This window comes from Prionailurus viverrinus, chromosome E2 (genome assembly GCF_022837055.1).
Source record: "Prionailurus viverrinus isolate Anna chromosome E2, UM_Priviv_1.0, whole genome shotgun sequence".
In the NCBI taxonomy this organism is placed as follows: Eukaryota; Metazoa; Chordata; class Mammalia; order Carnivora; family Felidae; genus Prionailurus; species Prionailurus viverrinus.
Window position 1 is genome coordinate 27887517 of NC_062575.1, and position 52514 is coordinate 27940030.

A 52514-nucleotide genomic window follows, 5' to 3' on the forward strand; every position below is an offset into this window, starting at 1 on the left:
GAAATGTGCAAGGAAGAGTTTTCCAGTGGGAGGGAACAGCATAAACAAAGGCATAGAGGCAAGCAGGTGCAGGGGACATTTGGGACAGGACAAGCAGCCTGGCAGGGTCTCCCCCAGTGCTTTTGGGTCACAAAGCCACTTGAGCAGTGGGATGAGGGTGGTACTACTGCACCCTGAAAGGGCCTTGAGGCCTGGAATTTCCAGCATTTGGGGGGACGGCTGCGGGATGGCTATCCCCAAACCGCGGGTAGTTTCAACCCGTGAAACCACACAAGGGGGCAAGGGGGGAAAGCCTTGGGCCCCAGAGCCAGGACTGGAGGATGCGGAGGCACAGAAAGCCTTGCTCCCCTTGGGCCTACATGGAGGAGTCTGCTGCAGTCTGGGAGGCTGTGGATGGACAGGAAGCCGGCCATTCCTTCCGTGAGCCAGAGAATGGCCTCTGTGTGAGCCACAACAAAAAGGCTTTTCTGCCAAGTTGGAGGGGGAGGAAGAGGCCAGTTGGCCCCTGCCCCAGCCTGAAAGGGGGCTCTGTTGGTGGCCCTGGGGTCTTCGATGCCTAGAATGTATGGGGAGGGGAGGCCAGGGTGGGCAGAGGCCTCCTCATCCTTATCTCTGTTCTCCAGCAGCACCAGGGTGAGCTGGGCCTGAGCTGCTGTGCAAGACAATCTGTCTGGGTTCTTCTCCCAGCATGGCCATTTCCTAGCTGTGTGACTTTAGCCAAGTCACTCAACTTCTCTGAGCCCTGCTTTTCTCATGAGTAAACTGTAAGTGGAGGAGTATGCACGGCCACTGGGGTCGCGATTGCACACTGAGCAGTTGCCGAGTGCCGGGCACCATCACCAGCCCTGTCCAGCCATTCATCCTCCTTTCACTCTCCCAGCGACCCCCGGCAGGTCATGTCACCCCCTCCATTGAGGTGTAAGCACCCTCAGCCTCAGGCTGAAGCCCAGGATGTTTGGAGACTCTCAAACTCCAAGCTGTGCAAATGCAGAGGCAAGAAGCCTGGAAGGAACATGCCACACTGTCAACACTGGCCTGGGGAATTGGGTGGCTTATATTTTGCTTCTTTTTGTGTATCTGTTACATCGTAATTATCTTACTTGGGAATTAGCAAAACGGGGACCGTGGGGCCCATGGTGAGTTTAGGTAGAGCCACATTAAACAAAGCCAATGTAAAGATGCACGTTCCTGTTAATCCTGGTGGGGGAGGGGTGTCACATTGCACCTCTGGTCTCTCTGAAGTCACCTCGGAGACCTTCACACTCCTCAGCCCGCGGGACAATAAACAGGGCTCCCCAGATGAGCTGTTCCTTCAGCCATTGAGTTTCTCTGAGATTTTACCAGAGAGCTCAGGGGTGCAAGTCTCCTCAGGCAATTTCCTGAGGAGCTGAGGCCTCGTCTGCCAAGTCTTCCCTGGCCTGCGCCCTGAGGAAGAGCTCGGTGAGAGGTCTCACATCCTCTCCTTTTTTGCCCCTGTGCCTCCACACCGCCCTCCACCCGCCTGGTGACCTCTGGGCTTCTGGGTGACCCTAAGGCTGCAGGCTTCGGGCAGACCTGGGTGGGGCCCTGTGGCTTCTGCCACAGAAAAGCTGACGAGATGGCTTCTGCCTTGGCCCTCCATGCTGACTGCCAAGGCCCCTGTGGTGGGGGAGCTCACAGGCCATTTCCTAGCTGAGCCTGAGAGGCCTTTGGGGCTTCTGAGGGCCAGAATTTCCTACTCTCCTCAGCCAGTTTTCAACACAAAGGGAGGAAAGGGTGGGATCAAGGGGGCTGGGGAAGAGGTGGGCAGCTGAGGGGAGGGTGGGGCCTGCAGCAGGTTGAAAGACCCTGTCCCGCTGTCGTGGAGGCCGGGCCCGCTCCCTGGTCGGGGTGGAACCCCACTAGAGCTGACGATTGCATTTCTGGGGGTGCAGGCCAGTACCTCATAGCTTGGCCCAGAGGATGGACTTGGGTGCAAGGCTTGCCAGCCACGCCCAGACCCCAGGGGCAGTGACACTCAGTCTCCTGCTGTCCTGGGCATTGTCTGCAGCCTGCCCAGCGTGAGATTTTCTGCTTCTTCTACTATGACAGGGGCAGATCTCGGGTGCCCCCTCACCCTCTGAGCAGAGCAGGTGATGAGGGGAGCTTTTCAAGTGCAAAATGGCACCGCGTCCCATCTCTTGCCTCCGAGCTGAGTCTTCAGGCGGCCCAGAACCCAGTCTGGATGGGTGGAAGGACTGGGTGGCCTGGCCTGGTTTTCCCACTCCTCCTGGACAGCCAGAGCCTGTGGGAAGCTGGGGTGCCCTTTCTCACCATGAACGAATGTCAAGTAAATGCTGTACTCCTTCTCTTTCCCACCCCGGCAGGGCCAATCCCGGTCCCCTGCCTCACCTTTCTTGGGTCTATGCAAGGCAACCACCCCTTCCTCTGAGCGCTGCCCCTCCCAGGGCCACTGGGAAGGAGCCACCATAGACCTGGGAACAAGGTCCCTTCAGCATGAGGGCAAGTTCCCTAATCCCAGCCTGGACTCACTCCTGTCACCCGCAGCCCCTCCAGCTGTACGGTCCAGCCCTGGGCCTCTCACAAAGGAGGCCACACTTGCCGGCTGTACAATTTAATCAGTGCAGATTATTTACAGAAAGAAATGTATGAGGGTGGACACTGACCTCCACCCCCCATCCCTTGGCTGGCTCTCTCTCCGGTTCTGAGGATGGAGTGGGGAGCAAGCCGCTGGACCTGTGATCCAGGTCAGCCCATGAGAACCCCTCCCTCCAGGGGCCTCGGGGATCTGGGTGGCAGGCGCACTTGCCCCGGGCTGAGGGGAAGCAGAGGGGACGGAGCCGGCTGTACAGTACCATTTCCACAGCAGCCTTGCCGCCTGCTTACTTTGGGAAGGAAAAGAAGGAGGAAGTGTCTCTGCCCTTAGGGCTGAGCCAAGGAGAAGGGGAGTCTCCGAGGCCACAATGGGCTCCTCTGGGGGCTCCACAGCCACATCCCAGTCTGCATGAGGGGATGAGCTGCTGGCCCCTCTCCACAGTGTCCCCCCCCCCCCAGTGCCCTGGGGGACAGGGAGTGGAGGGGAGGAAACCCCAAGCCTGGTGCATGGTGGGCTGTGGGCACCCATCAGCCCCCTGTCTCCCTGGGGCCACTGGGACCTTGGCAGCTGGCGCCTGAGACCGGTGGGGTTCTGAGACCCCTGAGGACAGTGGTGTGGATGAGGGTGGGTGGGAAGAGGCCCAAGGAAGGAGCCCAAGTGGGTCATAGCTCAGAGAGGAGTGGACGGGGGCTAGAAGCCCAGCCTGGGGGGGGGGGGGGGGGGACGAGGCTCCTGGGTGGAGGGGCCGTGGCAGACCCCCTTTGGTCCTTGGTAAGGCAGGCCAGGAGGTGTGGGCTCAAGCGGTATGTGGGAGCTGGGGCTGTAGGCCCCTTGCTGGTCGGGGGTGGGGTGGGCGTCTTAAGACACGAGAAGCCTCAGTTACTGGGGTTGAGGGAGGTGGGCTGGGAAGCAACCAAAACTCAACATGACTCATGACCAGTAGGCTACCTCACCCTTCCGTCTGTCCCCTGTGGCCTGGCCTGCCCCCAGGGAGTAAGCTCTTCCTAAGTCAGAGATTCAGGTGGGTGGAGACTAGTCAGGTCCTCCCAGTCTCCAGAGCTCGCTCAGGTTGAGGAGGGCCCCTCCAAAACCCTTCAGCTACTTTCCAATTGGGCCTTCTGACCCTCTGGTCCTCTGGCTGTGCCCGAGCCAGAGGCGGTACGGGGTGGGAAGGGGTGGGGTCGGGGAGGTAACCCCCTGTCCAGAGCAGAACTACATTTAGAAAACTCTAACCCCTGCCCTGATGGACTGCTGCTCCTAGTTGGGAAAGTAGAAACAAATACTCAATTAGTGTGCAAAAAAAAAAAAAAAAGAAAGAAAGAAAAGAAAAGAAAACCCTGGGCATAAATAAACAATGGGGCAGGGCTGGCAGGGATGTTGGAGGGGCCTGGAGGGGCCCCCACCCAGGGGCTGAGGGAGCCATGGAAGGCCCTTGCTGGGTGCCCCCAGGAGCCGTCTCAAAACCACGGGCACCGCCAGCCCCGGCCCCGTTAGCACCGTGAGGAGCGCGAGGGCCGGGCGCGGGGCGGGGTCAGACCCACTCCTGCAGCGAGCGCTTGCAGTAGAGGAGCATGCGCGGGGCGCCCTTGCGCTGCATCTGCACCAGCGCGTAGGTGAGGCCCAGGATGCAGAGGAGCAGCAGCAGCGGTGGCACCAGCACCATCACCATGTTCACTGTCCGCGTGACCTCCTCCATCTGCACCACCACTCGGCTGCCCCCGTCCTCACCTGTCCCCTCCCCGAAGTCCCCCTCTCCGCCACCCGCGCCGGCCTCGCGGCCCTCATCGCCCTCTTCGCTGTCACCGCCCGCCCCGGGCTCTGCACCCCCATCGGGGTTGAAGGGCGGACGGGCCACATCGGGCCATCGGGGTCCTGTGTCCACGTGCTCTTGGCAGCCCATGAAGTCCCGCAGGATGGATTTGGGGTAGCCCGGCTCCATTCGCAGGCGCTCGTTGTCAAACTTCCAGTACTTGGTGCCCTTGTAGAAGTACGTGTAGGCTGCAGGGGCAAGCGGGGATGAGTGGTGTCAGGCCGTGCCCCAGCCGCCGGTCGGTGACCCTCAAAGAAGACCAGGACATGCTGAAGGAGACCCAGCTTGAAAACACCCACCCTGGGGGCGCCTGGGTGGCTCAGTCAGTTAAGCGTCTGACTTCCACTCAGGTCATGATCTCAAGGTTGGTGAGTTCGAGCCCCGCATCGGGTTCTCTGCTGTCAGCACAGAGCCTCCTTGGGATCCTGTCCCCCCCGCCCCTCGCCCCCTCTGCCCTGCTTGCACACTCTGTCTCTCTCAGAATAAAAACTTAAAATAAAACACCCACCTTCTCACTCGCTTGCCTGAGCATTTTCAGATCTGGCCCCTCTCAACTTATGGGAGCCAGACCTGGCTCGGAGAGGGGCAGGGTTTGGGGAAAGGACCTGACGGTGCTGCCTGTGCTTCCTGGCTGGGGCAGCACGCAGAAGGGTTTTGCAGCCTGCCGCATAAGGGCTACGGTCAGGGGGCCCTGCTACCTTGTCCCAGGACTGGCTCACCCCACACCAGAGAGGTCAATGTCTTGCTCAAGGCCAGCCTTGCACACGGCCAGCCTGCAGCAGACCTGGAGCAGAGCCTAACATTGCCTTGGATGGGCTCTGTGGCTTTGGGTGCTCTGCCCATGTCCCATCAGCCCCACGAAGGGCCAAGTCTGAACTATGAGTGAGTCTATACTCTGCTGATCACAATGAGATCAGAGTAGTTGCATGGCGATGCCGTCACACACAGATGCCACGTGACCTGCCTAAGCACTGGCAAAGTCAGTGGGGTCTCCCCTGAGCCTAAGAACCTGGAACCTGAGAACCAAGACTAATGGTTTTTCGTAAGTTTGCCAGAGACCCTGCTGGAGAAATAAAAGCCACGGCTCCCTGGTGCTTAGTTTAATGACAGAGGTCAAGCTTCCTTTCCAGGCAGGTAAGCGGGCACCTTGGTAGGACTCTTGCCCGCCATTGCTTTGAGCCAAGCTAACCCCCCTCAGGCTTCAGGCTCCCTGTGGGTTGCCCTGGAGGGAACAGGGTAGTTCTGAGTTCCTGCTCTGGACACAGGCAGACCTGGGTTGGACTCTTGGTTCCCCGCAACTTTCTTGCTGTGGGGTTTGGGGCCCTTTACTCAAGCTCTCTGGTTTAGTGTGACTGTCTGTAAAGAGGGGATGGAGACAGTGCAGGAGGGACCAGGACAGTCATGCTCTGGAAGCCCCCGGCCCAGGGCCTGCCATGGCTGCGTCCCTCACACCTGCCATCAAAAGGCTGGGTGAACCCTGTGTGTGGAGGAGGGAATGGTGAGTGCTGGGCGGGCTGCAGGGGGTTGGCCCAGTACCTGCATCGTTGCTCAGGAAGGCCCCTTTGGGGGAGGTAGGGATCCCCTGCCACACGCTGATGGGCTTAGGGTAGCCGGGGTCTCCACGCTGTGTATCCTCATTAAAGCGCCAGTACCTGTGAGCAGAAGCACCAGCTGTGGTTCTCTGGGTAGGGGCATTCGGCTCGGGCCTTCTGCCTTTGAGGAAGGCAGTGCTCACCTGTCCTCTTGGAAGAAGAAGGTGTGACCTGTGGGTTCCCACCAGATGGCCGTGTCGATGCGGTCATAGGGGATGCCCAGGCCGTAGCTGGTCAGTGGTTGCGGGTAGCCGGGCTCTAGGTTGGCTTCTCGGAAGAGCCAGTAGCGGTCACCTGCAGGAGGAGGGGCGGGTGGGTGAGGACAGGCCTGGGGCAGAGGGGCGTGGGAGGGAGGGGACATGGGGAATGCTGTCCTGGGCTTACACATCCACACACATCCGCTGCCGCACTTACCCCCCCCCCCCACGCCCTTGTACACAGGACAGTGTAGGCACTGACCCCTACACACACACAAGACAACTCACTTGCACGTCACACACACTCAGCACTCACGGGCACCTGTGACATACTCATTTACACACGTACAAGTCACTCACTCACACCTGTACCCACAGCACACGGTCACACTATAAATGGCCTGCACTCCCATGTGAACGTCCGCGCCCCCCCCCCCCCATACACAGTTCTTGTACAGAGGGAGGAAAGAGGGGGAGCCCTGCCTGGACTCTGGGCCCAGGGGCTTTAAGCGTGGGCTCAGGCCAGCTGGGCTGGGGACACAGCTGATCCACTGGGGGTGCTGCCCTTGAGGCCCTCCCCAGAGAGGCAGGCCGCACAGGGAGGGCCGGTGGCAGGGAGCTCCACTGTCCCTGCAGACAGACCACAGAAATCCTGCCCGGGAAGGAGGGGACGGGGGGACTCTTGTCTTATGAGGGGGGGCTGCAGGAGGCACAAGACACAAGGAAGGAGGAGTCACATGCGGAGCCCCTGTGCTGCAGATGGATGCTCGCCTCCAGTCAGAGCAGCCGCTGGCCCCCAGGGGCCCAGGTCCCCCTGTCCCCAGGTTTCTGTCTCCTCCTGCCCCACCCCTGCCTTGACTCGGCTCCCCACACTGTGGACATGCCATGTAGCCCTTCACTCTCCCCCTCCTTCAGGCCCGCTGGGTCAGAGGCCAGGCCAGAGGTCAGGGAAGGGAGGCCACCCTGCCCTCCCACCTACCCCAGCTTACCTTTAAAAAAGACAAAGCGTCCATCTTGGCGCTCATAGGCAGCACTGATGTCACTGGGCAGACCACGCCAGAAGTGCCCAATGGGCATGGGATAGTTGTCCAGGACGCGGTTGTGCCGGACCCGCCAGAACCAGCGGCCCTGGGGAGGGCGTGGGTGTGAGTGGGCAGGGCAAGCTCGCTCCCTCATACCGGGAGAGGCCCCTCATCCGGCTGCCCTTTCCTAGGTCAGGAAGATCCGGAGGGGTGGCTTGGAAAGCCAGGGCAGCACCCATAAGTGAGCCCTGGGCGGGGTGTGGACCCCTGCACTCCCTGTGTGACCCTGAGCAAGTCCCGTGTCCTTCAGGCTGGTTTCTTCTTGGTCTAGGGTCTGAGGGCTCCCCAGGGGCTGCTCAGTGACGGAGGGGTGGGTGTGCTCGGGCAGTCAGGTGGGGCAAGGATGCAGGGGTGGGATGTGGGGGCTGCTCTCCTGCTCTGAGACCGGGCCAAGGGATCAGGGGAGACACGGGCAGGGGCCAGACCTTGAACACGAACATCTCCCCACGCAGCATGGCTACTGTGTCAAAGTCCCCGTCGCAGATGTTAGGGCCATACTGGTCAGGCCGTTCCGTGGCTCGGGGCTGGGCTGGGGGGCCTGGCTTTGGGGGCCGCTCCGGCTTCCCTCCTGGGGGTGGTGGCTGAGGGGGTCTGGGAGGCCGATGGTCTGGCCGGCCCGGTCGCCGGGGAGTCACAGTGGGGAGAGGCCGGGTGGGCTGTGGCTGACCATCCGGGGTGCCTGCAAAGTGGGGTGGGGTGAGTGGGAAGTCAGAAGGTAGCCCCTACTCAGAACCAGGGGACCCTGGGGCACCCAGCCCGGAGAGACATGTGCTTCGGCGGTGGGGTCTACCCAGGTGACGCGCCCCCCTGTCTGTCCACAGCCGACCCCTCCCCCACACCTGCCATCACCCTCAGGAGGACCTCTGTCCTCCATACAGCCCTCTCCTTCACCTCCCCACACTGGACGTGGATCACTGTGCCCCTGAGGCTGCCCTTTCCTCCACTTCCCCTTGGGGACATTCCCCTCAGGACACCAGCCTGCTTTGGTGGACACATGCAGAGGAAAGAACATGGTTCTGTGACCTCTGCCAGGGGCCCATCTTCTTACCAGGTTGCCGGGGACAGAGTGAGGAAGTATCTGTCACGTGCCCAGCAAGGCAGGTACCGCCAGCCCTAACAAGGGGCTCGGGGTGGTGCTGAGTGCAAGCCGGGCCCACAGAATCAGTCCTCAGGAGCCCTTACCACTGGAGGCCTTCTCAGGTGGGGCCTGGGCTGAGGGGGGTGCCACCTGCCTCAAAGCCACCGGGAAGTGATAAGCCAACAACACTCGCTGGCGAGCTTGGGACAGGCTTGGGTTGGGAGCGAGAGTAGGAGGAACGAGATCTGGGACCAGGGCATCTTCTGTCTAATAAGAGTATCAATGACACTGAGGAGGAGAGGAGTGGTCTGTGAGGGGCCTCGGAGACCCCAGTCTGGAGCCACCATGAGGGCCCTAGGGTTGGCCAGTCCTGCGTGTGACTTCCAGCACCATCACTCACTCCCTGAGTGATGTGGACAAGTCACTAATCCTCTCTGGGCCTGTTTCCTCATCGACACAACAGGGAGAGCAGTGGCGCCTATGCCTGGTAGGGCTGGGAGTTGAGAGCTGGCGTGCAGAGCCCACTGGCCGTGCCCACGCTGCCCGCTCACCGTAGAGCTGCTGGATGCCCCGGAGGTCGTCCTCGGGCAGCTGGAAGGTGTCGGTGTCCATCCACTGGTAGAATGGCGCCATGATGGCACTGGGGTTGCTGGAATGCTCCAGCCCCAGCGCGTGGCCCAGCTCATGCACGGCCACCAGGAAGAGGCTGTTCCCTGCAGTGGGGATCGGCCGGGGTGGGGGTGGGGGGTGGCACAGTCAGCTTTGCTCTGGCCCAGGCCCTGAGGGCTGAGGCCATCAGAGAGCTGGCCCTTCTGCCATTCTCAGAAGAGGCTGAGCTGCTCTGACTGCTAGGCCTCAAACTTCCCCATCTGAGAGGTGGGTAAAATGATCCCTCCCTTTCCCTACCACCCCTTGGAGGTCATGGGACAACAGACTGAGATACTGAGGGTCAGTGCTCTGGAAAACTGCACTGGATGAAGCTCTCCCCTCCCAACCCTGTCTCTGCTCAACTGGGTCAGAGGGCAATGCCCAGCTCCGGCTCTGCCTCCCCTCCCCTGCCCCGGCCAGGTGTTCTCACCATGCAGGTCGGTGCTGGAGAAGGTCCAGGGCTCATCTGCATCGAAATGGGTATCCCCGCCCAGACCAGGGCCAGGGAAATAGGCGTGGGCCAGAAAGCCCCCTGTGCCATCAAATGGTGAGCTGTCGCCGTGGAAGCCAGAGGCAAAGAGTACCATGATGTCAGCCTCCTTCTGCCTCCGCAGCCGGATGTCTTCATAGGGCACCTCCTGGAAGACCAGGGGCGTGGCCTGCTCCCACACACGGAAGGCCCTTCGCACTGCCTCCAGTGAGTGGTACCATCCCAGCTTCTCTGTGTAGTTCTGGATGCTGCAGTGGGCAGGGAGACCGGGGAGTGAACCCAGGGCCTACTGGGTCTGCTGTCCACTGCTAGCACCCACTGGGTGGGGGCGAAGACACATGGTCACAAGGAGCATGTGTAAGATCTGAGCTGGTTCGTGGATGGTGCCCATCAATATCAACTACTAGTTTATTCTGATGTGAATTTGAAAAAGACAACTAACATGTCAAACCCAGGACTTCATTAGGATATGGCTAAATAAGGTTGCATTGTATTCAGTTAGCTTAAATAAGAAAACCACTAATAAAAGTGCTATGGAACTAAGAGAAAGAACTAGACAGTTTGATACAAATGGCTGAAGTTTAGGAAACACAGGCCAAATGGCTCTGATGATTGCAGGGTCAGGCTGTCCTAAGTTCAAGGCCGGGCTCTAACATAATCTATGTGACCTTGGGCAAGTGACTTAAGTGTTTCTGAATTTGAGTTTCTTCATCTGTAAAATGGGGAAAAGGAGAGTAGCGCTCTCATCTTGGGGGCCCTGGGAGGATTAAATGAATTAGCTCATGTAGAACATGGGTCTGGAGTCTGCACGTGATAAAAGCATGATGAGGCCTGTTATTACCCACATAAATCAGATTAAGCTTCTGTGTGCTGGACAGATCTCCTCCCTTAAAAGCTGTTGGAGCCATGAAGTCACTCTGGGGGCCTAGGGTCTAAGTGGCCGCGGGAGCCGCTCTTCCTCAGGAGATAGAGCTGCGGGTAGGACTGTGGAGGGACTAAAACAAGAAGGGGAGCCCTCAGGGACTGCCACATGGCTCAAGGCTCAGGAGGCTTTCTTGCCAAAGGACTCAGCAGAAAGGAGGAAGGTGCCTGAACCAGGGTTTTTGCAGGGGACTTGCTGCCTGCACACCTGACAGATGCCCGGATTCCAGCCCTTTCCACCCTCCCCCCCAACCCCTCAGATACCTAAAGCCCCGTGCCCTACACTGTGGAGGCCCCCAGTTTGTACTGGTACAGGAGCTGAGCTGTGAGGCCAGCCCCGGGCTGCTGGCGGGTGGGGAGCGGGGAGGGAAGGAGGATAGAGCGGAAACAGCTCCAAGGGTCCTGACCTTCACTGGGGGAAGACTGGCCAGGGTGTGCGGCCGATCTTGTCAGCGTGGGAGCAGGGTCAGCTTGTCTATGTTGGACACCCCGGGGTGGGCTTCTGGGAAAGGAAGCTTTCCAGACAAGCCCACTGGGAAGCCTGAGGCCTCAGCCTGGGAGAGGAGAGGAAAGAGCGGTCTCTGGGCAATGCCGTAGGAGGGACGCTACCACGGACAGCCATGGTCCCTACCTGAAGGTCAGGTGGTGGTTATTCCACTTCCTCCCAGTGAGGGCATAACGTTTCCGCCGTCGCCGCAGATTGGCTTTCACGCGCACCCCGAACTGGTCTGGCACCCCGCAGCGGGGTCGCTTCATCCACCTGGGTCATGGGCACGGAGGGGTAAGCCCAGAGCCTCTCCTCCACACGCCTTCCTGCTTCGGCTCTGCCTCTTCCAGGCAGTCCACCCTTCTTCCACCCTTTTGCCTTGGGCCCCCAGCCACCCTTTGCATGGGTGTGGTGGCAGTGGGAGACTCTCTGCGTTTCGATTTCCTCATCAGAAAAACAGGCACACTGACCTCAGCCTGGAAGACTGAGTGCCCGACAGAGGCTCACCTTTGTGGAGTATCACCAGTATCACCCAGGAGTGGGAGAGTTACCCCTGAGGCCCTCTGTCCTTGCTACGTTACGCTCACGTATGCCCAGGGATGTGGCTTTGGGTCCCATCACCCCTGTCAGATTCAGAGCAGAGCTGTGGCCTAGTGAGGATGTCCCATCCAAGGCACATGCTGCTGGTCCTCCCCATTCCTGTGCCTGTGGCAGACATCACTAATTAATCCCATCCTCCTTGCTGCCCAGCCAGATTCACCTCAGGAGCTTTCTCAACACGGGTTTTCAGGTAGCCAATCCCAACCAGTCCGAACTAGCGTGGAAGATCAAACCACTTTCCATCTCTTGTCTACGTCACTCTATCCTGGAAACTCCACCTGCCAACCCCTTTTCAGGGCAAGCTGGGAGGGCAGGTGCCAGTGGGGTCTGGGAAGGGCCCCATGGAGGACTCACGCCTTGGTTTCTTCGTCAAGCACGCCTGTGACCGGAATCCCATAGAAGCGCTGCATCTCGGCGAGGGCTGAGGCCAGGATCTGGGCAGAGCGCATGGTGGACATGTGGCGGCTAGGCTGGGGCAGGTAGCCGTAGAGCCTCAGCCAGTTCTGCAAAGGACAGGCCACAACTCGGTCGGCGCGTCTGGCACTGCTAGTCCCAAACATGCACAGCCTGCAGCCGCCCACCGCCCACCACCTCCGCCATCGCTCTGTCGGAGCCACCGCCACCTCCTGCTAAAGTGACCACATGAGCTTCTGTGCTGCTCTGCCTGCTTCCACCTCCTATGGTCTGTTCTCACACAAGAGCCAGAACAAAAGGCCTTTACAAGTCAGGTCTGGTCAACCTTCTGGTTCTGCTCAGAATCCTCCCGAAACTTCCCAGCTCAGAGTCAAAGCCAGTTCTTACAGGAGCTGCCAGGCCCCTCACTACCTGCCCCTGCCTCAGCTCTTAGACCTCACTCCTCCCACCCCCCACAGGCAGTCATGCTCCTGTCTCAGGGCCTTTGCACTTGCTGTTCCTGCTGCCCAAGTGCTCTGTATGGCTCACACCCCCATTTTCTTCAGTCTGTGCTTCAACCTCGCCTTACTGGAGGGGTGTTTCCTGACAACATAATGTTAAAAGAAGACCACCATCCACTACACCCTGCATCCCTTCTCCTTCCCTGTACTTGTGACCATATGACACATTATGTATTTCCCTTAGGTATTTATTGTTTGTCTTCCCCCACTGTTTGTCCGTGAGGGCAGTCCACAGTTGCTGTCCTTATTGTCGGACTGGGCACACCAGGGTGGGCCCCCTACCACTCCTGACAGACCGCTGGGGTTTCAGAGGTTCAGAACCTCTTGAGGCCTCACCAAGCAGGAAAACCAGCCCCTTGGGCTACTCCCTGACAAATCCTAGGCCTCCTGGAAGCAGAGCAGATGGATTGGGGCAGCCCACCCGGGGCCAACAGGGTGGGCCAGGAGGCCTGAAGTCCAGTCCCTGCTTTGCCACAAACGCTTTGCTCTTTCTGGGCCTGAGTTTTCTCGGGGGACAATGGGGTTATTGGGGTCGGGAGATTTGAGAGAGACAGCCCTGGGAAGTGCAGCTGGCACGCCATGGGGGTACCCATCCCCTTCCAGAGTCTGCTGGGCGGGCCTTGTCTTCTCCTCCATCTATCCATCTGTCCATCCATTCACCCACCACACCCCTCCTGCCAAGTCTTTCTGAGTACCCTCTCTGTGCCAGGTACCATGCCAACTGGGGGCTGTGGAGGACCACGGCAGAGGGGTGCTGACCTCCAGGGGTTCACAAGCTCCCTGGGGAGACCCACTGTACCCAGAGAGGGAGGGGATTCACACCTGCAAACCTGTGAGCAGATAGGACCGTCACAGTCGCAGCCGGAGGATGGGATCCCCGATGAGCCAAGCTGAACTGGGGTAAGAATTCACCTTGGCCATGAGAGCATAGTGACCGCCATGGGAGGCTGGTGGGCACAGAGGCCAGGGACTTCTGTGGGCCTTGGCCACACGGAAGTGTCCTTTACACCTTTCCTGGCCCACCCTGGGGCCTCTGGGGCCTCCCCCTCCCCTGAGTGAGGACACCTGAGGCCTGCTCTCTGGGAGGCTCTGGAAGGTTAAGACCCCATATCAAAGTCCCATAAGGCAGGATGATGGCCCGATATGGTGGCTGCTGTGGACCAACAGCCATGTGTCAGCTGGCCAGGGCCACGCCCTTATCTGTCTGCCACCAGTGTCACATCCAACTCCTCAAGCACTTGCTCCCTCAGTGCCCCCCACCGGACCCCGGCACGGCTGGGCTGCCCACATAGCCAGCTCAGCAGTGCCCAGGTTACAGCTGGAGGGAATGGCTGCTGAGTCAACGAGGGTGGCAAACAGACGCCTGGCCCCAGCTTCCAGGCCTCCCGGGCCCTGGGGAACTGCCACAGAATAAGGCAGAGACATGGAGGTGGGAAACAACCGTCCGCTCTGGGAACAGATCTGGGGACAAATCGTGGCCCTGCCACTTCTGAGGTGTGGCCACATGCCTCCCGGGCTTCAGTCCGTGGTCAGTGAAAGCGGGGTGCTGTGCTAGGACCTGCCTCATCCCCTGGGTTTCTGTGAGGGTTAAGCTGGGAGTCCACACTACTGCCTGGCAATGTGCCGGGTTGGGGAAAGTGCTCAGTAAATGTAATATTAATGACAGAGGCCGGTCTGGTTGTCCGTGGAGCCGCAGCCCTTTGCCTCCACCAACAGAGCTGGAGGGTCCAGGCTCCAAGGGGGCCTAAGTGCCGGGCAGCCTCAGGTGAGGGCACAGCAGTGGCCTCCCCCATGGCCTCCCCCACCAGCCCTCCTCACTCACCCCTCTGTCCCAGGGCTCCTTCCCTCAGCTCCACCGGACACTGACGGTGCCGCGGGCACCCTCCCTGTTCTTCCCAAGCACGGGAAGCCTTTCCTGAAGCTGTGTGTGTGAGGGGCAGGGCGGGAGGTCCATACCCGTAATGGACAGTTTCCCTGAAGAGGCATGGGGAGACCTGGAAGGCAAGGCCAGGCCTCTAGCCCAGCTCCAGCAGCCAGAGGAGGTGGGGGGAGAGGTGGAGCTGCCCGCTGACAGATGAGGTCGCCTCTACATCACCTATTTGCATAAGGTAAAAATATCTCACTGGAGCGCAATCACAGGCCACCAAGGGGCTGATTAGCGGTGTCTGCAGAGTGACAGAGGGAGGGCAGGCAGGGGAGGCTCAGGCTGGGGCCTGGGGAGGGAACGGGAGGGGAGCTGGGCCTGTCTGCAGTGAACAGCTCCAGGGCCCAGCACAGCCGATGGGGCTGAGGGGCCCTTCAATCCTGGAGGCAGCTCAGGGGGTGATGGGAAGGTCCCACGGGTGCCTGCGGACCCTCCTCCGCACAGACAAGCACCCTCTGGGTCTTAGGGAAGCCAAGAGCTCCCATTTCAATATGGGCCAAGCCTTGAACCCTCAATGCCCTCGGCCCCTGCCAGGATGAGAAGCCAGGCTGAGAACCAGTGGCCTGTAAGGGAGGGTGAGCAGATACGCGGCCTGGGCCCAGAGCAGCTGAGCCCCAGATGACAAGGCAAAGAAGCTGACGGAGGCTGCCTGACTCTGGCAAACTTGTGTTCGGGGCTGATTGCCAAGTGCCAATCAGTCTACACCCCCCGTAGGGCTGTGGGCTTCTCCTCTCCCCTGCGTCTGGGAAGATGTTTCTCTCCACCCTACTCCTACTGCTGGACTCAGTGTGACAAGCCCAGGAGGGGAAGATGCAGATGCAGAGGGAAGGGGGGCATGGGGCAGGGGTGCACAGGTGGGTGGCAGGGGCTGCTTGTGCCTTGAAGTCCCAGCTTGCTGACAGGCTCTGCTGCCACGGGCCAAAAGTGGGTAGCAATTCCCAGGGTCGTGACTGGCCTCCCAGTCTCAAAGCTGGGGAGAGGCTGTGTTCAAGCCATTTCTTGTGTTCTTTCACAGCCATTTCTTTCTTAAGCTCCAGACCCCACCCCATGAGTACGTATAGATGCTTCAGGTGCATGTCTAGCCCCAGGTGCGGAAACGTGGGGCCGTCAGGAGTCGGAAGGGGGAGATTCTTGGGCTCCCAGGTGAGGCAGTAAACACAGTAGCAGAAGGTTGAGACCCTGCTGTGGGCCAGGCAGCCTGCTCTTATCAGCCCATTCAAAGCTCACAAGTCCCCCATCCCATTATACAGACAGTGAGGTTTGGAGACGGTGAGTGGCCCACCCAGGGTCACACAGCTGGCCTGGCTAGAACTGGAGTCCATAAGCAGTGCAACTGGCCCACTGCCTGTGAAGTAGCACCAGCTCCTCTCGGCCGAGGAGCGGTGCCCAGGATAGCACTGGGGGAGGGCATCTAATCCTCCCCACACCCCACATCTCTGGCTGGGGCTGGGCGCTGGGCCATGTCAGCAGGGCTGCCCACCAGGATTGCTGAGACAATGCCAAGCCAGGCCTGCAGGGAGGGTACGTCTGTGAAGGAGCCGAGGATCAATACTGTGCATTAAGCCGCCGTAGGGGCGGGGTGAGCTCCCCTGCTCTGCTGCCCCCACAGCCACTTCCCCTGGCTCAGACGGCTGGGGCCCCTCCCACTCAGCCTTATCGGCCTCTGTGCGATAAAAGCCAGTCTCCGCTGGGCTCCGCTCCGTTTCTGTCAGCCACAGCTCTCTGTAGTCCAGGCTGACCCTGGCAGGGTCGCCAGCCAGGCACAAAAGGCGTCTTGTCAGGGCTGCCAAGGACAGACCCAGACCTTCCACGGTGTGAGGTCCTCATCGTGCCCGTCTCCCTTACCCTGTATCCCAGGCTGTGGGCTCTTGGGAGCAGGCCAAGGCCTCGCTTGGCTCTGCACTCCCAGTCTTGGGCACGGAGCCGGCGCTGAAAGAGATTTGTGGTCCTGGGGAGCCACAGACCCTGCAGACGCAGAGCGTGCACCCTGGGCCCATCGGGCCCCCCCTCTAGGGGATCCGGGCTGGGAACCCATTCACCGGCAAGGTGACCCAAACAAACCCGAGACTCATCCAGCCTTAGGCTGGAGGAGACCTCAGGCCATCAAGTCCAGCTACCTCCCTGAAGCCTCTAAGGACTATAGCTGGGCCCATGACTCATCCAGCCTGCACCCCAGCAGAGATGGGGTGCCCACCGCCACTGAGGTAGCCCATTCTGTCTTTGGGCATCAGTGACTGTTGGAAAGCTCCTCCTCAGGCTGAGCAGAAATCTGCCTCCCAGTGACACCTGTTTCTTGGTCCTGACTGCTTGTCCACATAACAGGCCTTTGAGTGATGGAGGGGGGCTTATTAAGCTTCTCTAAGCTCCCGTTCTGCTCCTTCTTTGCAAAATGGGGTCGATATTATCACTCCCCACTGCCACACAGGGATGACAGCACAGATGACGCAGACCCAAGGCCGGTGAAGAGAGGGGGCACTCCGCCAGCCCCCGTCCTTGGTGTGTCCTTTACCCTTCAAGGTAGCACGATTCATACCTAAGCAGTTCCAGAAGAACATACTTGCTTATTTGGGGCTCAAGCTGACCCCCTCCACCACTATGTGAAAGTTGCAGTTGGGGAAGGGGCTCTGGGTGGCTGGGAGAGTAGGAGGGCTGGGGGATTGTCCAGCGAGGCAAGCAGGAAGGAGGTGGCCACCTGAGTTCCTGTGCTCCCTCACCCTGCTCCTTCCCAGCCTGCTCCTGCAATCCTTAACCTGGAGGAAAAACCAGACGGTCCTTTGGCCAGTGGGTGGGGTGAAAAAGCCCTGTTTACTAGTGGTTTCGGGGCTGGCTGTGAGCCAGTTCTTAGGGCCTCACCTGGAAACTCTCCTGTAGATGTTGTCCATGTAGATAGGGCTGTTCATGGGGTAATGCCTGGGTGGCTGGATTGGCGGGGGTGGGGAGGGGTAAAGGCATGTGTGGCCCCATCTCCACCCTCTCCTTCCCACCTGGCTCCAGCCCAGCGGGCTCCCCATGGCATGGCACCTTGCAGCCTTTAACCCAGCATGCGGGCTGGGAGCTCAGCTCCAAGTCAGACCAACTAGGTTCAAAGCCCAGCTCTGCCACCCCCTGGCTGGGGAATCTGGGGCAACTTCTCTTACCCCCTAGTCTCAGTTTCCTCTTCTATACAGTGGGGTAATGATAGTCCCATATTTGCAGAGTAACAGCAGGATTAAATGTGAAAATGCTTACAGAACACTCAGGCCGTGCCTAAGATGTACCCAAGTAGGTTGAAGGTGCTCAAAAATAACACCTGATCCTCACCGGGCCTCATGTGAGAACCAGTGGGCACAGCGTTCAGCATTTTACACACAAATGCACCGAATCTCCCCAGGAACTCCATCCAGTAGATGCTATTAATATTCTCATTCTGTAGACAAACTGAGGCTCAGAGAGGTTTTGTGACTCGCACAACAGCAAATGCCACTTGTTTCTCATCGTTGCTGTGTTTGGCTACCACTTTGCAAGTGCTTCTTTTGTGCCCAGTGCCATGCTCATAAATGCTCAACGTGAAGCTGGGCTCTCACTGCTCATGGTGGCAGTCACTCCTGGGAGGACAAGGTAGTCCTCGGGGCTAAGAGCCAGCCTTGGAAAGCTGACCCACACCCTGGTTTCCAGGCTCTGGAAGCTGGAGCATGAGATGGCAGTAGGATGAGAAACATCTTTGAAGGCTGGCTAATGGCTGCTACCCAGGTCCTCGTCTGTCTGTCCAGATATCAGAGATTGGGTTGGGTCTTTTGCTCATTTCTTGCTGTTCCCACAAAGGAAATGGGATCCGGTAAAAGGCATCCTTTTCTGTCTCTCTGATCCAAGCCCAGCTTGCATACCTATGCTGTTCTTGCCTGGAGGTGCAAAATCTGTGCTGCCTCCCCCAAAGGGCCCAGCCCACAGCCACTGGTCTCCAGGCATCCCCGGAACCAGAGTCCTTCTGAGGAGCGGCCGGCCTCATTTGCACCCTGACTCAGGGAGGCTCATCCAGCTAGAAGGTATGTATGGTGTGCTGCAGGCTTAGATAAGTGTTCATGATGCCACCTTCAGGACCCCAGGGCCCCACGTTCACCTGTGGAGTCCTCCCAGGACCCTTTGTAGTGGAGAGGACCCAAGCAGAGAGCCCCTGACCCCTCTCTGCTTCTGCTGACTCAGAAAACACATCTCCATGTCCAAAAGCATAAGCTGGCCATGGAGCTTGGCCCCCGCCTCCGTGGCCAGCTATGCGAGTCACATAAATCTTGAGAGGATACGGAAGATGCCAAACGTCTTAGTCTATCCAGACTGCTGTAACAAAAATACCATAAACTGGAAAGCCTACAACATTTATCTCACACAGTCCTGGAGGCTGGCAGTCTAAGATCAGGGGGGCAGCCCCCATGGGTTCCGGTGAGGGCTCTCTTCTGGGTTGCAGACTGCCGACGGCTTGCTGTGTCCTCACATGGCAGAAGGGGCAAAGGAACTTTCCTGGGCAGCAATCTCACTCATGAGGGCCCCATCCTCATGACCTAATCACCAGAGTCCCACCTCCTAATACCATCACCTTAGGAGTCGGGTTTCAACACAATGAAAGGGGGGGGGGGGTGGTGGTGGTGGAAAGTATGCAAACGTTCAGTCTAGAGCACCAACTGTAATCAGTGGTGACCCACAGCAGCCACTACAGCTGGCCTCGGGCAGAAGTCAAAATCCCAGCTGGGCAGAGGTGATGATGGCAGGGAACGTGTGGTCCAGGAACAAAAGGGGCCAGAACCAAAAGCTTGGAAGGGAGGGGCTTTTCCATGCCTGGCAGTGTAGCCATCCTGAGTTGGCATCAGAGAGTATAGGCCGTGAGGGCTGCAATTCTTTGGGGGATCTGGCTGTGTTTCTATGCTGTTTCTTCTGCTCCTTGGGGTGGGGCAAAGGAAGGCCTTCTTGTCCAGGGCTCAGAGAGGCCAGGCCAGGCAGATACACTGCTCAGACAAGCATATGCCAGGCTGTTCTCTGCATGGAGGCAGCTGACTGACTGGACCCTGGGGCGGCCCAAACACGGGGGACCTGACAAAAGGGCTGGAGGTGAAGGGCATGGCCCAATTGGATGCCAGGTCCCTGGCTGCACCAATCAGCCCAGTTCTCTCTGGGTTTTGGAACAGAGTATGGGAGAGGAGTGGTCTGTTAGTAGTCAGAGAAGAGACTGAAAAGCAGAGATGGGAGGGAGGAGAAAAGATTCAGCTTCTGCAGGTTCCCGATGACAAGGCCCTCACATGAACCCCCTTCCGTGAGGGTGAGCACAGGGACCCTCTGCAGTTTCTGTTCCACATTTAAGAGAGGGTACTAAAAAGACAGCACCAGTAGGGCCCCCAGGGGCCAGCATGGAAGTGCGGGCAGAGATTGGAACACAAGGAGCCTGGGGCTTTGGCTTGCCAGTCAGACCTGAAGGTCAAAATCAGAATTCAAGGTGACCTGCACCCCTCCTTTTGCTCATCTGCTCAGCCCCCACTCAGGGGCAAGGAAAATCTTCGGGAGTCCACCTCTGTTTACCTGGGTGTGTCCAGGTTTTAGTGGCAGTGGCAGCACACCTGTGAACTCTGGCAGCTGAGTCACTCCCATGGGGCGGGGCTGAGAGCCTGAAGTTGTGCCTAAAAGGAAGCAGTCGGGGGATGGGGGGAACCAGAGATTCTCTGGTGAAAACCAAAGGCACTTAAGCAGGCTAGGTGCCACAGCCAGAAACGGTGGGACTGAGATCCATAGGTGGGGGCTAGACTCTCGGGGAGGGAATCCAGGAGCGCAGCGGGGTCTATGCAGGGCCTGGGTCTATACAGCCATTCTGGGCTGGAGCCTGGGACTTGACATCCAAGGGAGTGAGTGGGACAGGGCAGAGTAAATCAGTGGTGGCTTCCCCAAGAAAGACAGCCTTCTCCAGGCTGAGGCCTGGCAGGTGGCAGGTGGCCGCCAGCTCCTAGCACATGCCAGGCTCCCTGATTCCTTAGTCTGGTGAAACTCCTGTGGTTTCTGTCCTGGGAGAGGGAGGGGAGGGGAGGGGAGAGAGGCTGGCCTTGACTCAGTTGCCAGGCTGCTCAAAGAAAGGTCCAGCCATGACCCGACCTGAAGTCTCCAGGGTCCTCCTGGGGTGAGGACCAAGAGCCCTTCTTCAAGGGAAGGAGGCTCTCTGTACGCAGGGTGTGGGCCAGGCCCAGGAGTCTCCCCCATGCTGGTGTTCTGATAGCATGGGCCTGGGGATAGTTCTCCCACGGCTTCCTGGCAAATGGGCTGATTGCTTAAGTCATTTGACTTTTTGGGCCCAGATCTGGACAGACTTCACAGACTCCAAAGAACAACCTTGTACCCCAAAGCCACCTCTAGTTGTTGGGATAGCCCACCTGTCTCCAGCCCTCCGTCTACTTTGGCTTCCAACATCGAGGGTCCTTCCACTCTCCAGAGTCTCTTCCAGCAATGACCTGACCCAAGGTTTTCCCCCCAGGAGAGGGGCTGCAGGCCAGTCACAAATCTCTAGCCAGTGCCACCACAGGCTTAGGGCCATGGTCTGTGGGCACTCAGGCCTGACAGTGCAGGTCCTGGGATATGGGAACTCCCTCAGCTGGGACAGGAGGGTGTGATGGAGGAGTAGAAGCAAAGAAAGGCCCTTCAAACCACAGGTCCCAGCGCCCCAGCTCCTGGCCAACCAGGATGCCAATTCACAGACATGGCCACCAAATTCCAGCTTGATCCATAACTGCTTCCTGTGCAGAGAAGCCATTCTTTTAATTTTTAAAAATGTTTTATTTATTTGAGAGAGAAGGAGAATGAGAGCAGGGGAGGGGCAGAGAGTGGGAGACACAGAATCCAAAGCAGGCTCCAGGCTCTGAGCTGTCAGCATAGAGCCCTACACAGGGCTCAAACTCAGGAACCTTCAGATCATGACCTGAGCCAAAGTCAGAAGTTTAATGAACTGAGCCACCCAGGTGCCCTGCAGAGATGCCATTCTTAAATAGACTGTAAACTCCTCAAGGGTGGGTCTATGACTTGCAATCCTCTGGTCCTCAGCTCCACAGAGTAGTAGGTGGGTCCAATAAGCACTCTCCACCCAGTACCTGGATGGGGGTCCCCACCAGCAGAAGCTGCATATAAGCCCCTGCCTGCCTGCCTGTGTAGAATGAGGGGCAGCTGGACCAGCCAGGTCTGGGCTCCCACTCCACCTCCCACCAAAGGCCTGGCTCCCTGCGGCTTGGCCAGGCCAGGCCAGGGAGGGAGGGCAGAGCAGGTGGGGAACTGGCTGGAGGTGTAACTTGAGCCGGGAGGAATTCCCTGCCCTTCCTCCATGCTTTTATTAAAGTAGGGCGGGGAAGGGCAGGCTTCCATCGGAAAAATCTCCCAGGCTGCCGGGGGGAGGTGGGGAAGCCGCCGGGAGGCTGGGAGGGAGCACCGGGCCGGGCTGCAAATAGAAGGCACGCAGCAGCTCCGGCTGCGAGGCTCCAGGCCGGCCCAAGGGCACCGAGGCCCCAGCCTACCGGAGCCAGCACAGAGGCGGGTCTCTCCTACCGTCTCATTCCTGTCCTATCTACCCTCTCCTAGTCCCGGACTGGGAGTGGGTCTTATAAGTCGGGACAGAACAGACCCCGCTTTTGCTGGGGCAACGGAGCTGGTGCCCTCACTGTCCATGCTCAGGAGGACGGCGCTGGGCGACCCACAGAGCCCGCGTGGGGTATTGCGGGGGGATGCAGGTTGGACCTCGCTCTACGCCAGGAGGCCGCCTGGTCACCTGCCGGACCGATCCGGAGACGGTTTTATCAGGCGGGCTCCTGGTAAAAACACGTGCGGAGTCTGCCCTCTCCGACGTAGGGGCACTAGTGGGAGGAAGCCCCGGGGGAGACAGGGTCTCTCTTGGACCCACCTGGTCATGGAGCGGTTTCCGCGTTAAGAGCCCAAGTAAGTCGCCAAAGCGCCCCCGCAACCGGAGACTGCTGTCTCGGAGGTTCTCACCCCTTCGCCCCCTCCGGGCCCGCTGCGCGCACGGCTCGCTGTCACCCAGACCAAGGGCTACCGAGGCGGGAGCGCTGCCTGCTCCGCCCGTGGTCCCCCCAGGGCAGCCCCCTCCCCACTCGCAGAGGACGTCACAGCGCGCCCGCCAGGCTCTCGAGGAATCGGCAGCCCGGAGAGAGGAGAGGAGGAGAGCGAGGGCTGGGGGCAGCAGAAGCGACTCCTGGGACGCGGGCTGGGGCGGATCAGTGTCCGGGATAGGGGTAGAGAGTGGGCACGAGCCCTACGCCCTCCAGGATTTGGGATGAGGTGCGCCGCAGAGGGCGAGCTGGGGAGAGGCAGTTTGCCGGGCCCCATTCTTCCCCGCCCCCCATCTCCCGGACGGGGGCTCGTCTGCGCGCCCTCCACCCCTCTCCCCAGGCTGCGGGCGTGGCTCCCTCCCTCCCAGCCCCCGAGCCCCCAGCCCGCCGCAGAGGGGCCGGGCGGGGGTCCTTACCTCGGCATTGACTTCTGCGTCCTCCGCCGCTGCGCCGCGGCCCAGGCAGCCCAGAAGCACCAGGAGCAGCGGCAGCAGTCGCGGCCGCGCCGCCGCCTCCCGGCCGCCAAGGAGACTGCCCGCCCAGCCCGGCCGTCCGGGCGCGCTCCGGTCGCTGCCCATGCTCTCCGCGCCCAGCCCGGCCGGGAGCGCTGCACGCAGGGCTCGCCCGGGGCCGGCGCCGGGGCCCCGCACGCGGCTCGGAAACTTGCGACGCTCCCTGGCTCCCCGCCCGGCGGGCGCGCGGCAGACCTCTTGGTCCGGGTCCCCGCCGGAGCCGCTTAGGTCCCCTCGGCAAATTCCCACGCCCGAGGAGAGGCTGGCAGGGCAGGTCCGGGCGCGCGGAGCCGGCCCGCGGGGGAGGTGGCTGGCCGGGGCCGCCCGCCGCGGGGTCCCGCTGCCTCGGCGCCCGGGGCCCGGCTCCCGAAAGCAAGCGCAACTCCTGAGCCTTTGTCTGGCTCAGCGCTCCGGCCGCCCGGTCCCGCGGCGCCCCCTGCGCGCCCAGCTCCCTCTGTCCATGCCCGGGGCCGGGTGCTGCCCGGAGCGCGCGCCTCCCGCCCGGGGACTCTGCTCTCCCCGCGCCCGCCCGGGCCGGGGTCCCCGCTCAGTCCCGGGAGGAGGCGCAGGGAGCCGGTCGGAGCGAGTGAGCGAGCCAGGGAGCCGGCGCCCGACGTCCCCGGCGAGTTCGGCGCAGCTCCGGGCGCTCCCAGCCCTCCTCCCCGCGCGCCGCGGCCGCCGCCGCTCTTAAAGGGCCAGTGCTCTCTCTGCGCGCGGACCCGGGCGGGGGCCGGGGGCGGTACCTCAGCCCGGGGCTTCTCTGCAGCAGGTGCCGAAGGTGGAGTCGGACCAGCGGCCCTTTTACTCTTCCAGGAAGGAAGGGATCCTTGCCTGCCCGCCCCCGTCACTCCCACCCTTGCTTTTGGAGAGCAGGTTTGACACTCCCCTCCTCCCCAGCGACCCCGTAGAGAGAGAGAGAGAGAGGGAGCTAGGAGGAAGGACGACTCTTCTTTCTTCCACCTGGCGGGTGTGTGGGGCTATAAGGCTGTGGTGGTCAGGAAAGAGGGACCCAAGAGTCCTGTCTTGGGGTGGAAGTGGAGGGGGGAGATAAAAATCTAATGGTTTGTTGGCCCCAGGTCTCTTCAAATCCTCAAGATGTCTTTGGCCCTTGAGTGACTCTCCTCAAGTTACCAGGTGAGGTTGGGTACCTTGCCTGGGCAGTGTGGTCAACAGAACACAGGTTTCAGATGGAGGCAGTTGCCCTTTTCACCATTGCCATTTACCTGCTGCCTCCATGTCCTTATCTGGAATGTGGGGCAAAGGGCGGCTGAGGGTTGGTATGTTTGGGCTGTTTCCACACATTAACTGTCCAAGTAGAGGACACTGTTTTGTGCAAGTGAAATGTAACAGTGTGGTTCCTCAAGGTGATGGGCCAGTGGGCAAAACTTCTACAGCACAGAGCTGAAAGTGCTAGATTTCATTCTATTTCAGGAGCAGCTTGAGATCTGCTTGGTTGCAGAAGGCCATGAGGTGCCGGGGCCTTGGAGGTCTAAAGTCCCCAGAGGCTGCGAATCCAGACCAAGGACAGTCTTAGTCCTAAAACTGGCCCCAGGGACTGAGACCTTCCCTCTCTGCCACTTCCTCACCCTGGAAATGGGAACCTTCCTTACCTGAGGGCAGGTTTCTCTAGAGTAAGCCCTAGGGTGGTCCAGCAGGCCTCACCTCCAGGAACCAGACAGATCAGATCAGATCCCAGATCAGATAGAGATCTGGCTGAGCTTACAAATGGCCTGTTCAGAGACCTTGCGGGTGAAGAAAAAGACCACTGGGAAGGAAAACAGAAGTTAAACTAGCAAAGATAGATTTTATTCAAAAAATTATTGCAATAGGAGAAGAGAGATTCCAGTATAGAACTGGACCCAGTTCCAAATACAACCAGAACAAGGGGGTAGTTTATAGCCCAGGAGCAAGTGGAATGGGAAGGGGTGGGGATTGGTGGATGGGAGATGACTAAAAGGAGACATGGAGTCTGGGGGGTTTGGCTGAAGGCAGCCAGGGTGATCAGATATTACCTGGGGAGTAGTAGGGATGGGAGTGTGATAAGATCTCAAGGGTGGAAAATTCTAGATAAACTAACTTAGCAGAATTCTTGCTAAAACTTGATTCTAGAAGGAAGTACACAGAAGGGCCTGACTGGAAAGAGGGTTCATGGGATCCTGACAAAAATTTGGTCAAGCAAAGAATCTTAGAAATTCTTCTTTCCTCATGTGGTCACCTTTATTTGTTTAGAACCTTGCTGACAATAGATAACTCCTGTCCTGTATGACCCACAAGACATTTAATGAGAGGGATACCTTGAAGACAAATAGATGAAGATTAGAGACGGGACCAGTATGTGTACCCAACTTCACAGACCTTCAGAGATCTACCAGAAGCCCCAGTGCCTGTTGTCCTTGGCAGTGTGAGTGCAGTGACAGTGAAACATTTCTTCATTCACCTCTCGGCCCTTCCTGCTTGTGGCAAAGGTGTCAAGCAGATTGCTGGGGATGAAGGCGTAGTAGTTGTGTCTGACCACTGTGCAAGTGTCGCCTTCTGTAGCCAGGGTCACATCGAGGGCACTGAAGTTGAGAACAGCCCACTTGGGTTTCTTGTAGTTGGCTAGTCACTGATCGGGAAGCCCATGATGAGATTATCCAGGGACAAGGTGAATGGCTTCAGTGGCAATGAATAGGTGATTCTGTTGTTGAATCTAACCTCTTGAGCCAGGTGATAGATTTCTGGGGATGGTACCCCAAAAGTGGCAAACGTCTCCCCAAAAAGTCGTGAGGTCCTGGATGGAACATAGGCCCAGTTCTGTAGTTGTTTTTGTGACCTCACCTTCCCTGGAACTGAGCTCACCTATGGGGGGATCTGCAATGTTATGAATACCTCTTGTTCTTACAGTAAGAGTGAGGTGACCCTGAGGGAGGGGGTGATTGTTTTAGAGGTAATTTAAGAATGCAAGGAGATTGTAGGAAATAGAGTAAGATGAAGAGATTGGTAAGATCAGGAAGGTAGCAAGGCGCCTGGGTGGCTCAGTCGGTTGAGCGGTTGAGCGTCTGACTTCAGCTCAGGTCAGGATCTCATGGTTGGTGAGTTTGAGCCCCACCTCGGGCTCTGTGCTGACAGCTTGGAGCCTGGAGCTTCTTCAGATTCTGTGTCTCCCTCTCTCTCTGCCCCTCCCCCACTCATTCTCTCTCTCTCTCAAAAAATAAATAAATAAACATTTTAAAAAATTAAAAAAAAAAAATCGGCAAGGTAGCAAGATCTGGCCCAGTTGGCAGGTAACACGCAATAAGCTTGGGTTCCCCAGAAAAAATCAGAATCATCGGGAATTAGACAGTGGTCATAGAAATAATTATCTGGTCACTGAGGATAACCAAAGCATGCTAATTTTGAGGATGAGGAAAAAGATGTGTCTGGAGGTGGTTTATGGTGGTTGGGCTCCCTCTGAGAAACTAGGTAAGAGGAGCATTGGGGACATTTTCTTTCATATGAGGGATCTCCAGGGAACCCTGTAGTGGCTGAGGCGGAGGTTATGTTGGACTCAGTGATGGCTAGGTAAGTGTGACAATGAATGTACATTCTCAAAAAGGGGCCCGTGGTAAAACTACAATGGAAAGGACAGGACCCTTGTGAGGACAGACTGGAGCAGGTGTGGGGTTTTCTCAGAATGCCTAGTTGCAAGGTTTAAAATGGTGGCGGGGGAGGGGCACCTGGGTGGCTCAGTCAGTAAGCTTCAGACTCTTGGTTTCCTCTGGGGTGATGGGCTAAGGTCATGATGATGCCAGGCCCTGTGTCAGCCTGGGGCCTGCTTGGAATTCTCTCTCTAACCCTCTCTCTGTGCTCCTCCCCTGCTCACGCTGTCTCTCCCTCAAAATAAATACATAAACAAACTTTAAAAAAAAATTTTTTTTTTTTTTGAATTTTTTTTTTCAACGTTTATTTATTTTTGGGACAGAGAGAGACAGAGCATGAACGGGGGAGGGGCAGAGAGAGAGGGAGACACAGAATCGGAAACAGGCTCCAGGCTCTGAGCCATCAGCCCAGAGCCCGACGCGGGGCTCGAACTCACGGACCGCGAGATCGTGACCTGGCTGAAGTCGGACGCTTAACCGACTGCGCCACCCAGGCGCCCCCAAATTTTTTTTTTTAATTGCCACACCTTTATGGTTTTTCCAGGCTTATGTTTCCGGCCGTTGAGGTAAGGGGCAAGTGCTTGGTCAAAATAAAAGCCAAACAGTCCAAACCACTGTTTGTCTACTATATCCTGTATTTTGTCCCTTTCCATGTGAGCTGTGTTGTTTAAACCACACACAATGATTCAAGAGATAAACTTGGGGCCTGTGGAGCAGACGTCTTGGTATTTCCAAAGTCCACCTGAATGGCTAAAATATCCAATTCTTCCCCATCCAATTCTTTCTGAGTCTGAAGCTGTCCTTTGGGCCATGTGGATTTCTTTCATGATTTCCTTAGGAGTCATCCTAAAATAGTTTTCTCTCTCACAAGGGAAGGTGAATAATCCTACCAGGGATCTAGGTGCTCAAAGAGGATACAAGGGTGTAGTCCCAAGGCCTGGAGACTGCTTGGATTTCTTGGGCGGTCAGGGAGGAGACTGCTGATTTAGCATACTTATCAGTCAATCTATTTCCTTAGGTCTCCTCTGAATTTTCTTTTTTTTTTTTTTTCTTTTTTTTTTTCTTTTTTTTTTAAAAATTTTTTTTTTCAACTTTTATTTATTTTTGGGACAGAGAGAGACAGAGCATGAACAGGGGAGGGGCAGAGAGAGAGGGAGACACAGAATCGGAAACAGGCTCCAGGCTCTGAGCCATCAGCCCAGAGCCCGACGCGGGGCTCGAACTCACGGACCGCGAGATCGTGACCTGGCTGAAGTCGGACGCTTAACTGACTGCGCCACCCAGGCGCCCCTCCTCTGAATTTTCTGTACAGTGTCCCTCAGTTTTTACCATAGTAATCTGCTGGGATAATAACAATGCCTCTAGGGGTGCCTGGGTGGCTCAGTCGGTAAGCGTCAGCCTTCAGCTCAGGTCATGATCTCATGGTTTGTGAGTTTGAGCCCTGTGTCAGGCTCTGTGCCAACAGCTCAGAGCCTGGAGCCTGCTTCAGATTCTGTGTCTCCCTCTCTCTCTGCCCCTCCCCTGCTTGCACTCTGTGTGTCTCTCTCTCTCACTCTTAAAAACAAATAAACATTAAAAAAAAACAACCTAAAAAACAATGCCTTTAGAAGTCCTGCTATTTGGGGTCCATTTTTGACTGGGGTATTGGCTGCTGTCAGGAGTCCCGTCTGTTTTGCATACCTGAATCATGTATTACCCCAAGGGCATAGCAGCCATAAGTATATGTTAACCTTTATTCCTTCTGCTCTTATGCAAGCCACAGTAAGAGCAATTAACTCAGCAACCTGGGCTGATCTGACATTTGGCAGGGCTCAGTATTCTAGAGGTTTATGTTGATCAGTGATTGCATATCCAGACTAGAAGGCCACATCCTCCTTCCAGAGGTAGGAGCCATCGAAATGAAGAGTAAGGTCAATGTGTGTGGGGGGCGGGGATGGGCGGGGGGGTGGGGGGTTCTGATTAATCTCACCTAGGATGGGACCAGGGACTAGTGTTAAAGACACCATCTTGAGGCATCTCATTAGTGGGTAAGGGAAGAAAGGTGGCAGGGTTTTGATGGTGATGTTTGGTGATGTGAGAGAGAGAGAATAGTAAGATTTCATAAGAGGTAAGTCAAGATGCAGAAAAGTACTATGTGTTTTCATCAAGCAATAGGGTCTGTGCAGTAGGAGGAACATGTATGTCGAGCAGATGAGCTAATGCTAAATCAGAGGTAGGTCGGACAAACTTGATGGTTGTAGCCACGGCTCATAGGCAAGGTGGATATGTCTTAGTCACTGGGTCGAGGTCTTCCATGGCCATTATGCTTTTTGGACAACACTCCGAGAGCATGACCCTTTTGTTCATGCACAAAGAAAATGGCAGGGAGTAATTGGTAAGCCTAAAGGTGGGAAATGAAAGTAGAGAGAGAATCCTATCCAAAAGCATCTTTGGATAGGGGGCCCCAGACTTCTGGGTCTGAGGATGACTCCTTAGTCATGACATAGAAGGGTGAGGCAATCATAGAGAAGGTAGGTATATCTGCATCCTACAATATCCCACAAGACCCAAAATACCTATCAGTTGTCGTCCTCTTTCAGGGAGAGGAAAATGTCGCATAGGGGAGCCTTGGTCTGTGAAGATAGTTTTTACCCTACAGCTGAAACACCATGACCCAGATGTCAGACACACAAAGAGCATAGCTGAAGTTTGTCTTTAGCCACTTTGTGGCCCTTTCTTGCTAATGCCTTAAGAAGGTAACTGTCAGGACGTCGAAGGAAGTCATCTACATACTGGATTAAGGTGGAGTCTTCTGGGAATTTTATTCCCTCAAACTGCCATGTGGGGTGTGTGAGAAGTACTAGGAGCCTCCGCAAAGCCTTGGGGCACAACCGTCCAGGTACATTGGTGGTTATTTCCCGGGTGAAGGCACACAAGTATCGGATTCCTTACGAAGGGGAATTCTAAACAAGGCGGAACACAAATTGAAGACTGAAATATTAGGGGTTGGAAGGAATAGCAGACAGGATAGTGTTAGGATTAGGAACCAAGACAAATCTGGGTTTAACTGTTTTATTGACAGATCTTGGATCTTGGGCTGATAGTTTTGCCTATTTGGTTTGTTTGTTTTTTTTTAATGGCCCAATTGGGAGTATTACATGGATTAGAAGTGGGGATTAGAAGTTTTTTTTTGTCTAATAAACCTTGGATTATTGGGTGGGGACCCTCATGTCCTTCTAGCTTTAAGTGATATTGAGGAATCCTGGGGAGGGGCATGGAAAGATCTATTTCTACTTTAAGGGGTTCTGTATCTATATGCATCCCTATTAGTGGAGTTTTGTGGGGTTTTTTGGTTTTTGTTTTCGTTTTTTTCCATAAAGAAGAAGGAATCCTGTCTAATAGTTGATTTAAATAGTCAGTGACATAGGTATTAGTTGAAGGGGGCAAAGGACCCCAGGGAAGTCAGACACAGCTATTAGGGGACATAGACGTGAAGGGGAGGAGTCAGGGAGCTGTAGGAGGAGTCCTTCCAGCGCAGGATAAACTTTTATATCCCACCTCATGAGAAGATTCCTTCCTAACAGCCTTCGCGGCCGCAGAACTGAGAAGAAAGTAATGCTGAGCTTTAAGAGGTCCCATGGAAATATTAAGGGGTTGAGACAGAGACAGTTTATGAGGTAAATTATCAAAACTCACCATTGGTAAAGTTTGGTGACTCCGAGGAAGGGGGGCAGGGGACAATGTGGTGCTAAGGGCAGAATGTGTTGCCATGGGGGGGTCAATGAGAAGTGTGGTGGGTGCCCTTTAACGTGGAGGGTTATTTCTCCTTGTGAGTTTGGTGGCAGTTGAGGGCACTGGAGGAGAGTCCAGCGTTTTCTGGTGAGGAAGGGACTTGGGCTTTTTCCCTCCTCTTGAAGCCTGGCACTCCCAGACCCAACATCCTTTTTTCTTACAATTTCAGCAAGCGTTTTGATCAAAGGGAGATCCTGATTTCAGAATTTGCTGTAGATTTAAAATTTCAGGTCCTCCTGGCTGTTTTAACTGTACTACCATAAGCTTGCTTTCTGGATTTCCCAGTGTTTTTGAACTAGTATGTTCTTAATGCTGGGCTAATGTCTGGCACTTACACACGTCTGCCTTTTACCAGTTAATATTATTTTTCTGGAATGTGTCATGGAGCTCTAGTCTGAGACCATTTCCAAAGCTTGTGGCCAGAGCTGAGGCTGTTTGGAAAGGCGGGTCCAGCCCCGAGTACTCTTTCCATGTTGTCTCTGATTGATGGTGATCATTAGGCACATTTAGTTTCTTTGTTTATAACTTTGAATACATGACCAATCAGTTTTGGCGAGAGAGACCTGAGGGGTGGCTTCTAGTAATTTTTCTTTCCTCATTTTCTAGTGGGATTAGGGGTAGTCTGAGACCCTTGATGGCCTTCAGGTAGGGTGTTCCTTTGGCCTTTCCAAACCGAGGGGTGGCATCCGCCAGGCCAAAAGATAGGTGGATAAGTTGATGTAAACCAGGGAATCTGGAGAGCATGCTCCCAGAACAATCCTAAAGTATTCAACACATCTTTTCCTTTTCTTTTGGGAATTAAGAGAGTCCTTGACGATGACAGATGACATGTTAATTCTGAGATAAAGGTTTAAATTGGTTGCACCCTGCCTTCCTCCGTAAGAGATGGGGGTGCACCTTACAGTTACAGGGCATTGAAGGACTGGGGTGGTCTTGGTGAAGAACATTTTGGGAGAGCATGATGGATATGAAGGAGAACTAGGAGGGGAAAATGGCGGTGCTGTGAGGAGTTCTAGGGGGTTTACCGAATCAGAACAAATTTTCTGAAGACATTGTTTAAGAAGTTCTATAGTTTGAATGAGGTTTGAATCACTTAGTTGCTATTCAGCTTCATACAAGTGAACAAAGCAGACCATTGTGCATCAGAGACTTTTGTTCCTTTTTGCCCTAGGGCTCCCCTTAGGTGGACTAATTTGGTCCTGTCCCAAGAGCCCCCCAGAGGGCCCATTGTAGCTCAAGAGAGTTTTTAGTAAAGTTTTGCTAATGAGAAAGAAAGTGGACAGTATTCCGCTGTACAAGCATATAGTCAGCAGGAGTTTGAGGAGAGGTTTCAGTTGGTTGAAAAGCTCCCATATTCTTCTTCTTCTTCTTTTTTTTTTTTTAAACATTTATTCATTTTTTTGAGAGACAGAGAGAGAGAAAGAGAGAGAGTGAGCAGGCATTTGGGGGCAGAGAGAGAGACACACACACACAGAATCCGAAGCAGGCTCCAGGCTCTGAGCTGTCAGCACAGAGCCTGATGTGGGGCTTGAACTCACAAACCGTGAGATCATGGCCTGAGCCAAAGTCGACTGCTCAGCTGAGTCACCCAGGTGCCCCTTCTTCTTCTTCTTCTTCTTCTTCTTCTTTTTTTAATGTTTGTTTATTTTTAGAGAGGGAGAGAAAGCATGAGTGAGGGAGGGGTAGAGAGAGAAGCAGAGACAGAGTCCCAAGCAGACTCTGTGCTGTCAGTGCAGAGCCCAACGCAGGGCTTGATCCCACAAACTGTGAGATCATGACCTGAGCCAAAACCGAGTTGGACGCTTAACTGACTGGGCCACCCAGCTGCCCCAAAAGCTCCTATGTTCTTGATTAATGAACTTTATACTTATGAACAGAAATCCCTGGGATTCTAACCCAGCCTCTGTTCCTTACAGAATCTAGCCTTTTATAATCAGAAAAGCCTAGGACTAACCCAGCCTCTGTTTACCCAGGACTCTAACCCAGCTTCTAGAGTTTATTCAGAATCCTGAGAATCAAAATCTGTCCTCCCCCTTCAGGGGACGTTTATCTGGAGTGGTGGATTCTAGAGTAGGATTCATCATCGAATACCCAAACCAGCAAACAGACTGGAGACAAAAGGTCTCTGTGTGTACCACGAAGCCTAGTTGTCATGTCTAAGAGTCCAATGGTAGTTCAGATTTGGGTCACAGCGCCAAAAACCATTAAAGAGAAACAGAATTGGATAGAAGTTAAAGCAGTGAAGATAGATTTTACTGAAAAACAAACAGACAAACAAAACCAACAAAACAAACTATTGCAATAGGGGAAGAGACTTCAGTATAGACCTGGGCTCAATTCCCAATACAACCAGAACAAGGCAGAATTTATAACCAAAGAGCAAGTGGGGAGGGGGGCATTGGTGGATGGAAAATTACTAAAAGGAGACATTAAGTCTGGGGTGGGTTCTGGCTGAGGCAGGCCAGGCCAAGATCAGATATCACCGGGGGGGGGGGGGGGGGTGGGGGGTGGGTAGTGGGGATGGGGAGTTTGATCAGATTATCAAGGGTGGGGATTTCTCACTAAACTGATTTTGCAGGTTTCTTGCTAAAACTAGATTCTAGCAGGAAGTACACATAAAGGCCTTAGTTCTTCAGGGAAAAGGCTGGGACAATTGTGTCCATTTCTACTCCCTTTTCTATGGGATCCCTCCTTTGAGAAATGGATTTCTAAATGGTTTTAAAAGTTGAAGTATAGTTAATGACACAATGTTATATTAGCTTCAGGTGTAGTGATTCAGCGGGTCTATACATGTACTATGCTCTAAATTTCTAAAGTTTTTACTCTGAAATGTATAGTGGTCGTCAGAAATGGACAACAGGCTTATTCTTGGTTTAACTGAATGCATTGCAATCTTTCACTGTATTTATTGCCAATCAACCAATTAAAAAAGAAGGGTTAGAGGGGCACCTGGCTGGCTCAGTAGATAGAGCATGCAACTCACATTGTAAGTTCAAGCCTCATGTTGGGTGTAGAGATTACTTAAAAAAAAAAAAAGTCTTTAAAAAAATAAAAGAGTTTGAGTTTAGGAAGTTCTTAGTAAAGAGAGGGGCCCAAGAACCATCTTAGAAGCCAGACAGCTTGGTCATTGTTTTTTCTCTGTTGGAGGTTCCTCTCCTGGGGTAAATCCTACTTAAGGAGGAGGCATCCCTTGTGACTAGACCTTGAAGCTCCTGATATTTGGATTCTGGCCCCTACAGGCACCTCTGGGCTTACAGGTGGGTTTGTCCTTCTATCCATGACATGGGTCTGTGGTTCCGTCAGATCTGGCCAGCACCCAAGACCTGAGGGGACTGGCAGGACAGACCCATGTGGGCCCTAGCCTTCAGTCACCCAGCTTTTTTTTTTTTTTAATGTTTATTTTTGAGAGAGAGAGAGACAGAGTGTGAGCAGATGAGGGGCAGAGAGAGACACACATACATAATCCAAAGCAGACTCCAGGCTCTGAACTGTCAGCACAGAGCCTGATGCAGAGCTCGAACTCACCAACCAACAAGATCATGATCTGATCTGAAGTTGGATGCTTAACCAACAGAGCCACCCAGGCACCCCCAGTCACCCAGCTTTAAACATTACCCACGTTTTGCTAATATCATTTCATCTAGAACCTCCCCCTACTCCTTTTGTTTTCTTGGAAACTTTTGAATTAAAGCACAGACATGTGGTTTCATAGCACAGTTTCACTGTGAGACCCTGAGGTGCTGTGAGGGTCTCAAACAGCTGGGGATTAGAAGCCAGGCCTGAGGGCTGCCCAAGCACTAATTTACCAGGCAATCTTCAGCGAGCTGTTTCCCCTCTTTGGGTTTGCCTCCTCGTTTGTACAAGGAAGGTTCTGGCTCAGGTAGTGGCTGTGGTCCCTCAAAAAGGCAAGGTGCTGTGGGTTGGAACAAGGCCCAGGCCCCCACCACCCCCAACCCCACCCACCGTGGGCCCTTCAGGCTCCTGGTACCAAGAGAAGGAATAAACAAACAAGCCGAGGTAATTTCCCTCTTCCTTGGAAACAAAGCTGGGGTGGTCTGGAGAGGCGTGTGGAGAGAGCCAAGAGTGCCAGGTGGAAATGGGCCAAGGAGGCCTCGATGATCACTTCCCTGCCCTGCAGGGAACATCTGAGGACACCGAGGCCAGATGTGTTGATTTTGCACTCTCTCTGGTGTGATAAAAGCCCCATCAAGAGCAATCTCTCTATTCCGAGCCAGCCTGGGGAGGGGTGGCCCCCGGCCTGTGCCGGTCTCGTCTTCTGTCTTCGAAGCACATCTCCTCTTATGGAAGAGCCCCAGCTGCTTCTGCACTGTCAGCGGAGCGCTGGTGAGCGGGCGGCTCCAGCAGGCACACTCAGTGTCTGGGCTCCCGCCAAGCCCCTGACGCCCAGCCTTCTGCCCAGCCTCCTGCCCGGCCTGCCGACCCTCCCCCCTCAGTGAGTCTCCTACTTCCTTCCTCTGCCACCACCTGCCATTCCCCACTGAAGAGCCCTTTATTGATCTTGGCCCATTTCTCAAAGTTGCCCTACTGTAATTCCATCCGGGCCACATCCTCCCCTGGGACCAGCCCAGCCAGTCCTCTTGGGTTTGTTAATGGTGGTGGGGCTCTCCTGGGGAGAGCCAGTGCCCAAGATGGGGGAAAATCAGGTGGTCTGTGCCCACAGAGCCTGCCTTGAAAGAGGCTGGCTTCCACGTTGAAATCAGAACGTGCAGGAAACCGGGTGACTCTGCTTGCACTTCCCAGTCTGACAAGTGCGAAGTCGGGAGTGGGGATCCTGCTCTGCACACCCTGCTTGCCCCATCACCCTAAGCATCCAGACACAGAGCCGGTAGCGGTAAGTGCTGGCTGCACAGCAAATTCGCTGTGTTCCTTGCATGCCAGGAAGATGCCTGGCTGCTTCTGCCTCTCCAGTGTGACCTCAAAATCCAGCACTGACTGAGCAGTCGGAGTTGAATCAGCAGATCAGTGCAGTGGGGTTGGGGAATCACAGGATGGGATTTCCTGCGTGTCTGGGCACTGAGGGGGAACTTGCCTTGGAAAGTCCGGAGGTGCAGGAGGCAGAGCGGGAGCCAGAGTGACAGGTCCCCTTGCCTCAGGCCTGGGGTGGTGGTGGCGGGGGGGGGGGGGGGGGGGGGCGGGCAGTGGGTTGTATGCACAGGGAGAGCAGTCCTGACCAGGAGCCCCAGGGCAGAATCGAGGTCAGGGTGGACCAGCGGTAAGACATTTAACCTGTTTCTCTGTCCAAGTGGAAGAGTCATTCCTCCCCATCTTACTTTTCCGGGTTGTCACTGGGAGAACAGATGACATGACCCTAGAAAGGGCTGCATTAACAGCGGTGTCAGGTCTCAATGTCACTGACGAGGGGTGGCCGCCCCCACCACAGGCCAAGCCCTGGGCCGGATGTGGTTTGTGCTACTTGTAGGCCCAGCAGGCCGGGTGACCCCACTGTCGTTTGACTGAGGCTCTGTCAATGCCTCTCACAGCCACCTTAGCAGTCATAACGGATTTCCAAGAGTCCCTCCACACCATGAAGCAGGCTGGGGAAGGTGGGGGCAGAGGAAAGTCCTCTTTTCACCTAGTTGAACAGAAGCAGTCCCAGACAAAAGCCAAAATTAAAATTGCAATTTTCATTTGTTGAACATAATTTAAGACTACCACATAAAAATATCTCTTTACCCATCACCAAAGATCCAGGTGACAACCAGGGAGGACTGGCCTTTTGCTCTGGTGAAGGCTTGATGAAAAATAAAGGCCCTGGGTGCCCCCTGACGCCACCTCCACGGCCCCCTCGGAACGCCTGCAGCCCACAGCAGGCAGCTGAAGGCAGCGGAAAGAACTTTGGGGGAAGGCGCCTCTCTGCCTCTTTGGGAAAGCTGATGAGAAGCCAGAGGTCACAGAGCGTTGGAGGCCTGGCTTAGAGCCACCAGCCAGGCCAAAATGAAACATCTGCTCACGTCTCCCCAGGCACCTGGCTGGGGGCGAGTGGGAGGCAGGAATGGAGAAAACCGATGTAGAACCACAAATTAGCACTCTGTACCTTGGCCCTGAAATGCCCTCTGCTGGCACAGGAGGGGTGAGACTAAAAATAAATAAATAAATAAAAGTGACACGCCTCGAGGAGGGAGGGTGACAGACCCATTCAAGCACCTGTGTCTAGCTTGAGTGGGGAAGAGCCAGGATATGATGGTTTTAAAAGCCCTGGTGGCGGCCAAGGGCATCAAAATCCAAACAGCTGAAGGGGGAAGGGTGTGGGAGAGGGGCCATTTGTTGGAGGGGCTGCAGTGGGGATTCCGGCTGAGTCTGGGCGGGCTCATCGGGTCACCCTACTTTCTTTTGTGCGGGGCAGGTCCACAGACCTAGAACTAGGAGGCCCAGGCTGCCCTCTACTGGTGGTTCCTGACAATGACCACACGTACCAGCGCTGGACCTGCGACCCAGAAGGGCCAGGAGAGAACCAGCCCCCAGGGACCTGGGCACCCAGAGACCGCAGCCAGGCCCCCCAGTGGGAGGCTGGGAGCGTCCCCATGGACTGGAGCAGGCTCTTCCATCTCCACCCAGCCTGCAGAGGGGCCTGGGACGAGGGCCTCTGGTGCTCACTTCAAAGGCATCGAGAAGAACTTGTGCCCAGACTTGCAGCGGACCTGCTCGGCGTACACACGAAGCACCATCTCGGAGTCTTCAAACTCGTCCACAATTGTCTTCCACCGGGAGCCGAGAAAAGACAGTTACGTTAAAGGGAACCGGGGACCCAGAGGGCACTGGAAGCCAGACCAGCCTACTCAAATCCTTCAGAGGTTGGGCCCGGTGGAGGGAGACTGAGGGCCGTGCAGGCTCTAGGCTCTGCGCTTCGGTAATCTCGTGAGGTCAGTCCTATCGCCCCAACTTGGCACAGGAGGAAAAGGGTGCTCAGAGCCCCGGATTATGAACCCAGTAGAACTGGAATTGGGGTCGGATCTGCTGGAGCCTGAAACCAGGGCTGTTTGCCCCCACAGCATGATTAGGCCAAGGGCAGAGGTGGCTGCTTGACGATGGCCCAGGGGCTGTATCCCTCCTGCACATGCTTTGTTTGGCTTGCGACATGTTTTTTTTAAAAAAATACACATTAGTTCCACATAAAAATCTGGACTTCTGGCCTCCCTTGAAAAACAAGTGCTAGCAACACTATGTCCGCATTCCCACATGACAGCCCTTCCCCGCTCTCTCCTCTGCCGGAGGTGGTGTATCAGCAACTCTGAAGGCACCGACGGCAAAGTGAGATACATCACCTACTTATCAAAATACGAAAGCTCCCCGGGTGGACGTTCCCTACGCCTGGCACGTTTCACTCATTTCCAACATGAGCCAGGCCCCTGTGGGCACCCAAGCCCTTGGCCTCTGGGTGAGGGGCAAGGACTTCGGGAGAGGCTTCTGGCATTCTCTCAGACCAGTGTTCTAGGGTCGTGCTTCTCAAATTTTAACGTGCACACAAATGCCTAGACATCTTGTTCAAAGGCAATTCTGATTTCTTAGGTCTGGGTTGGGGCCAGAGAGTCTGGATTGCTAACCGGCTCCCAGGTGCTGCAGCCACGGGACTGCCCTTCAAGCAGCAAGGAAAGGTGAGGAGGCCCCCTCCCCAGTCAGCTATTTCTAGGGATTCTGGTTGGCATGCCTAACCCTCAGGGCCCGTCAGCTCCCCTGCCACTCCCGGCACGCATCCCGTCACCCTCTCAGCACCCTCTGTGCTCCCGTAGCGGTAATTCACCTGCAGCTCCCGCAGGCACTGCCCTTCCAGCTGGAGACGCGCGTCACCCACACACCAGGCCAGACTGATGTGGAAGGAGGGGTCCTGTGGAGGAATAGCAGGGAGTAGGCGGTCACCCGGATGCCTTGGCAGGTCCGGACGTGACCATAGGTCTGTCACAGTGTTGTCACAGGATCCCTGCTGGATCCCTGGCCTGCTTCATGAGAGACCAGACCCTCAGTGTTGATCCCAAGCACCCTCTGCTGATAGAGAAAACAGCCTGGGGCTGGCGCTTGCTATGAGCTGAATTGTGTCCCCCCCCCCCCCCATCCCCAAGTCATATGTTGAAGCCTTAACCCCCAATGTAATGGCATTTGGAGGTGGGGCCTTTGGGAGATAATTAGGTTTAGAGGAGGGTATCAAAATGAGGTGCTCATGATGGGGTTCATGCCTGTGTGAGAGCAGAAAGCTGGCTTCCTCTCTTTCCTTTGTATGAGGACAAAGGGAGCAGACAGCTGTCTGCAAGTTGGGAAGAGAGTCCACACCAGAAATGGACCATGATGGCACCTTGATCGTGGACTTCTAGGCTCCAGAATTGTGAGAAAATAAATTTCTGTTGTTTAAACCATTCCATTTACAGTGTTTTGTTATGGTGACCTCAGCTGACTAAGACAGTCCTGTTCTGAGAGGCTTTCCTTTACACAGAGTCATTAGATCTGGGACATGGAAGAGAACGCAGGCTCCAGCTCTTTTTTCTGTCTAAAGATTTCAATAGGTGACATACTTTCTAAGATGAAATGACAAAAACTAAAATGTCTAAAGTTATAACTAATAATCTCCACTGACACTCATGCTCCTATACGTCAGGATGGTTTTAAAAGACTGTATCAAACCCTTCAAAAACCTGATACTCCATTTGGAGTTCAAGTACCCCTGGAGGGCACAGGGCGAGGGGCAGGAAGGCCTGTGAAGCTACAACTCTTCCTGGTGTGTCAGTTTTACTAAAAAAAATTTGGGAGAATTACTACTTCTTAAAAAATAGATAAACACGGATCCATATGGAGTACAATGGGTAAGTCTTGTGCATATCTGAGATATAACAAAGATTTGTAAGAAATGTTGGACTTTCCATGGGCTGCACCTGATTACACCTCAGACCCCTCAACCCCCCCAGAGGTGTGTCCCCTGAAGACTGGCATTCGGGACGCTTCACATGGGCCAGTTCTGGAGGGCTTGCTTCAGTTTGCCTCCAACAAGGGCTTCTTTAAGGATGGTTTTATTCCAGTTCTAGGTGGGCTGGTGGAGAAGAAAAGGCTGTTACCTGGTAGAAAGTGGTGAGGTCAAATTCCTCCATGACTCTGTCTACCTCTGAAACCAGGTCCAGGAACTGGGCATGCCCTGAGGTGACCTCGAGCCCAACAAACGTCCTGGGGAAGGCAGAAGTGGAGACAACACCGGCATGAGATGCAGCCTCTGAGAACATAAACCATCCCCGCTGGGGCAGAGGATGTGAGAGAAAGCAGTTAGGTCGGGGCCACAGGTTCTTGCCCCATCTCCTGGCTGGCTCTTTCCTCTGTCTGTAACCCTCCCCCAGGGTCTCACAACCCTTCAGGACCGCCTTCATCTCCCCCTGCCATGTCTACAACCCCCAAGCTTCTGTGGCCCTGCTCTCCGCCATCGCATCACTCCTGAGTCTGGACCCTTGGCTCTTGGGTGCCAGCTACCCTCCCCTCAGCTCTCAACATGCTCTCATCTTTAAAAACCCTCCTGTGAGCCTATATCTTCAGCCACCCCCCTCCTGGCCTCAGTAAAACTTATTAGTTGACTTGCCTACTGTCACTATCTCTAATCCATTACCTCCCAGCTTCAACCCACTCCACCACTTACGGAACACGGTTGGCTCATTCAAGCTTCATGACTGCCCACTGATGGATGTATCAAGGACAGGCGTGTGACAGTGTGGAAATGAGAGGTCACGGAGGTGAAGGTATGAGCTAAACGTTCAACTGGAGACAGAGCTGGGCAGGGGCCCAGGTTTTCTTCCAGTGGCAGGCTTTTGTTCACTTTACCAAGATGTTTTTCTCTACCTCTGTCCCTCCCCTCACGTTCCTCTAGTTATTTTTCTTAATGAAAGGTTCAGATTTGGGAACAGATGCTTTTATAGTCATAGAGTTGGTTAAAGCATAAACAAAGAAAAAATTGGGGCAGACAAGGCCAGACCCACCTTGTTTTCTCTTGGTTGGTATAGATCTTTACCCGGTTGGCAATAAAGAAGAATCTGGAATTTAGAAGAGGAAAGACCACATTTCAGAAAGAATAATTTTAAAAAATCAGAAAAAATTTATATTTAAAAAAGAGAATTTTGAAAATACAGTTAATTCATCTCACACTTCATTTTGTTACCCTGTTATACAGATGATATAACTGAACACTAAAATATTAGAGCAAGATAAGACCTTACATGATCACCCAGTTAAAGTTAACACATAGCTTCACTCAGATGCTAGCAAAAATTTTATCTTATTTATTTTTAAAAGATTTTAATTTTTTTTTTTTTATTTGAGAGAGAGAGCATGCATGCAAGTAGGGGAGAGGGGCAGGGAGAGAGAGAGAGAGAGAGAGAGAGAGAGAGAGAGAGACAGAATCCCAAGCAGGTTCCACTCTCAGCATGGACCCCAACTCGGGGCTTGGTCCCACCACTCTGGGATCATGACCTGAGCTGAAATCCAGAGTTGGATGCTCAACTGACTGTGCCACGCGGGCACCCTTAAGATTTTATTTTTAAGTAATCTCTACATCCAATGTGGGGCTTGAACTCACAACCCTGAGATCAAGAGTCAACTGAGCCAGTGAGGCACCCCAATATATCTTTTTGAAATTATCAAATATATTTTATTTATTTATTATTATTAAAAAATTTTTAATGTTTATTTATTTTTATTTTTGAGAGAGAGGGAGAGAGAGAGAAATACACAGGATCTGGAGTGGGCTCTGCAATGACAGCAGAGAGCCTAATGTGCAGCTTGAACTCACTACCCATGAGATCATGACCTGAGCCGAAGTCTGACGCTTAACAGACTGAGCCACCCAGGTGCTCCTTTTTTATTTCTTTAAAGTAATCTCTACACTCAACATGAGGCTTGAACTCACACGAAGTAGGAAACGCCATGCACCGGCAGGTGAGCATCAGGGGGAGCCAACTCAGTGATCTAGGCGCTATTATCTGGTCCCAAAATAAGCAAGAGGATAACGTACATCTGTGCCCCCTCAGGGACCATTATCTCTTGTAATGGCCCTTGGGCCAAGTTTCCAGAGGTCCCAGAAAGGGAGTTGTCCAGTCAAAGAACCACCGCATGCAGGGAAGCCCAGGGCCACGGCTTCTTGCCAGAAGTTTCGTTCACTCACAGTCTTCACAGCCCAGATGCAGGGTGCCAACAGGTCATTTTTACCACGAGTAACATGGCCCCAAACACAGCTGACATTCCACCTTTATCCAGAGAACAGAGCTGGAAGCAGGGGAACGGAAGCATTCTCACGGAGAAGGGGAAAGGGTTTTGTTAACTGTACTCACAAATGGAGAGCATGTTAGCCAAGTCGGACCAATCAAAGTCATTCCCGTGACTTTTGCTGAAGCCATTAGAAAAAAGGGCAGTCTCCCCAGGCTGGTAGACCAGCAGCCCCAAGTTGCCGGTAGCCTTCTTTGCCTTTGTGAGAATGAAGCCCAACGTGGAGAGGGCCTGAGCTAAGAGATGGTGACAGTCAGGTGCCATCTGACATCTGCTGGTCACCCCAATCCACGCATACATGAAGCCAGCACTATTTTCAGCTTTTTAGTTATAACAGCCTATAAATTCCCCCTCCCCCTCCAGTTTAAGCCACTTTGGGTTGGATTTCTGGTACCTGTGACCAAGAGAGTAGTGACTAATATACATATTGCTCAATAAATTTGGTGGCGACAATAAAAAAGGTCAGGGGAGGGAGTCGAATGAGGCAGAGAGAGGAGTTTTAGTTCTGATTCTCAGGCTGACCTCCTCCCTTCCTCTTCTGGCCCTCAGAAAGGGCTGAACCAAATGGGCAGTTCCCTACCTGGGCAGAGTGCATCTATGGAATCCCTGGGCCTAAGGCCTCCTGCACTGTGGGAGTGAGGCTTGCGCTAGATTTCTGTGCTTCTCTCGCCCATCTACACAACGAGGCTTTTGGTTAACACTTCATTTAAGAAAGGCTCTGCAAATAAAACCACCACTTGGATGGCTTCTTAGGCTCCTTCCAGAACCAACATTTAGAGGATCCCTCTCTCCTCCTGTTCATTGGCTCAGCAAACATCCACTTGATGCCTACAGTCAGCAGAGCACCTGGAGGAGAGATGCAGGAGATTCAGAGGGAAATCGCATTCCTGGGCCTGCGGGCGCTTGGCTCCATAGAGGGAAATGGACATGGCAATGACTGGGTATGAATGAAATAAGCACAAGGGTATGCGCCGCCACAGCATGGGATGATCCCTGGGACTGAGGAACTCTGGGGGAGACGCCAAATCGCGGAGCCCCAGTGAAGGAGCAGGGCTTTGAGCTGCCCAAGGGTAGGAGGAAAGGCTCTCTGGTAACAAGAGGAGAGAGATATGAAAAGGTGAGGAAGAAAACGTCTTAGGCTGGCAGACAAAACCGGAGGCAGGGTTCAGTTCTGATCCTTCGCCAAGTGCCATGCTGCTCACAGGTCCCCTTGGAGGGAGCCACTACCGCTCCTGTGACCTGCCCACAGGTAAGGACTCGAGTTTTCCAGAACTTAGGTCACATGCCCAAGGTTGCTCACGATGAGGCATATGGCAGGCAGCTCCAGGAGATGTGCAGCGTTCTAACCTTTACGTCTGGCCTGCCGGCTGGGGTAGTACCCCCCACACCTGCCCCCCACAGGAGCTGAGGACAGGAAGAGGAGCGTGGAGAGGAGGTGAGAGGCAGATGAAACACTGGGCACTCACCCCTGGAAGGAGGCCATGCGGTCTTTCAGAGCCTGCACGAAGGGGAGGATCCAGTGATGCCGCAGAACCACGCTCTGGGACAGGCTGAGGTGGAACGCCTCCATCCGAACCAGCCGGGGGACGTAAGTCTGTGCGCGGGGCAGCAACATGTCGAGCAGGTCCAGGAACTCCTCCTTGGCTTCATCTGGAGGGAAGAGCGGATAGGGTGGGCCATTCTCTTAGCCAGGGTGGTGTGACTGAATGAAGAATCCCAGAAGGCAGAGGAAGGCCTTTGTTACTCTGCGTTTTAGGAGGAAATGACTTTGAGAGCAGCTTAGCTGTATGTATTTTAATAAAACTTTAATATAATTTAATGGTTAAGGAAGTAATACACATATGCCCACTGTAAAGAATTTAAGTGAAAAAGGAAATATGCAGGGGTGCCTGGGTGGCTCAGTCGGTTAAGTGGTAGACTTAATTTTGGCTCAGGTCACGATCTCACAGTTTGTGAGTTCGAGCCCCGCATTGGGCTCTGTGCTGACAGCTCAGAACCTGGAGCCTGCTTCGGATTCTGTGTCTCCCTCTCTTTTTGTCCCTCCCCCACTCATGCTCTCTCTCTCTCTCAAAAATACACAAATATTAAAAATAACTAAATTACAAATATGTATGTTACAAAATTGTGTGTTGTAAAATGTACACTCTCAAGAACAGAAATTTTATTTTATTTATTTAAAGCATTTTTCTTTCTTTTTTAGTAATCTCAATGAGGGGCTTGAACTCACAACCCCAAGATTGAGCTGCGTGCTCTTCTGACAGAGCCAGCCAGGTGCCCCAAGGACAGAAATTTTAAGAGATGAGAAAAAAAGGAATATGTAAAGAGGTTCTAATATTTTTCTTCCAAATGGATCATCTTGACCTCTCCCCCAAGGGGAATATACCCCACTTTCAAGATCACTACCCTAGGTATCCAGACTGCCAAACCTGGATGCCTATCTCCCCAGGCTTTAATTTTATTTTAAATGCTTATTTTTGAGAGAGAGAGAGAGAGAGAGAGAGAGAGAGAGAGAGAATGAGCAGGGAGAGAGGGAGAGAGAGAATCCCAAGAAGGCTCTGCACTGTCAACACAGAGCCCAACGCAGGGCTCGAACTCATGAACTGTGAGATCATGACCTGAGCCGAAGTTGATGCCTAACCGACTGAGCCAGCCAGGGGCCCCTCCCCAGCCTTTTCTCAGTGTATGTACTAATGTATGTATTTTATTTGTTGAAAAGATGACAGTGTACCATTCAAACTGTTCTTCCACTGGCTTTCTTCATATAACATGATATGCTGGATGGCCTTCCTCTCAGCGCAGAGGGCAAGCTCATGATTATAGCCCCATAGTTAATCCATAATCACAAACAGCACTTTTTATCAGGCCTCCTATTAAATGTTTAGAATCTCCTGATAAACACTTGGAATGCTCCTAATTTTTCACAAAGACAAACATCACTACAATGACCACCATTGTATGTTCACTTTTTTTTTTTTTAATCAAATGTATGACTAGAGCTGCATGGTTAACAGTCTGCTCACACCCAGTGCGTTACTTGATTTGTCCAAATGGCCTGCTGAGTAGGCAGTATAGGAATCATTCTCATTCTGTGGATGGGGAAATGGAGGTTCTAAGAGTTGACCTGATCTAATGCAAAATACTAAGAGCCATCACTTACTCTGTGTATGGTGCTAAGAGCCTGACATAAACGATCTGATTCAATCTTCACAAAAGTCCTAGGAGATACGTGTTCCCCATTTTAGAGATGAGGAAACTGAGGTTCTAAGAAGTCCAATAGCTTACTAAAGGGTACCCAGAGCAGTGGGTAGTAAAGGAAGGTCTGACTCCAAAGCCTGGGCATTTTTTGCCTGTCATTCACTCATGAGGGCTGGGAGGAGAGGGGGACGTGACCCCAGCACATCTAGGGCCCTCTTAGAAATAAACTGCCAGCTGCAGCCACACTCTGGGATGGCCTTCACACTCTGTCCTAGACCCTCCCTTGGTCACCTCCTCATGAGTGAGAAAACATACCCAGGGTTAATAAAAAATATTTCAGGCAATGAATTTGAAACTGAAACCAAGTTTACAGAAAAATTCCCCAATTCTTGAAACTTGTTCTCTCTCTGCTAAGTCCATCTCTCTCCTACCATCAATGTCAGAGGTTTCTGGTTTCTTCCTTCTGGTTGGGGCCAGCTTCCTCCCATCAAGAGGCACCTATCAGTCTCAGCCACTCGTCTTTTACACGCTACTCACACGGCACATAGACGTGGGTGGCCCAGTTGCCCCGCTCGTGGGGGAACGTGCGCACCCGGCCCCCATGTTTTGCACTGTCATCTTCAGGCCCCTCTTCGGTGCCCAGGAACATGTGCAGCACACTGTCAGGTACTGGCAACCTCTGGCTGGGAAGGGGGCTCTGGGCACTGCAAGAGAAAAAAGGAAAACGAGCACATTTATCCTCCTAGAATTCTCTACCGCTGTACATATAAAAGTTGTAACCCCTTATACGGGATGACTGTGTGCACCTACTTCCCACCAGGTGCTGTAAGCAGCTTCCAGATAACCACAGAGCTCTTTCCCCAGGGCTGTCTCACGGGTCGCTCACCAACCCCAGGAGGCGGACTTTAGCTGGGAGCATGGTTTCCATGGGAGACAAGTGGGCAGGCAGCAGTGTGTGGTTCAGAGGTCACATTCCCTAACTGGACAAGACTGAACTGCAGTAGCACTTCTTAGCTTTGGGGTCTTGAACAGGTCATGTGCACTGTGTGGGCCTCAGTTTCCTCATCGGTGAAGTGTACCTGATAAAGCTATCGTGACATCAACCCAGATACTGCTTGAAAGGCGCTTTTCAAAGCACCAGGCATGGCACTTGAGAACTGAACCTCCACGAAATAAAGGCTTCGACGGTTTTGTTCACTGCCGAATGTCCCAGTCCCGAGCCTGGCCCCGAGCGGGTGCTCAATGAGTATTTACTGGATGAAAGAAAACACTCTCCGAATGAGGAAACAGACCCAGGGGTGGTGTTGTGGTGCACCCCAGAGGCGGTGGCTGGACCCGAGCGCATGTTACCTGCCTCCTAATCTTGGCCTAGCCAGGAGGGGGCACTCTGGGGCTTTGTCCAGGGCTGTCCACTGGATCCTCCTTTCCCGCTGCTTCTCTTGTCCTATCCTGGAGAGCCGCCCCGCACCATCGCCCCTTCTCCCCAGACGCTCGGGTCCCGTCGGGGTGTCGCGCTAACCAGCACCCTCCCTCAAAAGACTTCTTCGCTCCTTACCGAGGGCAGCTTCCAGCCCCCGGCCGCGCCTGGGCCCCGGCCTTGGCCTCATCCTCATCCTCCGAGCTGCTGCTGCTGTAGCCCACCAGGGGCGCCGCACTCATTGGGCCTCCTCCAAGACCAGAGGCCGACTCAGCGATCACTCGCACCCGGAATTCCGCTGCGCCGGAAGTGCCCTCCAGGGGCGGGGGCCGGGTTAGCACCGCCTCGGGGCGGGGCCTGGAGGGGCGGGGTCCGGCGGGACTCGGGCGAGACTCTACCACCGACACCACGCTGCCTGCCCGATTGCAGCGCCTGGACCGCTACCTGGAGCCTCCCGGAACCCCACCCCCCAGCCTTCGTGTGCCCATTTCACAGATCGCTCTGGGCCCTGACCTCTCTGTCCGTTGCTCTGTCTGCAGCCATCCGCGACCAGACCTCCCAGCCACGGACGGCCCCTGGGTCAGCGGTCAGTGCCCTAGATCCAACGGAGATGGGATCAGAGGTCCGGGAGCGCCCTCCTCAAGCGGGTCCAAAGGCCGAGCTCCAGGGACCCGTCCCCTAAGAGCAAGCTGAGCAGTCAGTGGCGGGTCAGTTCCAGAAGATCAGAGGGTCTAGGAGGCCTCTCTTCTCAGGTGCTGGCGTCGGGCCCCCGGTCGGGCCGCTGGAGCCTCCTTCCCCTGAGGCCAAACAGGTTGGTCGGAAGAGAGCGCCCTCCCTGGGTCGGCTGAGGAGTGCCGACCGGGTAACTGGAGAGCCACCTCGCACGCCTGACTGTCCGACCCAGCCTGGCCGCGGGGTCCCCAGCAGGGGGCGGCCTCGCTCCGCGCCGCCCGCTCCTCCCGCAGCCGCCGCCGCCCCGGCTGCCGCTCCTCCCCCGGCCCCGCCTCCCTGGCCCCCGCGCCGCCCGCCTGTCCGCCGGTCTCTGCAAGGCCGTCGGTCCGTCCGTCCGCCCTCCCGGCGCTCCTCCGCCCTGGCCCCGCTATCCCGGCCGCGCACGTCGCTTCCTCGGTCCCGGCCACCGCTAGCTGGTTCCCCGCCCCCGGGCCGGCCGCCGCCGCCGCTACTCGAGGCCGGGGATTGGCAGTGCGCGTAGGCCGCGCCGCCGCCGCTGGAGCCGGAATAAAGGGGCAGCCGAGAGAGCAGCCGGACGCCACTCGCCCCGCGCCTGACCCCGCGGGCGGCCTGGAGCAGGTGAGCAGCCGGGGCGCCTGGGGCTGCGTCTGGGGGCTACTCCCGTGCCCGCCGCACCCCTTTCCCAGCCAGTCCGCCCGCCCCCCCCCCACTCCCCCCCCACCTCCGGCCCGACCCGGCGGCCTCCTGGGCCTCTGGGCGCGTTGCTACTAACCGGGCCCAGTCTGCGGCCCTGGGGCCTTCCTCGGGCTCAATCGCCCTCGGGGCCGGCGCTCTGGCCGTAGCGGCCTGGCCATTCTCGGTGAGGGCTGACAGGAGGCAGCCCAGCCGGGCGGGTAGCAGTGCCCGCGGTGGGGAGGTGATCGCCTTTCATTCGGTTTCCCAGGGAGGAGGAAGGGCTGGCTTGGGACGCAGGTGGGGGGCCTCCCTTTGCCTCCTTTACACTCGTCTCTCGTCTTTGCGGAATTATCAGGCCTCCCCGCTGTACCTTCCTGGAAAGGGCAGGGGTGGGCAGTGCAGCTGGGGGCCCAGGACCGGGGATCCTGGTTCTGGCAACCATTCATAACGGAAAAATAAAATCATCTGGGTTGGCGCATCCGGACCTAGACTGCGCTCAAAGTAGCCCCACTCCCCACTTTCCTGGGGGAGGCTTCCTACCTGCTTGCTCATGCAACCTGCTGCGTCGACCCGGAGCAGCGACTCCCTTTCCTTCTTTCCTTCCCGGAAGATGCTGTGGATGACAGTTTTTCCCCTGATTCTTATGTTTCTTTGGCAGAACAGTTAGCAGCAGGGCTGGCCTGTGAAGGCACCCCCCCCCCTTTTTTTTTCTACTCTTTCCCTCAGGAGAAAACTTAGAAACTTTTTGATGTTTGAGGCAGAGGAGCTGAAAACCTGAAAGTGGGTTGCCTGTAATTCTAAAAGTTCTTCCCTCTCACTGTTGTTACCTTATGCTGCCACAAAGTGGTGAGTTAGAGATTTGCCTGGGCTGGGTGGTCTTTACCTTCCACTGATAACCCAAAATGTTATGGACTTGGAGCAAGGGAACAGGGCTGTCTCTGGAAAGGTTGTCTTTTCCAGGTTGTCCTGGAGAGAGGAGAAATGCTCTGTGGTTAGCATGCTACTTCCCACATTGTAGAGGCAAACTTCTAATTGCTTACCTTTTCCTCTAGGCCTTGGTATTGTCAGATTCAGAGGATTTAGGAGTTTTTTGGTGCTCAGGCAGATAACTAGAGTGGGGGCATATTCTGTGGAGACCTCCAGGCTGGGTGGGTCTACAGCCCTATCATCTACCCCCCATCTTACAGTGGCTAAGGTCTCTGCCAGGCCAACCAGACTGTTGTATGGAGAAAGAACAGGCATATGGTCAGGATAGAGGGCCTGGGGAATACTTGAGAAGGATGTGGTTCAGTCCCTCACAAAAGAAGGTTTTTGAGATGTTCCTCGGTTCCTGTAGCTGTTTTAAATAGTGACTGTGAGGCTGTTTGCTGTTGGGCCCTCAGATCTGGGAGGCCTGGTTCTCTGTTCCGGCAGGCTATTATCTTGAGCACCAATGTCCTGGGTTGAGATTGAGGGCTCTCAGGAGCTGGAAGGCCTCAGGGAGTCCTGCACCAGTGCGTTTCTGCTTTTATCTAATATATTGGGCTTCCAAGTAAGAATCTATTTGAAAAAAAAAAAATAGAAAAAGTTATGCTGCTAAAATTATTTTGGCTTAATGGGTCAGTCTTCCCCTCCCTCTTCCTTTGGAGCATGAGCAGAATTTATGACTTCTTGTATTATGGGAAGATCATCCCAGCCCCTTATCTGTGAGACAGCTGACTGAAGAGGGCTGGTCATAGGCTGGGGAGCTGGGAGGCTCTCTGCTGGAGGAGCTGAGCTGCCAGCAGACTTCTGTGGACTTGTGTGAAGACAGCACATCTTCCAGCCCTGAACCTCTATCCCTTCCCTGATGTGGCAATGGTGTGGCAAGTGCAGGCAGAACAGGGAGAGGGCCCAGGGACCAGCTGTGTATCTCTGCCTTGAGCTCACGATTTTTCTCTTCTCTACAGAACCAATCATCGGGGAAGGGCAGAGCCTTTCTGGCATTGCTGGCACCCTGCCTTGAAGAGCCCCCTGTCCTGCAGGCAGAGCCTTGTAATTTATCTTGGTTAATGACTTGGGCGGTCTGACCAGTCCCTCTTCCGTGCCTTGTCTGAGGTTTTTGTCCATACCTGATCCTAGGCAGCTTCTGTCTGGGTTGGATCACCTTAAGTGGGAAACTGAAGCCATTACTCTCCAAACCCTGTTTCATCCTCCCAAGCATGTCGGAAAGCTGGCAGCAGCCACCGCAGACGCAGCCACAGCAGCCTCAGCCACCACAGCCTCAGCACCATGCAGAACCGCCGCCGGCCCTGGCTGAGCACGCGCTGCCCCCAGGCTCAGCTGAGAACCCCCTGGGCTGTGCTGTCTATGGCATCCTCCTGCAGCCCGACCCGGGCCTCCAGCCCCCGCAGCACGCGCCCCTGCAGGCAGCTGGTGAGCCGGGCCCCAAGTGCGGTGTGTGCGGTCACGACCTGGCACACCTGTCCAGCCCGCATGAGCACCAGTGCCTGGCGGGCCACGACCGCTCGTTTCAGTGCACGCAGTGCCTCAAGATTTTCCATCAGGCTACCGACCTGCTGGAACATCAGTGCGTGCAGGCCGAACAGAAGCCTTTTGTCTGTGGCGTCTGCAAGATGGGCTTCTCGCTGCTCACCTCGCTGGCACAGCACCACAGCGCGCACAGCGGCACCGGTGGCCTCGTGAAATGTTCCATCTGCGAGAAGACCTACAAGCCCGCCGAGGCCGCTGAGCCCGCAGCCACCGCTGCGTCTGCGCTGCCGCCGGCAGCCGCGCCGCCCGCCGTGGCTCCCGCCGAACAGGCCGACAAGCCCTACAGCTGCTCCATCTGCCAGAAGCCCTTCAAGCACCTGTCGGAGCTGTCGCGGCACGAGCGAATCCACACGGGCGAGAAGCCGTACAAGTGCACGCTGTGCGACAAGAGCTTCAGCCAGTCGTCCCACCTGGTGCACCACAAGCGCACGCACAGCTCCGAGCGGCCCTACAAGTGCGCGGTGTGCGAGAAGACCTTCAAGCACCGCTCCCACCTGGTGCGCCACATGTACGCACACTCGGGCGAGCATCACCTGTTCCGCTGCAACGTGTGCGAGCTGCACTTCAAGGAGTCCTCGGAGCTGCTGCAGCACCCGTGCACGCCGAGCGGGGAGCGGCCCTTCCGCTGTGGCGAGTGCCAGAAGGCCTTCAAGCGGCCGTCGGACCTGCGGCAGCACGAGCGCACGCACAGCGCGGAGCGTCCCTTCAAGTGCGATCTGTGCCCGATGGGCTTCAAGCAGCAGTATGCGCTGATGCGGCACCGGCGCACACACAAGACGGAGGAGCCCTTCAAGTGCGGCCTGTGCGAGAAGGGCTTCGGGCAGCCCAGCCACCTGCTCTACCACCAGCACGTGCACACCCTCGAGACCCTCTTCAAGTGCCCCGTGTGCCAGAAGGGCTTCGACCAGTCGGCCGAGCTGCTGCGGCACAAGTGCCTGCCGGGCGCGGCCGAGCGGCCCTTCAAGTGCCCCGTGTGCAACAAGGCTTATAAGCGGGCGTCGGCCCTGCAGAAGCACCAGCTGGCCCACTGCTCGGCAGCCGAGAAGCCTCTGCGCTGCACTCTGTGCGAGCGCCGCTTCTTCTCATCCTCGGAGTTTGTGCAGCACCGCTGTGACCCAGCCCGCGAGAAGCCACTCAAGTGCCCGGACTGCGAGAAGCGCTTCAAGTACGCGTCAGACCTGCAGCGGCACCGGCGGGTGCACACGGGAGAGAAGCCCTACAAGTGCCCCAATTGTGATAAGGCCTTCAAGCAGCGGGAGCATCTCAACAAGCACCAGGGTGTGCACGCCCGCGAGCAGCAGTTCAAGTGTGTGTGGTGCGGCGAGCGCTTCCTGGACGTGGCCCTACTGCAGGAGCACAGCGCGCAGCACAGCGCGGCGGCTGCGGCTGCGGAGGGCGCCTACCAGGTAGCCGCCTGCCTGCCCTGAGTGAGCGCCTTGGCCCCCATCCTGTCCCCGCCCAGACTCCTCGCATTGAGCCCTCTACCTGGCCCGTGGTCTGAGGCCCTGGGCCTTGAGTGACCCTGAGGACAGATGGCACTGGGCAGCCAGGGGGTGGGGGTGGGGGAGTGGGGACCTGGAAGTGGGGGAGCCAGATTGCTGGGGCTGGTCCTGATCCCACAAACCTCTTTCCCATTACAAGATTCCTTTTCTTGAGAGCCATCGGCCTCTCTTGTCTCTGGCGGCCTGGAACCAGGCTGGAAGTCAAGTGGCCTGTCTCTACCCTGCGGAGGGATTGGTGCCAGCCCAACCTTCCCAAACTTTTCAGCCTAATTATAAACCAGATAGTTTCTAGGAAGGAGGATGGCCATCGTAGGGCTTGGGAGAAGGGCCAGACCCCATAGGTGGGTTGGATGTAGGGCATCCTCCTTCAAGTTGCTGTTTGAGGGAGAAGGCCAGCTTTGTGATATGGTCCTGGGGACCAGGAGGTGAGCCACAGGCCTGTCGGTCTGCTCCAGCTAGGGGTGATGTGCCCTTCTGGTTTCTGATTGTGAGACATAACAGGAGGGCTGCATGTCTGTGAGCTGGGTCTGCCTGGAGAGAACTGGCCCGGCCCAAAGGGAGGAGGCAGAGAAGTTCTCCTGTGACACATTCAGCCAGGGACAGTGCCATCCACAGGGAAAGGAGGAAAGGCAGCTTTTGTACTGAGGGCTAATCCTGCTGTTCGAGAAGTGCCCCTTCCTACCTTTGCAGCATAGTTCCAAGCTCTGGGGAATTTGTTCTCGGCCAGACAGGACCGCTGATGTGAAAGGAGGGGATTGTTAGACCACCTTGGTGCCTGGGAGGAAGCAGGGCCAAGTGCATGATCTTACCAGTGGATGCAGACAAGTGTCCTCCCCCTTGAAGGTGTGAACCAAAGTGTCAAGGGCATAGCCCCAATCAGCTTGCCTTTGCTCTGCTTCTGGGCCAAGACCAGGCCTGGGCACCGAGGGTGGGGGAGGTGAAAGGACTCTGATCCCACAGTGCTCTCCCAGCCCGTGGGCACCCTCCCCATCAGTCTGGCTG

The 52514-nt window shown here is 55.5% G+C and overlaps 3 protein-coding genes across 3 annotated transcripts; 1 reads left to right on the top strand and 2 right to left on the bottom strand.

Moving 5' to 3' along the window:
• Positions 1-2577: 2577 nt before the first annotated feature.
• MMP15 (matrix metallopeptidase 15) lies at positions 2578-23539 on the bottom strand. The gene is made up of 10 exons (XM_047836660.1): positions 22792-23539; positions 11835-11983; positions 11025-11153; positions 9413-9720; positions 8886-9047; positions 7682-7935; positions 7164-7302; positions 6121-6271; positions 5922-6037; positions 2578-4573 (listed from the first exon to the last, which is right to left on the bottom strand). The coding sequence occupies exons 1-10, from the start codon at positions 22951-22953 to the stop codon at positions 4107-4109; spliced, it is 2037 nt and encodes a 678-aa protein (XP_047692616.1). The 5' UTR covers positions 22954-23539; the 3' UTR covers positions 2578-4106.
• A 12366-nt stretch (positions 23540-35905) lies between these two features.
• Positions 35906-46425, bottom strand: USB1 (U6 snRNA biogenesis phosphodiesterase 1). The gene is made up of 7 exons (XM_047836705.1): positions 46270-46425; positions 45252-45418; positions 42986-43169; positions 40238-40291; positions 39335-39440; positions 38035-38118; positions 35906-36991 (listed from the first exon to the last, which is right to left on the bottom strand). The coding sequence occupies exons 1-7, from the start codon at positions 46371-46373 to the stop codon at positions 36887-36889; spliced, it is 804 nt and encodes a 267-aa protein (XP_047692661.1). The 5' UTR covers positions 46374-46425; the 3' UTR covers positions 35906-36886.
• Positions 46426-46530: 105 nt separating this feature from the next.
• Positions 46531-51549, top strand: ZNF319 (zinc finger protein 319). Its single transcript, XM_047834130.1, has 2 exons — positions 46531-47442; positions 49428-51549. Exon 2 carries the CDS (start codon positions 49680-49682, stop codon positions 51435-51437), a length of 1758 nt encoding a protein of 585 aa, XP_047690086.1. The 5' UTR covers positions 46531-47442; positions 49428-49679; the 3' UTR covers positions 51438-51549.
• Positions 51550-52514: the final 965 nt, after the last annotated feature.

Excerpts from the sequence above, each read along its gene's own strand:
- MMP15 (XM_047836660.1), bottom strand. The coding sequence starts at position 22,953 with ATGGGCAGCGACCGGAGCGCGCCCGGACGGCCGGGCTGGGCGGGCAGT. Across the intron at positions 6,038-6,120 it reads TTCTTCTTCCAAGAGGACAG|GTACTGGCGCTTTAATGAGG; the intron begins GTGAGCACTGCC and ends TTCTGCTCACAG. Across the intron at positions 4,574-5,921 it reads CTTCCTGAGCAACGATGCAG|CCTACACGTACTTCTACAAG; the intron begins GTACTGGGCCAA and ends TTGCCCCTGCAG.
- USB1 (XM_047836705.1), bottom strand. The coding sequence starts at position 46,373 with ATGAGTGCGGCGCCCCTGGTGGGCTACAGCAGCAGCAGCTCGGAGGAT. Across the intron at positions 40,292-42,985 it reads CGCATGGCCTCCTTCCAGGG|ATTCTTCTTTATTGCCAACC; the intron begins GTGAGTGCCCAG and ends TCTAAATTCCAG. Across the intron at positions 38,119-39,334 it reads ACCTCACCACTTTCTACCAG|GACCCCTCCTTCCACATCAG; the intron begins GTAACAGCCTTT and ends ATTCCTCCACAG.
- ZNF319 (XM_047834130.1), top strand. The coding sequence starts at position 49,680 with ATGTCGGAAAGCTGGCAGCAGCCACCGCAGACGCAGCCACAGCAGCCT.